This window comes from Grampus griseus, assembly GCF_964374135.1.
Source record: "Grampus griseus genome assembly, chromosome: 1".
NCBI classification, from domain to species: domain Eukaryota; kingdom Metazoa; phylum Chordata; class Mammalia; order Artiodactyla; family Delphinidae; genus Grampus; species Grampus griseus.
The window spans coordinates 181,960,962-182,015,924 of NC_139017.1; the positions used below are offsets into that span (position 1 = coordinate 181,960,962).

Consider the following 54,963-nt stretch of genomic DNA (forward strand, 5'->3'; position numbering starts at 1 on the left):
GGCCAGTCCTGCCCCACCCCCGGCACTCAGACGCTGGCCCGGGGAGAGAGAGAGGAAAGCCCTCAGGCACAGGCCGGCCGTGGCCTTGGGATGGAGACAGGGGCTGAGCATCCGCCAGCCTCAGGCAGGGCCTCGGGAGCTCCACGCCCGTCCTGCGGGCCCTGGCGCCCCAGGCTGGGTGGACGCCGCCCCAGGCCTCGGTCGGTCCTGGAGTTTCTCAGCTGTGCGCTTTCCCCGTCTAGAGACTTGCAATGAGGAAGCCCGAGAGCCCGGTGGGGATGGTGGAGATCGCAGGCTGCGCAGGGCAGAAGCGCCGAGGCTTCCTGGAGGGAGGGCTGCTACTGCTGCTGCTGGTGACGGGTGCCCTGGCCGCCCTGGGCCTCCTCTACGCCGACAGAAGAGGTGAGTGAGGGCGCCCCTCCCCTCGGGCCCGCCACCGACACCCTGCTCACCGCCTCTTCCCCACGCGGCCTCGGCAACGTCTGCGTGCCCGCCCACCTGGATAAGCCAGCCATTGAGCGGGCAGGTGGGGTCTGCTCGGGGCACCAGGGGCTGCCGGGCTGTGCTGCAGCCTGGAGAGAAGGGGCACTGACCTGTGGGGGCCGGGGCCCTTCCAGAAGGCTCCGCCCAGGCGCTGGCTGGCACAAGGCTGGTTCTGCTGGCTCTGGGCTGGCGGGGCCCTGCGGGACTCCCGAGATGCGGCAGAGCGGTTCCCCATGCCACATCTGCGCGGCCCCCTCCCCTCCCCTGCCGCACAGGGCGCTGCAGTTCCCGGCCTGCCCAGCAGCAGGAGCCCGCGCTCCAGCGCTGGGGACCCGCGGCACAGCATCCCTCCAGCCAGCGGGGCTCGCCTGCCGCCTCCCGGGCAGCCATCCTGCAGAGAACCTGCTGGGATCCTCCTCGCGGCCTCCTGAAGGCCTGGGTCCCCGGGGCCTCGTGGCTTCCCAGGCCCTGCTTTTTGCACAGTGATGGGTGGGGGCCAGGCCGGGGTCCTAGGGAGATGGGAATGCCAGGGCCACCCTGCAGGAACACCCCCACTCACAGTCCCTCCCCAAGGCCAACGTGGAGGAACCTGGACTGTTCCCCCCTTGCGTCGGGAAGCACTGCGGGGGCGGGGGGAGGTGCTCGCCTGCCTGCACCTGGGCACCAGGTGGCCTGGGTCAAATCCCGGAGGCACCTTACTCCCAGCAGGCACAGCCTCGGGCACAGCTGGGAGATGCAGTTGGTTCCTCCTGCAGGTGGGTGGGTGGACGGGTGGGCTCAGGACTCAGGAGGATCTGCAGGAGAAGCCCTCCCCACGGCCCCAACAGTAGGGCAGCACAGGCGTTGTTACTAGAATATTCCCTCACTGGCCAGAGCCACCTGCGCTGTGGTGGGACCATCCATCCATCACTGGGCAAGGCTGTTTCTGAGAACCAGGCGCGGGTGCTGCCTACAGATGTGGTGGACGGCCCCTGCCCAGGGTTGCTCCCACCTGACCAGGTGCCTGGCCGGACCCTGCCAGCCACTGCCGTCTCTGGCCCCTCCGGGTCTCCTGGCAGGGTCGATGGACACTGCATCTCCATGGTCACGGGATGTGGGGAGGGACCGCTCACTGCTCGGAGAGCCCTGGAGAGCCCAGACCCCAGGGAACCTCTGTTCGGGACTACTGGGCTGCAAACACCTGGTTGAGAGGCTCCCAGGGGACAGGGCTGACCCCCCCACCCCACCCCACCCCACCCCACCCCAGTCCTCATCTAGGTGGTACCAGCCTGACAGCAGGGACCCTCCCTGCCCAGCCTGCCTCCTCCCCATGGTCCCCTAAATACAAGTGGGGTCTCTGCCAGGGCCCCTCAGGCAGGACTCTGTGCCCCTACCCCCCCCCCGAAATGACCCAAGCCGATCTCAGCCTCAGATCCTGATGGAGCCCGTGGAAGAGTTTAAATGCTGAATTATTATTTATTTCTAAAGACTTTCTCATCCACTATGGTTTTGTGGGGTTTTTTCATTGATTTATGAGTTATTTAGAAATCTCTCTTTTTAAAATTTCCAGATGCTTGGAGACTTTTTCTTAGTTACCTTTTTAAATTGGTTTCTAATTTAATTGCATTATTGTCAGCAGCCCTGGTTTATGTGATGTTGGTTCTTTGGTCTTTGCTGAGGCCTGCTTTAGGGCTAACACACGGCCAGTTTTATAAATAATCCACGTGTGCACGTGCAGTGCACACAATCACCCTTAAGTGAAAGTGGAGATACAGACAGAGGTTTAGACGCCTCCATTAGGTCAATCAGATCGTCTGTATGTTTGTTTTTTTCCATTTTCTTGACCTTTCAATTATTGAAAGATGTGTGTGGCTAAAACCTTGGCCTAGAGAACTATCAGTCTTCTTTGTAGTGATGCCAAGTATTAATTTGTGTATTTCAAGGTTAAACTACGGGAATTTCCTGGCTGTCCAGTGGTTAGGACTCCGTGCTCTCACTGCCGAGGACGCCGCCCAAAAAAAAAAAAAAAAAGCCACATTATTATGGGGATGCAAATTTAGAATCAGTGTATCTTCACTCCGTATGATTACGTAGCGCCCCTTTCTATCTTAACTGCGCCTTTTGCCTTAATATGTTTTGTTTTGACTTCTGTTTTGTCTGATATGAACTAGCATTTGTTCTCTATTTGTTCCATCCTTTTTCTTTGAGACTTTGTCTCTTTAGCTTTAGGTGTGTCTTTTGGAACCGTGTGCAGCTGGATTTTGTCCCCATCTTGTACCTGGAGGATTTAGTCTATGTGCATTCACACAGAAATGTACGATTTTTTGCTGTTGTGTTCTTCTGTGTTTCTGATGCCTCTTCTTTCTCTTTCCTTACCTTCTTTTGGACTGATCTGTTATTTTTCACTCTGTTTTCCTGCAACTATCTTGAAAGTTTTATATTTCTAATCCTTTTAATGGTTACCTTAGTTTTTTGTTTTAATATTTATTTCAAAAGTTATAGATAAACCTTTTTCAGAAAATTGAGTGTTTTTTGAATAAAACTTTGAGTGGGAAATACAATCCTACACCCACAATCCTGCCTCCTGGAATTCTGCTTCTCAGAAAGAGCCATATTCATTGTCTAGTGCAGAGGTCTGCAAACTATGGCCTGTGGGCCAAATCTGGCCCACTGCCTGTTTTTGTAAATAAAGTTTTATTGGAACACAGCTGTGCCTACTCACTTATGTATTGTCCGTGGATGTTTTCAGGCTACAAGCGCTAAGTTGAATAGGTGAGACAGAGTCTGTATATGGCTCACAAAGGCTAAAACATATATTGTCTGGCCTTTTACAGAAAAATATTGCCAACCCCTGGACTGGAGTGTCTAAGCCTCATCTTTGGACCCTTCTCTCTTTATCGTCAGTGTTAGATCACAGGGAGGCATCGTAAGGTTGTGGTTAACACCCAGGCTCCTGAATCTGACAGCCTGGGTGGGCTGCCAGCCCCCCGGATCCCAGCTGTGTGACCTTGGAAGGTTTTCTTCACACCTCTGTGCCTCAGTTTCCTTATCTGTAAAATGGAACACAACATAGAGGCTTACTGGAGGGTTCAATGATTTAATACATCAATAACACTTAGAAAAATGTCTGTCATGCCATTTATGATCAGATTTAATAATAAAATATTAGATTTGTCATTGATTCCCTATCCATATTGTTATTGACATCCCGAATGGGCGGCAGATTTAGTTCCTTAAGCCACCCAGGCTTCCACTGTCCTGGTGTAGGTACATCATTGCTTTTGGATAAATCCATATGCGTCATTACAATAGTTCTCCTGAGCATTTTTCACAGCTGAGCCATGAAGAATAGTTGGATTACATTTACTTTCCTTGTTATTATTTTGTTTTCTTATCATCAATAGCTATCTTGTTTAAGGAGTTTCATTTCTCTCTCCCTCTCTCTCTCTCTCTCTCTCTCTCTCTCTCTCTCTCTCTCTCTCAGACTCTATATACATATCTGTGGGATGGTTTGATATTATCCCACAGTATTTGGGTGCCCTGTTCAGATTTCGTTCATTCTTTTACTCTTGGTGATACAGTTTGAAGAGTTTGACCCTAATTAGTCTTCAGTTCCACTGGTTCTTTCCTCAGCTGTATCCAGTGTGCTGGTCAGCCAGTCAAAGGAATCCTTCATCTCTAATAACATGCGTTTTCTTTCTGCTATTTCCATTTCCCTCTTTTTTATAGTTTCCATCTCTTGTTGAAATGTCTTGTCTGTTCATGCATGTTATCCACCTTTTCCATTGGATGGAAACGTATTACCGTATTAACCATAGTTATCTTGCAGTCCTTCTCTGATAATGCCAGTATCTGAGCTATCTCTGAGTCTAGTTCTATTGATTACTTTATCTCATGGCAATGGATTGTTTTTCCTTGCCTGTGTGTGTGTGTGTGTGTGTGTGTGTGTGTGTGTGAGATACATTTTTACTGAAGGCTAAACACCCAGCGAAAGAGCAGAGGCTGAGGTAAACAGCATTTGCACCAGAGACAAGCACAGCTGTTCTGTTAGTGTGAGGGATGGAATCCATCCAGTCAGGAGTCAGCTGATTCAGGGTTTTGTTTTCACTTTTGTCACCCTCGGTGCCCCACACACTTCACCTTTCTCTGGCTGTGAGCAATGATTACCTGTTCTTAGAGAAATGGGTCTGGGGGGGCCCGAGGTTCCCCATTGTTCCTGCTCCAGCCTCAGCTCTCAGCAGTCCCTGGATGTGTGCAGCACAGAGGGTTCTCCATGCCTCTGCCCCTCCACAGATGGTGGGCTGCCCTTGCTTTTTAGTGCTTGCCTCATGCTGGGGTGGGGGATCTCTGGTGTCCTGGCCCCGTCTCCGTCTTGGAGTGGGGGCGTCTCAGTACCCCTGCCCCGATCCCCATGTCCATCAAACTTTGCCTCATGCCTGAGTCCCCTGCCCCTCTCCTAGTGGCAGCAGACCTCAGCTTGATGTCAGTCTAGGATCCTGGGCCCACAGGGGTGTCCTGTGCCGCTCCCATGAGCAGAGGATTTTTATATCTGACTCTCCTCTGGGCCAGTGGGTTTTCACCTGGTCCATGGGAGTGAGAGGTTTACTGCGCTCCCCTCAGTGGTTTAAAGCTCTTGCTTCCCACAAGAGGAGGGTCCCACAAGAGGAGGGTCCCACAGGAGGAGGGTCCCACAGGAGGAGGGTCCCACAAGAGGAGGGTCGTACAAGAGGAGGGTCCCACAGGAGGAGGGTCCCACAAGAGGAGACGCCTCATGCTGGCACCCCAGCAGAAGCAGATAACCTCCTGCATGCCTGTGCCACTGAGGGGGACTCTCTGGTCTTCTGAGACCTGCCCCAGTTCTTCTCACTGACACCTGGTAAGGATCCATGGAAATAACTGGTGAATGAGTGCAAAATCCCCCTGTGTTGGGGCTTCCCTGGTGGCGCAGTGGTTGAGAGTCCACCTGCCGGTGCAGGGGACACGGGTTCGTGCCCCGGTCTGGGAGGATCCCACATACCGCGGAGCGGCTGGGCCCGTGAGCCATGGCCGCTGAGCCTGTACGTCCGGAGCCTGTGCTCCGCAACGGGAGAGGCCACAACAGTGAGAGGCCTGCGTACCGCAAAAAAAAAAAAAAAAAAAAAAATCCCCCTGTGTTGAGGCTCCAGCTGTTCCACACTGACAGGCTAACTCGCACTTGGCCTTCAAGAATTCATTAAAAGGTTAGCTGATTCTTCTTACCCACTTGTGTGGTGACTGCCTCTTACTCCTAGGTCCTGTCAGAGTTCTCAGTTCTGCTTGGTGGGACGTGTCACTCTGTTTTCCTGGTCACCCTCAGGTCCTAGATGAGCTCCAGAAAAGCTGTGATTTCTGTAGACTGTCTGGGTTTTTCCTGTTGTTAGAAAGGGCATGACACTCTAGTTGGCTTGTGATGTTGTAAGTGGAGAGCAGAAGTAATAGACCCTAAATTTTATATGCGTATTCAACTTAAGGTATCCAGCTAGTCAATATCTTCATGTTTCTTCCGAACAATACAAGGATTTAGAACAGTTTAACCCGTCCTCCACCCTGATCACATGTTATTGTGGGTAAGTCCGTGGTTTCTATCTTATTTTTTATTTACTGCACATAGGCAACATTCTCTAATATACTCAATTTAATTTCGATTTTCCCAAGTCCTTATCAGTTTCTTTTTTTTTTTTTTTTTTAATTTACTTTTGGTTGCGTTGGGTCTTTGTTGTTGGGTCTTCGTTGCTGTGTGCGGGCTTTCTCTAGCTGCGGCGAGCGGGGACTTCTCTTCGTTGTGGTGCGTGGACTTCTCATTGCAGTGGCTTCTCTTGTTTCAGAGCTCGGGCTCTAGACGCACAGGCTTTAGTAGTTGTGGCACATGGGCTCAGTAGTTGTGGCTCATGGACTCTAGAGCGCAGGCTGAGTAGTTGTGGCGCATGTGCTTAGTTTTGCCACAGCATGTGGGATCTTCCCGGACAAGGGGTCAAACCCATGTCCCCTGCATTGGCAGGAGGATTCTTAACCACTGCGCCACCAGGGAAGTCCCTTATCAGTTTCTTTGCTCATCATTCTTCCTACTTCTCAGGTAGCCCTTATGAAATCATTTACCTTCTTTCTGAAGTACATGCTTTTGGAGACTCCTACACAAAGTGTGTCCGTGGACCAGTGGTGTTGGCCTCACCTGAGAGCTTGTTAGAAATTCAGAAACTCGGGGCCCATCTCAGGCCTACTGGATTAGGATCTGCATTTAATCCCCAGGTAACTCAACTGCACTAAAGTTTGGGAAACACTGATTAGGACACAGCATTTGTTGATCTTGCTTGATAATCAGAGTAACCTGGGGCAATTGTTAAAAATCCAGACCTTGGACCCTGTCTCCATCTGCTTGGGCCACTGTAACAAAATACCATAAGTCAGGGTGACTTAAGCAACAGAAATCTATCTTCCTCTAGTTCTGGGGCCCAGAAGTCCAACATCAGGGTATCAGCCAGTTCAGTTCCTGGTGAGGACTCTCTTCTTGACTTACAGACAGCCACCTTCTCACTGTGTCCTCATGTGGTGGACAGAGCAAGTTCTGGTGTCTCTTCCTCTTCTTATAAGACACCAGCCCTACTGGATCAGGGCCCCACCCTTATGACCTTATTTAACCTTCTTCACCTCCTCACAGGTGCCAATGCCAAATGCAATCACATTAGGGGTTAGGACTTCAACATAGGAGTGGTGGGTGGCGGGGAGAAGATACAAAAGTTGAGTCCATAACAGGACTCAACCTAGGCAGAACCAGGAAATCTTACAGGGTAAGACCCCCGATTCTGTACTGTAACCAGCATGTGAGGCCTTTCTTGTGATCAGGCAGACTTGGGGAGCACAGCTTCAAAATACTCTTTCAACTGTAAACCTTCATTTCTGTTTCCTTGAAAATGACTTTATTTGGTAGTCATCCTTCAGTGATAGTTTAACTGGTTACACAGATCTGGGCTTAGTTACGTTCTCAATATCTTGAAGATTTAGTTTCGCTGTCTCTGACTTCCGTTGCTGCTGTTCAGAAATCTGGTTCAGTCTAATTGGCCTTCTTGCCAGATGAACTTTTCCCCTCTGAGCTGTCTTCTCCCTGACTGTGCATTTTTACCGTGAGGTGTCTAACTATGAAGCTCTTTTTATTTATTCTGCTTTACATCTGTTGTGATTCTTGAATCCGAGCACTAATGACATTTATTAATTTTGGAAACTTGTAGCCACTGTCTTTTTAATATTGTGTCTCCCACATTATCTTTATTTTCTCCTAAAGTTATGATTACATATGCACCTAATTTTTCTCACTCTATCTTCCATATCTTTTAGAGAAAAGTTTCCATCTCTTTGATTTTGCCCCACATTCTGGGTAAATTCTTTAGAACTACATTCAAATTCACTAAATCTCTCTTCAGCTCTGTTGTATCTGCCACTTAACCCATCCATTTTGGATTTTTTCTAAAAAAAAAAAGTTATTTTCAACAATTTCATGTTTTTTATTTCTAGAGTTTCCAAGTGATTCTTTTACAAATTGATTTTTTCAATTTTTTCTTTGCCCTCATTTTTAATTTTTATTTCTTTCAATGATTCAAACATACGTGAGTTATTTCTGCATCAGCTAGCCACTGCTGCCTAACAAATCACCCCAATACTCAGGGGCTTAAAACAACACTTATTTATCATGACACACATCCATCAGTAGGCTGCAGGGCTCAGCTGATGTAGGTCAGCCTCAGCTGGGGCAGCTGTTCCATGAATTTCATCCTCCTACAAGGACTAGCAAGCATGTCACTCTCCAAATAGAAGCTCATGGGGACAAGTGGAAACACACTTAGGGCCTAGGCTCAGAGCTGGAGTACATTATTACCAAAGCCATAGGGGCAAACCCACAGTGAAGAGAGGGAGGAAATATTCTCTGCCCCTTCAGGGGAAGCAACTACAATGGCATGTGCAAAGGCACAGATACAGAGACATTGAGGTTTGGGGCCTGTGATGCCAGCTTCCACATGTTATGGGTCAGATAATCCCCAAATATGAATCCTTGGGGTTCTAGTCCTGCTGTTTGCTGTTTCTCACTCATAGAATCTGGTCTTTTCATAAACCTCAGTCCATGTTCAAATTGGCTTTATCTGCGAGAAGCCTTTGTTACTTGGGCTAAGTTTCCCTCCAGACAATATGTGTGTTTGTTTCCATCAGGCACCTGGGAATGCTACCAGCCTAAATTTAATTTCTCAGCTTGTGGTTTCCTTGACCACAGGGTCATGTAAGCTCACACCCCACACCTGCATGACAACCAGCCTGTGATGATACATTCTCCAGGAAGGACAGTTATTTTCCACCCAATAAAGTTCTTTGTATCCCTCTTTTGTTAGGTAGGGAGAGACAGAGACAGAGACAGGAACAGGAGAGAGACAGAAAGAGGAAACAAATTATTCACTTCAAGGCCAACCTTTAGGAGAACAGATCTTTCCAAGGAAATGTCAGGTTGTTGGTTTTTTTTAATGTAGAGTGTCTATGTGAAAATAATTGGCATATTACAGAAGTTATTCAAGCAAATATAAAAAAGAACAAGAGTAGACACATGTCAACTGGGCACAAGGAAGTCTACTCCCTTCTGGAATCATGAAGGGGGGAAATATCCCTGTTTGGGTTCTGTTTGCTGTGTGTCCTGTTGATCCTATTTTAGCATTAGAGGAAGACTTCATTTCTATTCAGCTTTTGTGTCAAAGGCATTGCTGTTTGCCTCTTCTCTTGCTCAGAAGGCTAGTGACTGGCCGTGGGTGCATCACCCCACATGCCTGTCAGTTTTCTCATCAGAAAAATGGAGGTGGTGACCCTCACAAATGAGGTGGTGTAAGTTAAAGGCAAAGTACACAAACATGGTGATCTCATCTCATTCAATTTTGGAAATGTTTTCTCAAGAGCCCACTGCATCCTCTTGAGCTGTAGCATCAGATGAACTTACCCCAGGAACTTCCCCCAACCAGAAGGTTATGGCAGCCCACGCTGGGAATGCAGTGGAGGAAATGGGAGTGGGACATAAACATGGAGAAGGCATGAACTTACCTCCCCAGTGTTGGGTGTTTGTTCTGGTTTCGTCTGACTAGACTGGAAGCAGATCAATCAGATGCACTGTTTGGGTTCCCACAATGCTTCATTCACCCTGTTTACCCTGCGCTCCCCTTTCTGGTCCTGGTCATTATTCCTTCCCACCAACCTGGACTCCCAACTGGTTACCTGCTCTTTCTATGGGAAGACTTTCTTTAGTTATTTGTTGTAGTGAGTGTTGTGTAATGGAGACAAATTCTATCAGATTTTGCCTGAAATGTCTTTATTTCACTTTCACTTTTTACTATATTTTTGCTGGATATAGAATTCTAAGTTGGTAGTTAGTTTGTTTTCTTCAAGCATCCATTCAAGAGTTTGTTCCATCGTCTTCTGACCACCACTGTTTGTGATGAGAAGCCAGCTGTCACTCTTCTTGTACCTCCCATGAATTAATGTCTTTTTTCTCCTCTGACTGTTTTTATGAATATCTCATTCTCTATAGTTCTTGGCAGCTTGACTTGATGCTGCTGCGTGCGTGGTTTTCTTTGTATTCATCCTGCTTGGGATATACTGCCCTTCTTGGATCTATAGGCTTATGTCTTTCATCAATTTTGAAAAATTATTAGCCATTATCTCTTCAAAGATTGCTGACTCATACCATTCTCCTGTGGGGCTCTAGCTACATGGATGCTAAGCTATTTAATATGGTTCCACAGATCTCAGATCCTCTGCTCATGTTGTTTCAAAGTAATTTTTCTAAATTTCTTTTTCTTTTTCTTTTTTTGGCCATGCCACACGGCATGTGGGATCTTAGTTCCCTGACCAGGGATTAAACCCAGGCCCCTTGCATTGGAAGAAGCATGGAGTCTTAACCACTGGACCACAAGGGAAGTCCAACTTTTCTAAATTTTAAAACAGCTTTAGATTTACAGAATTATTGCAAAGAGAGTACACAATTCCCATACACTTCATACCACATCTTATATCACATAAGTGTGATACATCTGTCACAAGTAATGAACCAATGTTTATATATTACTATTAACCCAGTCCATGCTTTATTCATATTTCCTCAGTTTTCCCCTCATGTCCTTTTCTGTCCCAGGACCCCACATGACTTAGTTAGCAAATCTCCTTGGACTCTTGGCTGTGATGGTTTCTCAGCCTTCCCTTGATTTTTATGATCTTGACAGTTTTTAGGAGGACTGGCCAGGTATTTTGTAGAATGTCTCTCATTTGTCTGATGTTCAGACTGGGGTGATGTTTTGGGGAGGAAGCCTACAGACCAAGGGGACATAATTTCAGTGACTTACCACATTGATGTCAACCTTGATCACATGGCTTGAGGTAGTGTTTGTCAGCTTTTTCCACTGTATAGGTACCTTTGTCCCCTCTCTTTCCACACTGTCCTCTTTGGAAGGAAGGCAGCACATGCAGCCCAAACTTAAGGGGTGGGGAGTTACACTACACATCCTTAGAAATGGAGTATCTGTGTAATCTATTTGGAATTCTTCTGTTTGGAAGACTTGTCTATTCCACCACCACCCCCATTTTTTATTTATTCAACAATTTAGAAAACAACTTGTCAGCACTTCAATGAAGCCTCACTTGTCGAGTTTTTCTTTCATGGATCATGCTATTTGTGTCGTATTTTAAAAGTCGTCACCAAACCCAAAGTCACGTAGGTTTTCTCCTGTCTTCTTCAAGAAGTTTTACAGTTGTGCATATTATATTTATGTCTGTGGTTTATTTTTAGTTAATTTTTGTGTAAGGCATAAGGCCTGTGTCTAATTTTTTTGGTTTGTTTTTGTATCTGAATGTCCAATTTTCCTTTTGGAGCATTTATTGAATGGCTATACTTTCTCCATCGAATTGCCTTTGCTCCTCTGTCAAAGGTTAGTTGACTGTATTTGTGTGGGTCCATTTCTGGGCTCTCTATTCTGTTGCATTGATCTATTTGTCTCTTCTTTTGCCAATACTATGCCATCTTGATTACTTGTAGCCTTATCGTAAGTCTTGAAATCAAGTCATGTGTCTCTCCAACTTCATTCTTCTTCATTGTTGTTGTCTGTTCTAGCTACTTGAGCCTTTCCATACAAACTTCAGAATCAGTTGGTCAATAAATATAAAATAGCTTGCTGGGATTTTGATTGGAATTATTTTGAATCTGTAGATCAAGTTAAGAAGAATCAACATCTTAATAATGCTGTCTTCCAGTCCGTGAACACGGAATATTTTTCCATTTCTTTACATATTTGATTTTTTTCATCAGTGTTTTATAGTTTTCCACATATAGGTCCTGTACATATTTTGTTAGATTTATACTTAACTTTTTCATTTTTTAGGTGCTATTGTAAGTGGTATTGCTTTGAAATTTTCAAATTCCAGTTGTTCATTGCTAATATATAAGAAAGCAATTTGTATATTAATCTTGTATCCTGCCACCTACTATCATCTCTTATTAGTTCCAGGAGGTTTTTTTGTTGTTGTTGTTTTGTTTTGTTTTGTTTTGTTTTGTTTTGTTTTGCTTGATTCTTTGGGATTTTCTACATAGATGACCATGTCATCTGCAAATAGAGTTTTATTACTTCCTTTCCGGTCTGTGTTACCTATATTTCCTTTTCTTGTCATATTGAACCAGCAGGACCTCTCATGTGATGTTGGATAGGAGAGATGAGAGAGGACAGTGCTGCCTGTCCCCAGGCTTAGGGGAAATCACCCAGTCTCTCACTGTTAACTACCATGTCAGCTCTGGGTGTTTTTTAGATGTTTTTCTCCGTTCGCTTTTTTTATCTTTTTCCTTTGTGCTTCAGGTTGGATCATTGATACTGACCTATATATGCTGACACTAATACTTTCTTTTGCAGTATTCAGTGTGTTTTTAAACCCAAAAAATGAATTCCTCACTCTTTCTATTACATTTCCATTTAGTTCTTTTTTAGAATTCCCATTTATCTGGTAAAATTCACCATCTATCTACATATTTTTCCGTCTTTTGTACAAGACCCTTTATCTTAATTATCATGGTGAGTTTAAAGACTTTGTCTGCTAACTCTGACACCTGGTCACCAACGAATCCACTTTGAACTGTTTTGGGGTTTTCTTCTTGGTCATGGGTCACATTTGCCTGTTTCCTCATGAAGGAGGATTTCTCCCAGCTTTCCTGCCCTGGCCCTGCCTTCACCTGCATCACCGCCATGCATTATGGGAGGCCCCAGAGCAGGAACCAGAGCCTTGTGTGACAGGGGCTCCTTGGAACCCGGATCCCTCCCTCCAGCCCACGGGCAGGAGCAAAGGGCTTGTTAAAAATCCCCCCACTCCATGCCCCTCCTGGAGGAGCCCTGCCCCTCCTCCTGCCCCGGTTGCAGGTGAAATAGCCACAGTCTGCTTAGACTTTCTGCATCCTAATCAGAAGCAAAGACCCCTTCTCCCCCACCATCTCTTTGGCCAGAGCTCAGATGCCTAGTCCACTCTTCCACCGAGGGCGTGGCCCTTGTCCAGAGGCTCTGGGTTGCTGAGACTGGCAGATGCCCGTGGGGCAGACAGACGTAGCACCCACTGAGCACTGCATTTCTGTTTCTGATCCATGGGACCGTCCACGGTTTGCCTCAATCTATGCATCACTTTTCTCCTTTTCCACTGGACTGGGGGCCCCTTAAGGGCAGTGCCCGTGTGGGACTCAGGTCTGAATCTCCAGAGCCCAGCACCAGGGCTGGTTGATAATATTAGCAAATGTTGGATTCATGGACGAACAAATGGATGGGTGGAAAGAACAGCCACTAACAGGTGGAGGAGAAACACCTCTCCCCACACCCCCACCCCCCAGATCACACATCTCATAAACACTCCCTCCAATGACCAGGCCCCCAGGGGACACCCAGCACATTCAGGGCCTCCTACACCCTCTGCGGTCTCAGGGGCCGGGCTGAACCGGGTCCCAGGCTTGCCCACAGCCCTGACCTGAATGAGGCCCTGTTCCCTCCTGCCCACCTCTCCGTGGGTCTCCCTGGTGGGGAAGGTGGCCATGCCTGGTGGACTCTTTCCCTGGACCTGACCCCCTTCCCTGCACTCACGCCCCCTTCCTGCACCCCCTCCAGGCCGTGCCCGCCCCCCTACGTAGTGGACAAATGAGAGAGGGCAGCTTTGCACTTTCAGCTGCCTGCACAGGTGGAGGGGCTGGAGCTGAGGCCAGTGGGCCAGGAAGATTCCCCCCAGAGGACATCCTTTCCCCCTTAAAGGGCTTATCGTCCCTGTCTTGGTAGACCCCAGGGGCTGCCCACCCCCGCCTGGGTGAGGCCCGTGGCCCCGCGGTAGAGGAGGATGTCAGAGAGCACTTCTTAGGGGAGAGGTCCTGCCTCAGGACCCCTCTGGGCCCAGCAGCTGCGGCCCCAGGGCCGGCGGGCCTCCCCCTCTGCTCAGATTTGAGTTCTGCTGGAGCCCCTGTGTCTTGGTGTGCCTGGTGACCAGCCCTCACTACAGCGGGAAGGGGCCACAGCCCTACACAAGGAATCCCCAGAGCCCCCAGGACCCCCTCCGCAGGAGAATGCCTGTGCTGCCCCAGGTCGGCCCCAAGGCACCCGGGAAGCGGTGGCAGCAGGAGAGCTGAGTTCTGTGTTTCTCCCCAGGGAAGCAGCTGCCACTCTTTACTAGCCGGCTTTGCTTCTCAAAGGAAGAGAAGACCATTGTAAAGCGAACACCCCGAGGTAGTCCCATCTTCCCTCCCAGCACGACCCGAGCAGGGGGGTGCTAGGAAATGGCACCCCGCATGGGCAGGCTGGGTTCCACTGCAGGCCCGGGGTGTGCGGCAGGACGGGGGCCCTGCCCAGGGCACCAGGGTCCCGTGGGAAGAAAGGGCAGTGGCAGGGATGCAGCCGTGAGCACCTGCTGATGCAGAATGCTTCCTGGGCGCCTGGGAACCGGCAGTTTCAGGGAGCGGCTCCTGAGGTTCTGCAGCTGCCCATTGATACAACCAGCAGGTGAGGGGGTGGGGGGTTGGGAGAGAGTAAGGGCGTGCAGGGACGGGGCAGCACAGGCAGGCTGTCTGGAGGAGGTGACGCCTGATGGGTGAGGCTGGCTGGGCCGACAGGCAGGAGGGCAGAATGGCCAGCTTCAGCCCTCAGCTGTGGGGATCACAGGTCACTGCAGGGTCACTGCAGGGGTCACTGCAGGGGTCAAGCCAGAATGAGCTTACCCTCACTTAAGGCCCCAGGACTGGGCCACCCAGGGAGGATGCAGGCTGCCCTCCAGATGCCCTCAGGGCCCAGGCTGGACCGCCCATGGGGGTGGGGGTGGCCGAGGTTTAACCCTGCCGGCCCCATCCCTTCCCACCCCACCTGTGCCCCGCCCACCCCTGCCAGCCCCACCGGCACCGACCATCCTCGCCAAGTGCTCACACTACTCCTTGCCGGCAGACGTCCAAAAGCCCAGGGACGCAAGCGAAACCTGCACCACCCCTGGCTGCGTGATGGCAGGTAAGCCCCCCTTCCCTCCGAGCCTCCCACAGCCCTGCCAGGGGGCTCGGGGGCCCCCCGTGATGCTGGCACAGGCGCTGCTTGAGGCCACGGGGAGCCACCGCACTCCCGACACGCGACATTGGCTGGTGGGCAGACCCTGGATGTGCCTGGGGGCAGGGACTCTACTGCGGGTGTCTCACCTGCCCTGCCCCCCAGGAAGCTGCTCCCTGCCTGCAGAGGCCCCCGTGACCACAGTGAAGCTGGCACAGGGACCCCAGGCGCTCTTTTTTGCACTTACAGAAGGAAGGTCACACAAACACACACACTCTCTCAAGTTGTCTCCCAGGAATTTGTCTTAAAACTGGGCGCCACGTGCCATTATTTCCAGATAAAACACAGTGAAAATGGTATGAAGAAACACTAGTGTAAAAACTCAGAAATGTGATTTTTCTGCCCACGTTGGGGTAGTGGATGGACTCCTGTGGGGCTGCCCCCTGTGAGGTCCCAGCCAAGTGGAACAGAAGGCGAGGGAGGGTCCTGGCTTGGGGTCCAGCCTGGCCACCTCTGCTGAAAGCATCCTGCCGGGAACATGGGGGCCCCACTGTCCGTGCCACATGGGGTTCTGGGAGCAAACCCATCTGCTCCAACAGAAAACAAACCCCTATGGTGGGCGAGAGCCACCCTCCCCCACGGACGCACGGACCGGTGAGGGGGCTCCAGGGCAGGGCCAGTGCTGAGCGCTCGCGGCGAGCCGGGCGGGCTTGGCCAACACCTGGCCATCTGTGTGACCCAGGCGTCCCGGATTCGCAGATGTGTGAGCGGAGGATCGGAGAGGTCACGGGGTCCGAGCTCACGTGGCTGATAAGTGGGGTCCTTAGAACTGGAGGCCCTGCTGCTGACCTCCCTGAGGTCCCGGGCTGACTAACGCTTCTGAGGGCACAGGGCCGTGATTGAATCCCCGACAGCCCACCGGGCTGTCCACACCGGATCTCCCCTCTTCCTCTGCACCACCTGGGGACGAGCAGCCGCCAGGATCCTCCAGAACATGGACCCGTCCAAGAAGCCCTGTGACGACTTCTACCAGTACGCGTGCGGGGGCTGGCTGCAGCGCCATGTGATCCCCGAGACCAGCTCGCGATACAGCGTCTTCGACATCCTCCAGGATGAGCTGGAGATCATTCTCAAAGGTGAGCGTGGCCTCCACCCAAGGAGTGGGGACGGCCCATCGGGTCAGTGGGCCCAGGGGAGGGGGAGTCCCCTGGGATAAGGGCCTCCACTGGGTGCGGCAGGGACACGGGCACCTTTGACCTGGCCTCCCCAGCAGCCTCCTCAGGCCTCTGTCCGGTTTCTCCTCTGCCCACAGGGGTGCTGGAGAATTCTACCACCAAGGATCGGCCAGCTGTACAGAAGGCCAAGATGCTGTACCGCTCCTGCATGAACGAGAGTGAGTGGCCGATGGAGCTGCCCCGCCAGGACCCTGTTCCAGGACCCCATAGCCCTGAGACAGAGCACAGTGGAGTGAGCGCCTCTCCAAAGTCGTGCCGGTGGGAGCTGTGTGCTCCCCCTGGCTGGCCACCGGGCCCAGGTGCCCTACGGGGTCCAGGCTGACTGCCAGCTGCCCGGGACGGGCTCACACCCTGACCCCAGCCAGCCACACTGTGCCCAGGGAAATGCACACGCGTGTGTGTGCGCGTGCCTGTGTGTGGTTTGAAGGAAACATTATTCAGGACACTTGGTAAAGATAGTAAGAGGCAGACTCTTCAGGGCCATCTCAGTAGGTGCAGGCATCACCGCGGTGGGGTCTAGCAAGAGGGGAAGGAGATTGGGCTCCACTCCAAATACAGCGAGGGCAGGCAGGTGAGGGTTTATAGCCAAGGGGCAGGAGGGGTCAGTGAATGGAAGATTTTACTAACAGGAAACATGGGGGGGGGGCGTGTCTGGCAAAACTAACCTAACGGGATTCTTGCCGAAGGCAGGCCAGGCAGTCAGACATCACCTGGGGAACAGTGAGGGGCGAGGACTGCGGTCAGCTACCGAGAGGGATCAGATATTCAAGGGGCGGGGGGGCTTCTCGTTAAAACGACCACGCAGAGTTCTTGCTAAAACTGGATTTTACCAGGAGGTGCGGTGATGGGCCCAGCAGAAGGTGCAGGAGCCTGACTGAAGGCAGGATCGAGAGAAAATCTTACTCTGTGTGTCTGTGTGTCTGTGTCTGTGTGTGTCTGTGTGTCTGTGTGTGTTTTGTGTGTATATGTGTGTACACGTATATGTGTATTGTGTGTGTATGTGTGTAGATGCAAATGCATGTCTATTGTGTGTGTATATGCACATGTGTGTAGGAACATGTGTGTGTGTATGTGTTTATGTGTGTATGTGTATGTGTGTGTACACGTATATGTGTATTATGTCTATGTGTGTGTGTTTGGGTATATATATATGTCTGTATGCCTGTATGTGTGTGTGTGTCTATGTGTGTGTACATATGTGTGTATATGGGTATTGTGTCTGTGTGTGTCTGTATGTGCATGTGTGTATGTGGGTACGTATATATGTGTATATGTATGTGTGTAGGCATATGTGTGTCTGTGTGTATATGTGTGTATGTCCATGTGTCTGTGTGTATTTATGTGTTTTGTGTGTATGTGTGTGTACATATATGTGTGTATATGGGCATTCTACCTATGGTGTGTATGTGTGTATGTGGGTATACGTGTCTATGTGTGTGTGAGTTTGTGTGTGTGTGTGTATGTCTTGAGTGTGTGTTTGTGTGTATGTGTGTGTTGTGCGGCAGGGGTGGGGGGAGTTTCCCAGTGCTTTGGTTCCTGTTAAGAGGTTCACACACTTGGGGCCCCTCCGGCCCGTCTTCCCTTAGGCGCCTGCCTGGGGGCCTGCAAACCCGGCCTGTGGTTCCGGCTGCTCTGGGGGCCGCTTCCCCTCCCCGGCACCAGGGTCTGCGGCTGGCTGTTTCCCCAGGGGTCTCCTGCAGGGCGGGGTTTGTTTCTGGTGTGCCTAGGGCCCCCAGCATTATCGGGGTGTCTCCATGGTGTCCTGGGCTGGCGCGCTCCTCTCCTCCCCATGGAAACAGGAGGTCACGGGATCCAGTCTGGCCAGCACCTGCCAGGTGAAGTTCCCACCTGTATAGAGTTTCTGGCCTGAGAGACCAAATGTACGAAAGGGCCAGGGCCAGACCGTGTATAAAAACACAACTCCGACCCCCGGTCTGCAGCCAGGCGGCCAGGCCGTCACTACAGGAACCAGCGCAGGAAGCCAAACAGTAACTCCTGTAACGATCTGCCCGACACGGCCGACCTGACCCGGCACTGGCAGCTCCCTAGGTTTTGTCCCTGCTCCCAACTCAGGACCCAAGAGAGCAAGCCCAGTGTGCCCCCACCAGCCACGTGGGACACCCTGCTTCTCGCTCCCCCAGGCCCCAGCCCCCATCAGGGCGCCCTTGGAGCCGCCCCCTCCCCCTGGACCGCCCCCCTCCCAGCCCGCCCCTCCAGGTCGAGCGACCAACCGGCGAGGCCCTCCCCGCCCCAAGCCTCCACCCCGTCAGCAGCAGGCCAGCTCTATTCCCACCCTCGCGGGTTCTTGTGCCAAGTTCTCCCAAGCTTCCTGGGCGCCCCCATGCTGGGAAGCTGTGCTCCGTGCTCCGTCAGCAGTTCAGTCCACCCGGCGCTGGAGCTGGAGGGCACGCGGGCTTCCCAGCCGCCGGCGTGGACCCCCACCCCTGCCTGTTCCCGGCCTTCCAGAGTGCCGCCTGGGCTGCTCTGAGCTTCGGGGCCTCCCTTCCACACCCTTGTCCTGGTGGCGCCTGTGCTTCCATCGACCCCAGGCCCCTTTCCCGCCTGCGTCCCGTCCCTGCTCTTTCCAGGCCCCTGCGTGTCCTGTGCTGCAGAGTCTGCACCGGGAGGGTCAGGCTCCGCGCTGGGCGTCAGCATCCCCGCGGGTCCATGTGCCGGCGGGTGTCACGCCCGCCCCCCCACCTCCCCGCCAGGGCATCGGGTGAGCGACCGCTCCCTCCCCTCTCAGGTGAGATAGAAAAGCGAGACTCGCAGCCCCTGCTGGACATCCTGAAGGCGGTAGGAGGCTGGCCAGTGGCCACAGACAAGTGGAGCGAGAGTGTAGGTAAGGCAGGGCCTGGTGGCAGCCTCACATGGGCGGGGGCCCTGGGCCTGGTGGCGGCCTCGCATGGGCGGGGGGCCCTGGGCCTTCCAGGCCCGAGCCGGAGAGTGTGCAGCAGCTGCTGGCGGGCTCCCAGCGGCTGGGCCCCTCCGCTCTGCAGAGGGGCATCCCTTCCAGAGCCCTAGGGAAGGGCCGGGGCCCCGGCTCTCAGCATGGGCTCTGCTCCCTGCTCTCGGGGGGTCGGGGGCGCACAGCGCTGCTCTCCGGGCCCTGCTGATCCCCGTGGACTCTGGACGAGGGGCTGGGCTAGGACCCCAGGTCCTGACAGGTCTCCAGCACGGGGTGCCGGCCCCCAGGTGCCCGGTGGGAACTGGAGCAGCAGCTGGCCGTGATGAACGCGCAGTTCAACCGGCGGGTCCTCATCGACCTCTTCATCTGGAACGACGACCAGAACTCCAGCCAACACATCATCTATGTATGAGCCGCGCAGGGGGGCCGGGCAGGCCGGGTCCCCTGGGCCTGGCTGGGGGCTCCCGCAGGGCAGCGGGGAGACAGCTGTTACCACAGGGGGCGGGTGGCCCGCGAATGCTCCCAGGGCCCTGCTGTCATCCACACCTGCAGCTCAGGGGACCTGTGCCGATGGTCTGGGTTTCTGCTGGGCCAGAGGGGCGGCCCAGGTGCCGAGCTGGTCCTCGGGACGGTCCGTCCAGGCCTTTGGCAGCAGCACAGAAAGCCCGACCTCAAAGAGCCACCACTGGCCACAGATAGGCCACAGAGGACCCCGCGTGGAACACACACTCCGCTCTGGGAGGGGGGCTGTCCGAGGCCCTGTGGGTGGCCCGCACCCCCTGGCCACCCCTCAGCCCACCTGCAGTCCAGCCCCAGAGCAGGGGTCGGGGCCCAGTACCTGCACACGCTCCAGATGGAGCGCCCGTTCCCACCAGGCACAGCACGGTGGAGGGGAGAGGGCTGGGCCCACCTCGGCAAGGCTAGGGGTGTCCCGGCTCCATGCCCAGGGTCCCACGCTCTGTCTCCAGATAGACCAGCCAACCCTGGGCATGCCGTCCCGAGAGCACTACTTCAATGAGGGCAGCGACCAGAAGGTGAGTCAGGGGCAGCCGACGCTGGACCTGCCCGCCTGGCGCTTTCCCGCCGGCCCCTTCCACTCTGGGCACCCTCCGCCCGTCACTCCAGGGCCCACCTGTGGCCCGGCTCCCTGTGTGTCGCTCAACACCAGCCCCTCAGCTAGCCACCTGCGTGGCTCAAGCCCGGCACTGAGGGCTGGACATGCAGACGTGGACCCGTGCCTTTGTCACCATCGTAGGGGTGTCCCTGAACCCCCAGGGGCAGGCTCGGGGATCCACTCAGCCCTGCAGCCCCGAGGGGCACACCTGCCATCCCCATCTCGCCAGGGCAGGACTGCGGTCCACACCGCCGGCTCACTGCACGTGGCCTGTAGAGGTCTGAGTGCAGGCCACCCGGGCCCTGAGGCTGCTCCCGGAGCCACCCTTCTCCTGCACCCGGGAGAAGAGAGATGGGGAACCGAACAGCAGCAAGGCGCGCGGGACAGGGCCGGGGGGTGTGGAGGGGGGAGTCAGGGGGGAAGGCCAGGGAGCAGACTGAAAGACAGGAGGTGACATGGCCCGCGGCCTGGAAGCAGTGTGGGGGGCCTCGTGGAGGAGGTGGGCTGTGAGCTAGGCCGGGAGGGTCCAGCCAAGAGAAAAGGCAAGCGTGGCCAAAAGAAGGAGCCGTGGAGTGGGCAGTGGGGCTGGGAGAACAGCCCAAGGAGCCCAGCTCAGAGCAGCAGGGACTGGGGCCCCTGGAAGGGCTCACGCCTGGCAGCCACGGATCAGACCCGGCAGCTGCTGGCCAAGACCAGCCTGGCGGCATCAGCCCAGCCTGATGCCAAGTACCTGGGAAGACGTGGCCTCTGTGGTCCCTGCCTGCAAATGAGGAACCCCCCCCCCCCACCCAGACAGGCCCCAAGAAGGTGGGTCCAGGAGGGACGCACAGCCTCAGGACCCAGCTCCTGACACCCGGCCTAGGCGAGCCTGGCTAGGGCAGCCCACCCGAACCCTGGCGCCCGACGGCTCTGGGTCTTTACTAGCACCTACTGTGTGCCCCGCGCTTTATATGCAGCCGTGCAGTCCGCTGGAATAGGTCTCCGGTCCCGTGCGAGCTGCTCGGGCACGGGGTCACACACAGAAGGGAGGCAGCAGGGAGCCCGGCACTAAGCGTCTGGCTGTGGGTCGGCGAGCAGCCCATCCAGCAGGTGTGGGGAGCAGGCGCCGTCCACCCACGGGGCTCACAGCCTCCCACCCGCCGGCTTGCCAGCAGCATGAGTCCCAGCGCCGAGGGCCCCTGGTCTGGGAGGCGTGGGCCGTCTGGAACCCCCAAGCCGTTGAGCATCCCGAGGGCTGCTTTGTGGCATATGCCCACCCCACCCCCACAGAGAGCTCCGTGGGGGCCAAGGTGCCCGAGGCTGCCAGACGGTGTCCTGCACCCTTTGGCTCAGGTACGGGAAGCCTACCTGCAGTTCATGACGTCGGTGGCCACGATGCTTCGGGCGGACATGAACCTCCCCCAGAACAGCGACCTGGTGCGGGAGGACATGGCCCAGGTGCTGGAGCTGGAGACGCAGCTGGCCAACGTGAGGCCGCGGACCGGGGGCGGACGGGGTTGGGGGGATCAGGCCAGCCGCCCCACCCCTGTGACCACCCGCCCCGCTGCAGGCCACGGCCCCACAGGAGGAGCGGCACGACGTCACCGCCCTGTACCACAGGATGGACCTGGAACAGCTCCAGAACGAGTTCGGTCTGAAGGTGAGCCCCAGCCATACCCGCCCCGCCGCTCTCCCCTAAGCCTCAAGTACGCCCACCCCAAGCAGGGCCCACGGGACCGGTCACCCAAACAGGGACACGTCCACACAAGGACGGCAGGTGTCAGCTGGCTGCCTGGGGACGCGGGGCCACCTGCCTGTGAGGTGCCGGCTGCGGCGTCCCAGGTCTTCCGAGCGGGAGAGCGGCCTGCGAGGGGCTGCTGACTTGGCCGCCCACATCGGGCAGGCCCCCCGCCCGGGGCTTCCTGTCCCCAGACCCGGCTCGGGGCCCCAGCACAGCTCTGCCCTGACAGAGGGCCCCACGGTCGGACCCTCGGACCCTCCCCTCCCGCTGGCCAGGCCCGGGAAGGGGGAGCTCAGCCCTGCGCCCCCCAAGGCCCCGCACTCACTCAGCCTGTCCTGAGCCGTCAGAGGGGCCTCCTCCTGTGGAAGGAGGGTCCGGACGTGGCTCTAGCCACCGCCAGCTGACTGCGGCGACCGAGGCCCAGGTCAGGGGAGACGGTGCAGCTGGGGACGGAGCCCGCCGGCAGAGGCAGGGCCTGAACGTCCTTCCTGTGACCAGAACACCTAAGTGTCTGGAGCCACAGAACAAGACGGGAGAACTCGGGGGGACCCTGCCCGGGGATCCCGCACCTGGCGCCCCAGAAGGCCCCGTCGTCCCCCACGCTTCCTTCCCGGCTCCCAGCGCTGGCCTGCCGTGACACCACCCCGCACTGCCCGCCAGCTCGCCCCCTCCCAGGCGGGCACTTTGAGGGGCCAGCCGTGCTCTGGCACTGACTCCATCCATAAACGAAGCAGGCAGCCCCCCACCCAGGGCTTGGGTGGGGGAAAAAGAGATGTGGCCTGCAGAGTGTGTCGGAGGGCAGGCAAGGCGGGCACAGAGGAACAGCGAGTGAGCGCCAAGGTCCTGAGGCCGGGGCTGCAGGGCGGCTGGGGCCGAGCCCAGGCCGGGGAGGGAGGGTGGGCCGTGTCGGGCCTCTGGGGCCATTTTGAAAGCACCGGCTTTGATGGGACAGGACTTGACTCATAGCAAAGAGAACCTGGCTGCTGAGGACACAGGGAAGGACTGAGGGCCAGAAGCAGGGAGACGGGTCAGGAGGCTGCAGCACAGCCTAGGTGGGACCAGGTGGCGGCCTGGGACAGCGGCAGCAGAAGGGCTGAGAGGCATGGCTCGTGGATTCATTTGGAAGGGAGAACAGCAGGACCTGCAAATGGACCAAACGTGGGAAGTGAGAGGAATGGGGGACGCAGATGGCCAGAAGGTGCCGCGGAGATGCCCCGGAGCAGGGGTGGCCACGTGCAGGAACGCAGGGCTCAGGGTGTCTGGACTCTAATGCGTTCACAGAGCTTAGAATTGCCACACGTGAGCCCATCCACACAGCCCCCTCCCTGCCCTCCTCCCCAAAGCAGCCACCACCCGGCCTCCACCACACGCGTGGGCCGGGCTGCTCTCGCCTACGTTCTGTAGGTGAGACGACTTCTCACCGTCGTCACACCTCTCGCTGGGGCAGCGGCGGCCTCTCAGTCACCCTGATCCCCGTGCGATCGATCCTAAGAACACTCAACAGCTGTGCTCCCGTTCTACTCTTGCTGGGCCTCTGGCTGTTCCAGTTCTGGACTTTTCTGAGCGATGTGGCTACGCTCATTCCCATGCACGTCTTTTGGCACACACGCGCGAGCATTTCTGTCAGGTGTCCATAGGGATGAAGTGGCCAGGTCTTAGCACACAGGTCATTCAAAAATCATCATACAGATGTACACTCCCCAACAGGAGTGTGTGAAACACCCCCTCCAGTGCTTGGCGGTGCTCGTTCCTTCCGTCTTAGCCCATCTAGGGATGTGTTGCAGATGCACGTGTTGCGGAATTTCATCTGGGTTGGATTTGACTTTCCCTGAGCACTACTTCACACTGATTGGCCAGCAGTGGCCCCCTTTTGTGAAGTGTCTGCTCAGGTCTCTTGCCCATCTGCACTACTCGGATATCTGCCTTCTTCTCACTGACTTTTAGTTCTCTGAATACATTGGATGTGACCCCTTGGTCAGTGTCTGTGTAGTAAATGTCCTTTCCAGTGGGCAGCCTACTGTTACACGTTCATACTGGTTCTTTTTTTTAAAAGAGGGCTTAAAATAGTCCAATTTATCCAAAGACGGATGGATCCTGTCTCTATGGCTAGCGTTCATTGTGTCCTGCTTAAGAAATTTTTGCCCGCCAAGGTTGTTTAGGTCGACAGTCTACCCTGAGTTGATTTTTATGTACAGTGAGAAGGAATTGTTTCATCTGCTCCTTGTGGCTGTCCAGATGACCTAGCACCATTTACTGAGAAGACTCCCCCATCAGCCATTGCGCTGTGTGCCAACTTGATTAAAGACCGAGTGCCTTTTTGCACGCTTGTGCCTAGTGCATGTCTGGGTCTGTGCGTTTGTACCTGTGTGTGTATTTCTGAACTCTCCTCTGTTCCAATGGTCTGTCTGTTCATGTGCCGGAACCTACCGCCTCCATGGCTATAGCTTTGTGGTAAGTTTTGATGTCTACCAACTTTGTTCTTCAAATCAATTATTCTTGATCTTTTGCATTTTCTTGCAAGACTCAAAGTCAGCTAGTCAATTACACACACACACAAAATGCTGCTGAGATTTTGACCAGGATTGCTTGAAATCTAAGCATCAATTTGGGGAAGAGCCACATCTTTCCAAGGTTGAGTCTTCTGATCCATGAAACTTCCATAGAGTTACTTCCATATATTTTATGTTTTCTTTCATTTCTCTCAATAAGTTTTATAGTTTTCTACTTCAAGGCCTTACATATCTTTCATTACATTGGTTCCTAGGTGCTTGGTTTTTTAATATTATTGTAAATGGTATCATTTTGCAATTTCTCTCATTGTTTGTTGCTAGTATACAGCAATACTTTGTATACAGCAATTTTACTCAAAGCATGTAGTAGTTCTAACAATTTATCCTTTAATATTTTATAGACACAGAATCATGTCCTTTGTAAAAAATAAGTTTTATGTCTTCCCTTTTCAATCCTTATTGATTTAATTTTTTTCTTGTCTTATTGAACTGGCTAGGACTTTCAGCATAAGGCTGAAGCCATGATATCTTGTTTCCCTCCTGATCTCAGAAAAAAAGCTTTGCAACATTTTGCAAGCTTTCATTTAATTTTGTTTGCTGTAGAATTTTGTGGGGTTTTGTTTGTTGCCACTGTTGCTGTTGTACAGATCCTTTTATTAGATTACAGAACTTCTATTTCGATTTGCTGAATCTTTTTCATGAGTAGTCAATTTTAATATGCCTTATCTGCATCTATTGAAATTACCATGTGATTTTCCTTCTGTATTGTTACCATAGTGAATTATATTGATTTTCAAATGTTACACCACACTTGTATTCCTTGAGTAAATCTAATTTGGCTGTGTTGCATTATCCATTTTATATAGGTACGGATGAATTCCGATTGCTAATATTTTGCTTAGAATTTTTGTATCAATTATCATAAATGAGACTGGCTTATTGTTTTCTTTTCTTTTAATGTCCTTATTTTGGTATTAAGGTTATTCTTGGTCTCATAAATCAAGTTGAAAGAGTTTTCTCTTTTTTCCTTCTCTGGAAAGTTTAAGATTAGTGGTATATCTTCCTTAAATGTCAGATAGTATTCACTGGAAAAGCCAGATGAGTCTGGAAATTTCTATGTGGAAATATTTTAAATTAAATAATCCAGTTTCTTACATACGAAACTATTTATATTTTCTATCTCCTTTCATTTTTTGCTGAGTTGTGTTTTTCCAGGAATTCTGCCATTACACTTGGATTTTCCAATATATTGCCATAATCTCTTTTCACTGTTTGTAGGCTCTGTAGTAATGTCACCCACCTTTTTCCTGATTCTGATTACCTGCACCTTCTCTCTTATTTTTTGAATATTCTTTAGAGGGGGCTGGGTTTCTTGGATGCCCAAGAACTGTGTCTACCACTCCATCTCTCCCTCTTTCTCCTCACTCCCTCCTTCTCCAGGGATTTAACTGGACTCTCTTCATACAATCTGTGCTATCCTCTGTCAAAATCGAGCTGCTGCCAGATGAGGAAGTGGTGGTCTATGGCATCCCCTACCTCCAGAATCTTGAAGACATCATCGATGTCTACTCATCCAGGTGAGGCTCAAGGAAGGTCCCAAGAGGTGTCAGCATCTTTCCCCTGCTCTCTCCTCATCCCCAACAGCTCCTCCTCTCAGGAGAGAACCCCATAAAGCATTACTCTGAGGTGCGAGGGACATGATGGGGTCAAATGTTTGTGGGCAGTGGAACCTTACATTAGAGATGCGAACCCCTCCTTGAGTCATCCAGGGGCAGGCAGGATGTATCTGTGGGTCGTCTTGGAGATTTTTTCCACCACCCTGAAGTCTCTGTTTGGTGTGGAGCCTGCTGTCCAAGGGCCCATAAACCACACCCTCTCCCTGGGCAAACAGCGCACACCTGTTCTATCCGCTGCCCTCTGCCTCCTGCCCCAGGACCATGCAGAACTACCTGGTCTGGCGCCTGGTCCTGGACCGCATCAGCAGCCTGAGCCAGAGATTCAAGGATGCACGCGCAAACTACCGCAAGGTGAGCGATGCCCTGCCCCTGCACCGAGCCTGGCCTGTTTCCTTGTTAACACTGACCACCTGCTGTGGGCCAAGCACCAAGGTCCACCCTGGGATCAGAGCTGCGATCCAGGCTCATGAGACACGCCCTCTTGGGGCAGCCTAACAATAAGCCATCGACAAAGCACAATCTGCTCTTTCAAGACCAGCAAGTAGGATGTGAGGGGAGGGGGTGAGGGCAGGGAGAGCCTCTCTGAGAAAGCGACCATGGAGACCTCAAGGCACGAACGACCCAGGCCAGATTCCCAGGAGCAGAAACAGCTAGTGCAGAGGTCCTGGGGCAGGGACCCCGGGGTCACATGGGGGAAGGAGGGAGATGAGGTCGGGGAGGAGGGGGAGGCAACCATGGGCCAGAGCAGCATGCGGATTCCACGTGCACTGAGAGCCACTGGGGTGTTAAGAGCGGGAACCACAGTCCGATGTCCCGCCTGGTGTGGTCATTCTGGCCGCTGCTGGGGCACAGGCCGAGTGGACGCAGGGGTCCGGCCCCGATCGGGGAGATGGGGGCAGAAGCCGTTGTGGCAATCAGGCCTCCTGCTTTGCCGTCTTGGGCTGAGGACGCCACGAGCCAAGCGTGGAGAAGGGAGCTGAATCCCAGAGCTCAGAGGACAGAGAATGAGTCACACTGACTTGCTAAGAGGCAGGAAACCCCACAGCCCCGGAGCGTGTGGCCAGATGCTGGGCAGAGCTCCGAGGGGGCCACGATTGGGGGCCAGAAATCTGACGGGGGGCACATTTCCATCTTGTGCCCTGTGTCCCCAGGGACAGATGGGCAGACATTCTCATCGTCATTTTGGAGACGGGAAAACCAGGGCCCAGACAGCTGGCGGCTCACGGCTGAGCTAGACAAGGCCCCCAAGGTCAACGCCAGCCTGTGCTTTGGGGTAGGGCTGGAGTCCTTGAGAGCAGAGTCGGCCAGACAGCCAGGCCAGGGTGGCAGGGACAGGGGCCAAGGAGGAACTCGGGGCCGGGCAGGGCACCCGCACCCCGGGGTCGGCCTGGGCCGGGAGCCCAGCCTTCCAAACTGCACACCCGGTCCTCCCACACCAGGGGCGGTGTTCAAAGGGGGTGTCTGAGTTCACCAATGTCCCCCACTGGCCCCTGGGCACACTGGGGCCGAGGCCAGGGAAGCAGACGTTGGTAAACGTGGTGAAATGAAACGTGCCAGGCGCTGTACGGCACGTCGGCACAGGAGGTGCGCTGGCGGGAGTGCGTCAGCTACGTCAACAGTAACATGGAGAGCGCCGTGGGCTCACTCTACGTCAAGGAGGCCTTCCCCAGGGACAGCAAGAACATGGTGCGTGCCCGGAGACCCCGCCCTGGGCCAGGGGACACCAGCCCGTGGCACCTCTCGCCCCAGCAGCGCCTGTGTGCTCAGCGGTACCGGGGAGCACGTGTTTGCCCGGCGCCCCATCACACAGCGGGATGCGGGGAAGCCTTGCCCGCCCCAGGCCTCTGGCCCCCAACAGCTATTGGCCCCGACCCCCAGCCCTGAGGGCCTGCCTGGGAAGGGGGCAAGTTGTACGAGGTGTGGGTCCAGGGCCTGGCAGGCCCTAGGCCCACCCAGGACAGAGTGCTGCCGTGGGGACCCTGTCCCAGGGGGTCAGATTCCGCCCCCAACCCCCCACCACGTTCGGAGCGGCCCCCTGCAGAGACCCCAATGCCGATCAGCTGGGCACCAGGGTCACGCGCCTCCGCCAGGTCAGAGAGCTCATCGACCAGCTGCGGGCAGTGTTCATGGAGACCCTGGACGAGCTGAGCTGGATGGACAAGTCATCCAAGAAGGCGGCCCAGGAGAAGGTGGGCAGGAGGCTGGGAGAGGGTGGCCCCGGTGCGAGGGGTACAGGGTAATCGTCGCCACCCCTTCTTCAGAGATGAGGGCAGTGAGCCTGGGGGTGGGGGGCTCAGGAAGGGGCTGCGGGCAGAGGCGAGACCCCCCAGCAATGCGCGGGGGCGGCCACGGCCCCAGGGGGCAGGACCCCCTCTGGGCTGGTGTGACAGCAGCCAAGCAGCTCTGCCCGGCCCGACCCCAGACCCCTGGCTGGCGGCCGGGTGCGAAGGTCGGTCTCTGGTCGAGCCCTTCCACGCTCTGTCCCCATTAGCCTCCCCACAGCCTGCAAGGAGGGCGAGTCCCTTAGCCCCTTACCCACACGGCGGGGGCAAAGCCAGGATGCCCACAGTGGGGTGGGCAGGGACCGGCCCCCATCTCCTCCCTAGGCCATGAGCATCCAGGAGCAGGTTGGGTATCCCGACTACATCCTGGAGGAGGGGAACAAACACCTGGACGAGGAGTATTCCAATGTGCGTGCCACCCACACAGCCCCACCGTCCCCTGGCCCCAACCCAACCCGCCCCTGAGCCAGCTCCCGAGGACCTTGGGCCCTCAGCTACCGGGGGTGGATTCCGTCCGTAACTCAGCCCCCTGGCCGCATGCTGGGGCTCTGGCATCACCTCCCATTACAGGTGGGGAAACCATGGCTGGGAGGGACTTGGATCTTGCCCGGTAAGTGCACAGAGCCAGGCTTGGCCCCTAGTCCACTGCAGGCAGAGCCTGTGGGCCACATTTGGGACTGCCTGGCGAGTCCTGAGGCCAGTCCCCAGCCGCCCTGGACCTCCCTTACCCCCGGGCCCCTCGAGGACCCCGCACGCATGCCCACCCATCTCCTGTAGCTGAACTTCTCGGAGCACCTGTACTTTGAGAACGGACTGCAGAATCTCAAGGCTGGCGCCCAGCGGAGCCTCAGGAAGCTTCGGGAGAAGGTGGACCGAAACCTGTGAGTGGGGAGGGCACGGGGAAGGGGGGCACATGGGCCAGCGGGGGAGGGCGGTGGGTCTGACTCAGAGCCCCCCCGCACCCGCCCTCTGCTTCTGGGGTCCCAGGGAGAAGCCAGGGCTTTGGACTGGCCTAGACCCTGCCCTGGCCGTTGGCCGTGCTGGCCTCGTGGCATGACCGCTGTGCATGGGTCAGGGTGGGCTCTGGCCAGCTGAGTAGGGGGACCTGGAGGGCAGGCCCAGGAGACCTGGGCTCTGAATGACCCACTTGTCTATCACAGCTGGATCACCGGGGCCGCTGCGGTGAATGCGTTCTACTCCCCAAACCGAAACCAGATTGGTATGTTCACCCCACGCCCCATAAGCCCTGCCGTCTTGCCTTCAGAGCCTACGTTTTCTGCTCTGTAAAATGCGGCAGGGGATCATAACCTTCACCTCCCGGCCGTGAGGTTAAATGCCAGGACGCCGAGGTGCACCCACCCCGAGCCTGGCGCACAGGTGTGCTCGCCCACAGCTCACTCCGCCCCCCGCCGCCTCCTCGCACAGTGTTTCCTGCCGGGATCCTCCAGCCTCCTTTCTTCAGCAAGGAGCAGCCCCAGGCCTTGAACTTTGGGGGCATCGGGATGGTGATCGGGCACGAGATCACCCACGGCTTTGATGACAACGGTACGGGGCTGCCTGGAGGGCAGAGCCGCACCTCCAGTCACAAACACACCCCTCCCACCGCTGCGCGGGGGCCCCCCGCCTGGTTCCTGCCTGGTTCCAGGGGCCTCCAGCTGCCACCCAGCGAGGTTGCCTTTCCCATTGGGCTAGACCAGCGAAACCTTCTGAGGGCAGCCCCATGTCCCCAGGGTCCAGCGCTCCCCTCCCCTGGGGTTTAGAGAGTGTGGACACCACAGCAAGGCTCCTTAGTCCACAGTGCCTCTGGGGTCCTGTGACCCAAGACCCCGGGCCCTGACCTTGGGGATGGCATGGACACCACTGAAGCCTTCCATCCCCCAGGGCCTGAGCAGCCCCGTGACAGGGGGCCCATTCTCTGCTCACGTGAGCTCTAGACACTGGGGTTCCCGGGAGGACGTGGGGGAGAGGCTGGCGCTGCACAGGCCGGGCCTCGTGGGCAGCCCCCCGCCCCCATCCAGGCCGGAACTTCGACAAGAACGGGAACATGATGGACTGGTGGAGTAACTTCTCGGCCCAGCACTTCCGCAAGCAGTCGGAGTGCATGGTCTACCAGTATGGTAACTACTCCTGGGACCTGGCCGACGACCAGAACGTGAGCGGCCACCACCCGGACACACCGCAGCCCTGGCCTGGGGGAGGGCGGAGCTGGGGAGCCCGGGCACCCCCGCCATCCTGTCTCCCGCCTGCAGGTGAATGGCTTCAGTACCCTCGGGGAAAACATCGCAGACAATGGAGGGGTGCGGCAGGCCTACAAGGTGCGTCCAAGCAGGGCCCCCGAGGAGGTGGGGCGGGGAGCGACCAGGTCCAGGCAGGGACGGCCCCTCAGCGCGGCAGGGACTGACCCCTTCCCAAGCCCAGGCAGATCCCGGGACCCTTCATCTGACAGGGAGGCAGCAGAGCCCTGGGGGAGCCTGCCGGCCACAGGCGGGCAGGCCCACACTTTACCCCAAGCTTAACTGAGGCCTCCACGCTCTGGGGAGACCACTGCCCACTGCCAAGTAAGGCAGTGACAGTCACTGAACGCCCGCCAGCCTCAGCGACAGCCCTGCACCAGCAGCCTCGGGCACTGGCCGTCAGGCGCTCATTCATGTGGCGGGCTGCCCAGGCAGTGGGCTCCTACCGATGGTCCCTGGGGTTCTCAGAGGCCCCACGCTGCAGGGGCAGGACCCCCACCGGAGGAGGGCCGGAAGCCAGACCTCCCTTCCGCCCCAATGCAAGGACCCTGGAGTCCTGGCCAGCCCGGTGCTGCCCCCAGGAGGGCAGGCCCTGGCCCAGCACCCGCTTGGTGCCTGCAGGCTTACCTGAAGTGGGTGGCGGAAGGCGGCAAGGACCAGCCGCTGCCAGGACTGCAGCTGACCGACAAGCAGCTGTTCTTCATCAGCTATGCACAGGTGGGGGTCGGTCCCCTGCCCCACTGGCTGGAAACCGGCTCCCCCACTTGCACCCTTGGCGGGCCCCCACTGACGCATGCCTCCAGGGACACCCTGGCGGGCAAGCCAGGCAGAACCAGAACTAGTGGGCCAGGAAGGCTTCCTGGAGGGAAAGGATGGTGGCGGCGTTGGAGCCGGGGAAGATTCAGACGTAGCTGTGGAGGGAGAGGGGTGACCCGCTGGCTTCCCTCCCCCCACCCAAGAAGGAGCAGCGGGGGTCCTGACGGGACTCCTTTGTGCCCAGAGAGGAACCAGGCCGCACTCCCTCCGTGCCACAGCCCTAGGGGCGCCTGCCTCCCCAGGCCCACGGTGCCCCCGTAGCATCCCCTCTGGTCCTCCTTGCCCCTGCACCCCATCCCCCTGCCCCTCCTCCAAGTCCCGCAGACATGCCCCTCATGCACCCACAGGTGTGGTGCGGGTCCTACCGGCCCGAGTTCGCCATCCAGTCCATCAAGACCGACGTCCACAGCCCCCTGAAGTACAGGCAAGTGGCCCCCGTGCCCCTGAGCCCCGCGCCCGGGCCGGCGCTGTCTCAGGCTCCTCCGTCCACCCGCAGGGTGCTGGGCTCGCTGCAGAACCTGGCCGCCTTCGCAGACGCGTTCCACTGCGCGCGGGGCTCCCCTATGCACCCGAAGGTGCGATGCCATGTCTGGTAGCCAAGGCCAAGCCGAGCTGCGCGGCCCACGCCCACCCGCCGACCCGAGATGCCCCGTCCGCGCGGAGACGGTGCTGCCAGCGAGGACCCGGCGTGCGCCCCGCTCCTGGCGGCCGACCCACCCGCAGCCAACCCACCCATGCCGCGCCCGGCCTCCGCGCCCGGCCTGGAGTGCGACCCGGCCCTGAGCCCCCTCCGCGCCCGCCCGCGAGGATCCACACCACCCACCGCAGCCCTGTAGACACGGTTATCAGTCTTCTGCCCGCTCGCCAGAGCGCGTCCTCCTCAGACGTCCACGAGCTTCAGACTTGAGCTAAGTAAAGGCTTTAAAGCAGTCGGCTGCCTTGTCTGTGTAGCAGGGCCCAGGGCCGGCCGTCGGGGTGACATACCTGAGAAAGTGCCCCACTCTCCCGCTGCACCTGCCGCTGACTGCTGGTGGCCAAGTGAGGAAATGGCAGGGCGCTCCTGACAATTTCCCCAGGGTCTCTCTGCTGGGGGCACAGCAATGACCACGATGCCCCCAAATGCCCGCCCTCGGGGATCACAGTTCAGGTAGGGAGAGGGGATCCTGACCCAGGAAGGAGCTGAGTTCCAGGAGAGGGGCGGGGGTATCTGAGCTGCAGCCCAGAATCTGGATTTGGGGTTTTGTGTAACTGGAAGCCAGTGAGCGGTTAAACCTTGTCACCTGCCCTGAGTTTTTAAATGACCACAGAGAGGCTCTGCTGGGGGCTGGGGACGCTGGGACGCCAGCTAGAAGGCCACTGTGGTTGTCCAGGCCTGGACCAGGGGCATGGAGGGTGCTGAGAAAGTCATCTGAACTCAGACAAGAGAGCTCCTGACGGGGCAGGACAGGAGTTCTGCTCTAGACCTGTTAGGTTTGAGGTGCTTGTCACCTCCCCGCCTCGTGACAGGGGCATCGGGGGAACCGGACATCCCCCCCCAGGCTACCCCCCACCCCCAGCGGGGCGCACATGACAAGTCTCACGTGAGTAAAGGGCCTGCTGGCAGAGCAGCCCTTTCCCTAAAAGTCCCCGACTGTCCCCCAGACTCCAGCTGGTGGAATGGAAACCATCTCCTCCCTGGAAACCCAGTCAGCTCCCACCCCTCCGGGCCGGGCTCCCGCCTGGAGCTTGGGGAGTTTCCTCACTATCAGACGGAGCCCATCCCACCCTCGTCTCCCACACCCTGGACCTGTTCTCAGACCCCTGACCCACATGTGCCAAAGGCCTGAGGTCTCCAGGGAGGCTGCAGGGGCGCGTCCACCAACAACAACCCACCAGGGAAAGCGACTCTGCTAGCAGGGAAGGTGCCGCCTCGGGAGGCATGACCGCCCCGCTGGCCTGCATGAAGCCAAGAGCGATGAAGGCCGGGGTGGCCAGGGCTGCCAAGGACGCAAGATTCAGAGGCAATGGAGAAACACTGTCCAGAAAGTGCAGTTTAATGCTCATCGCTGCCTGCAGACCAGGCAGAGTTGAGCCCCAGCCCAGAGATTCTGGAATTTGTTCACATCCAGCTCCCAGTGTGCCCAGGGCAGGAGACGCCGCTCACATCCTTGGAGGCCCGGGGCCTTCACCTTGAGCACGCCTCATCACACTGCGGAGCCAGCAGAGGCCCCGTCAGCCTGGCCACACTCCCCGGGGCCAAGAGCAGCGGATCCCACCCTCCGGGTCTGTGGCCCAAGCAGAAGGAGGAGTGTGCTGGACAGTCCCCTCCATTCGGGGCACAGGAGGTAGACCACCAGCACCATGCTAAACTAACGTGGGCAACGGTCACCTGGGACAAACCCCAGCCCTCCCAGGCTGAGAGGACGGGCCCCTCCTCTGCCTTGCAGCCCCTGACCAGCCCCCTGTCCCCTGGAGAGGGCCCTGCTGTGCCTGCCCATCTGGCCACCCTGCCCCTGGCCCGTCACCGCAAAGTGGGGTGGCAGTGACATCCTGGGGCTGCTGTGAGCCCAGAACCACCTAAAGCCAACAAGGTCTGGCTCAGCACCTGGCCACAGCAAGTGCTCAACCCAGGGGTTGGTGGTGCAGGTGGCGGGGGGGGGGCAGCATTCTTGGCGCAGCGCCCGCCCCAGACCTGGGCTCACCTTGGGCGGCTCACTGGTACAGACCTCCGCAGAGATGCCCAGGGCCTGCAAGATGCTCTCCTGGGGGGCGTAGTCACCTGGAGACTTCTGGACGAAGTGTAGCAGCACTTTGTCTCCACCTGCAGCCGGCGGGCGGGGGGGGGGGGGGCGTCGTCAGGGTGCCCCTGTGTGGCCACTATCCCACCTGGTTACTGAGATGAGTGAGCTGTTCTGGCCACACCCCGCCCAGTTAGGATGACACTCAGAGCTGGGCCACTCCACTAAGGGGGTAACTGTGCTGAGATCAGTAAGCCGGAGGGAGGGAGGGTGAGGGCAGGGTCAAGTTCATCAAGACCTTCCCACCTGAGTACGTGGCCCTGCACCCCCGACCCCGTGACCCTGCGGTGGCCCCTGATGCCCCGCCCCTGGCCCACCTCTGGCGACCACCAGCAGCCCTCCGCTCTGCAGCAGGTCCCCGGAGAGATTGCCCTGGATGCCGACAGCCTTGGCCTGGGGGGAGGGGAGCAGGCCCAGGTCAGTCCCAGACAGAAGGCCCTGCACCTGAGTCCCACACGACCTTGGCCGTCACAAACCTTGGCGGCTACATCACGAACAGGCTTCCCCAGGGAGGCCGGCAGGACGCTCAAGTTGTTGTACCTGCCGAGACACGGCTGGCTTGTCCAGGCTCTGCCTCTTCACCAAAGACAGCCCAGCGCCTGCCCCCAGTCTCTGCACAGACCAGTTCCCACAAGCAGGCCCCGCCCCATCTCACCAGGGGCTCAGGAGGCACGGGGCAGCCAGCCTGTGGGCTGGCAGGCCTGGGGCCCCACAGAGGGTGTGGGGAGTGTGGACTGGGTGAGCCCGGGGGTGCCGGCTCAGCTGGCACTGCCAATCAGAGGAGGCAGCCAGCCGGTGACAGATGCACCCGAGGTGGCTAGGGTGGCCCCTGACTGGGGCACTAGGCCCAGGTGCCCTCTGCAGCCAGTTGTGGGGAGGCCCTGGGTGAGAAGCCTAACCTACAGCCCATAATAGACACTCGGCACCCAAAAGAGAGCCCAGCAGGGCTGGCTGGAGCAGTGGATGGCCCCAGAGCCGGCTTGGCCAGGGAGAGAGGGAGGGGAGAAGAGGAAGAAGGGAGCGGTGAAGCCCCGAGCCCCCAGCTCACCGCTTGAAGCCCAGCTCCTTGTAAAACTGCTTGCTCTCATCCAAGTAGAGCTCTGAAAAGTAGAGGCCACAGGTGGGTGTCCCAGGCCCACCTGCCCCCCTGGCCCACCCTCCTGCATCCGGCCTTCTGTCCACCCTTGGTACCCAGCTCGCCCACCAAGGACCAGGAGGGGCAGAGCAGGGCTGACTGTCCCCATTGTTAGAGGAGAGGCAGAGGCCCAGAGGTACAGGTGGAAAGGGAGAAGCAGGACTTGTCTGGACTCTGCCACTGGGCCCAGGGCTCTGTGAGGGGAGGGGTCCAGCGGGGTGGGGTCGGGAGGCAGCGGAGCCTGAGCTCTGATCCCAGATACTCCTTGGGGAAAGCATCTGGAGAAGCTCAGGATCTGGCTCCTGGGGAGGCGAGGAGCTGGCAACTGACCCAGTAAAGACCTTTGCCCTGGATTGCAGGCCAGAGTCACCACTGAGCCTTCCACAGTGGGAAGAACATCATGTCTGGGGCAGGCGGGTAGAGGCCACAGCCGGAGAAGGCAGGGGAGGGGAGGGGAGGGGAGGGAAAGGGGGAGGAGAGGGGAGGGAAAGGGGGAGGGGAGGGAAAGGGGGAGGGGAGGGAAAGGGGAGGGGAGGGGAGGGAAAGGGGGAGGGGAGGGAAAGGGGGAGGGGAGGGGAGGGAAAGGGGGAGGGGAGGGGAGGGAAAGGGGGAGGGGAGGGGAGGGGAGGAAGGGGAGGGAGGGAGGGGAGGGGAGGGGAGGGGAGGGGAGGGGAGGGAGGGAGGGGAGGAAGGGAGGGAGGGGAGGGAGGGGAGGGGAGGGGAGGGAGGGGAGGGGAGGGGAGGGGACACAGTAGCCTATCAAGGTTGCTCCTGGAGAGAGAAGGGCCTAGGCTGTGCAAGAAGGAGGCAGTGAATGCCCTGAGTTTGAGGAGGGGTCTGAGGGCGGGCTGGGCATTTGAGGGGGGGCCGCAGGGGGAGGAGGGTGGGGAGTGCAGGCACCTCCTGCGAAGTAGCCACCGTCCAGGAACTCCTGCAGGCCCAGGGCCTCGGGCCCCACGCCCACCAGGCGCACGCTGTGCTGGTCCAGGAGCCCCTTCAGGCTGCTGAGGTCCCGGGCGATCCAGCGACACACCATGCAGCCAAAGCGCCGCAGGCCGGCCACCACGCACGCCTGCTCCTGCCACAGGCTCCGCAGCTCCACGGCCTGCGCCGGGGCGGGTGAGAGGCGCCGTCGGACCACCGCCCGTGCGCACGTCCTCACCCCCGGCCCCGCTCCCGCGCCCCGTGCCCCCGGCCAACGCCGCGCACGCCCAGCCTGCGCGCCCAGCCTGCGCGCCCAGCCTGCGCCCCAGCTCCGCCCTGTGCCCCAGCGCCAGCCTCGGATGCCGCTGCCAGGTGCCGGGGCGCACCCACCACCCTGAGCCCGTCCAGCCTCACCTCCCCGGTCACCGCGTGCTTCAGGACACACGCGCCCACGCGGGCAAGGTCCACCGTGCTCATGGCGACTGCCACCCCGGACACCAGCAGCAAGCCCGCTCTCCAGCAGTCCGCTCAGCCTTCAGTGCGACGCGCGGCCCGGCTCCGCCTCGGACACGCCCCACCGCCCCGGCCCGCCCCCTCCGCCCCGGCCCCGGCCCCGGCCCCGGTCCCGCCTACCGCAGCTGCCCGTAAGCAGAATAGGCTCCCGGGCACTCGTTTTGTATATGCATGAGCCCGTCAGCCAATGGCGCCGCTGATAGTGGGCGGAGCTTGGAGGTGCGCCTGCGCAGAGTGCAGCGCCCGGCTGGGGGCGGGGTCAGTCGTGGAGTGCGGGGTGGTAAGCGACGGAGCGGTGGGGGTCCCATCTGGTGGAGGAGTCCGAGGGCTTAGCTTTTCCCGTGGTCTTGTTTCATCTTGAAAATCCATGAGAATGCAGCGTTTTCTCAGTTACACGTTCGTGTTGGCTTTAATCATAAAATACTGTCAATTTCATGCCAGCTAATACCTGCCTTTAACCCCCAAACTTTGGGTGAAAGGGACCCGAAAGGGATAACAGCAGTGTACTAGGTGCCTTGGCGATTTGTCTTGTTTTTTCCTCGCGACAGCCCTCTGACACCTTTCAGTATCACCCAATCTTACCGATGAGGGCCCTTGGCACAGAGGCTGAGGGGTGGAGCAAGGCGACTCGGACCGCGGGGTCCCACCTGGCCATGGCCCGCCCCGCTCCGAGGGACTGCGGTTCCTGGCACTCGGCCTCACTCCCCAGGGCCCACAGACGGCTCCAGGCCCTGGACAAGGCTGGAGAATGAAGGGGCAGCAATCAGCCTGCCCTGGGTTTGGGGAGGGGGGAGTGCCCCTCTTGATACCACACGGTATTCCACAGGGCCTCCCAAGAGAGAGGGGGAAAACTGAGACCCAAGGGGGTGCTGCTGCCTCCTTAGCCTGCCCTTGGGCCTGGGAGGATGACGGGTCTGGGAGTGGCTGAAGGTCCAGGCTCCAAAACCAAGTTACTATGCCAAAAAGAGAAGGACTTCAGTTTCTGGGTATTGAAGGCAGAAAGGGCAGGCCATGCAGAAACTAGTAGCAGCAGGGGGCCGTTTGCCCAGTAGGGACGGAGAAACAAGGGGAAAATGCCACAGTTCCCAAACCCAGCCGTGCAGCCCCCGAGGCCGAGGTACCTCCGGGATCGCTGTGAGCATCAGGCATCCTGGTGCCACGTGTGCTGTTACACATCCCGCCTCTCCTGTCTCCAAAGTGCGGCAACCCTTTCGAGTGGGAGGCAAAGCCTGGGACCAGCAGCACAACATCACGTGACCTGTTCCTCCTGGAGCATTTATCTCGTGGTTATCATCCCCGTCGTTCTTGTGGGACTTGTCATAATATACTGGCAATGCATGAAAACCAGAAGGCTACCTGGTGAGCAAAGCCTGTGGTCCTGTCAGGGCTCAGGTCCCGAGGAGTGACAGCCCAGAGACCCTCCACGCCCTATCCCTCAAATCTAGAGGAGGCAGACCCCAAGAGTGTCTCCAGCATTCCTTGCCCCTTAGGGATGTGGACCTCCCACAGAGCCAGAGCCACCGTGTCATGAGATCTCTCAATGGTAGGGGGACAGGATGGGGAGCCCTCTTCCTCCCTGATGCCCACACACAGCCATGAACTCTGAGCTCCCATCCTCCCTGAGGGGGCAGTGGGGGCACAGGGCAGGCTGCAAACAGCTGGGAGAGGCACTGGGATAAAGGGTTAGAAGCCCCGTTGTCAAGGTCGTGTCCCCACCAAGAGCCTAAGTGTCCATTCCTTTACTGGTTCGTTCATTTATTCCCTTCTTCTCTTATCTGCCCTACTCTGGGCTCCTCGTCTGCACCAGGTCCCAGCTGGACACCAACATCCGGCCTGTGTAGACCCAGCTCTGGCCTTTGGGAAGCCCTATGCACACCCAAAAGGGAGCAGGTACTCAGCAAAGATATCCAAATTAGAGAAGTCGGCGACCATCTCAGGGTGTGTCAGCAAATCCTTGCTGTGTCCTCACCCGAAGTCCCCCAAGGCGCAGAGAGGTCTCGGGTTCCAGGCTCTGAGCAGACCGGCTGGGCAGTGGCCAGTGTCCCTTCTCACCCCAATTCTGTGGCACCTGCTCCTTGAGGGGTGGGGGGGAACCTCCCCTCTGAAGTGCTGACCCCCTGTCTGTGCCTGACGGTCAAATTGGAGTTAGGGACCAGGGTTTGGCAACGGAGGAGGTGGGCAGGTTTGCCCCCATATCTCTTCGTGTGTCCTGGGCCCCTGGGGGTCAGGCCAGCAAGAAGCCCTGTCCGCTTTGGCCTGGCCTGTCTCTGTAAAGCTCAGTCTCCTGGGGAGAGGCCCCACATCTCTGTCTGGTTCCTCCTCATGTGTGTCTCTGTTCCACAGGAAGACCCACCAAAGGGAGATTCTCCCTCCAGGTATTAATACCTGTCCCCCCAGCTGGATATTAATACCTGTCCCCGCAGCTGGAGGTGATGCTGCGGGGGTGGGTAGACGCTCCCAGGCCTCTGATGGTCTTGAGTCCTTAGTCTACAGCCCTGCCTGCTAAGCTGGGAAGAGAGACATAACTCCTCCCATACAAACTGGGTCCCCGGGACACCGGGGGGCTGGAGCCGGGCTGGAGCTGAGCGTGTCCAGCAGAAGTGGATGCGGCTCTCCAGGCTCTGCAGGCCCTGCCGGGTGTCACCGCAGAGGCTGTGGAGGACACTGCAACCGAGTTCACTGCGAGGGGCCGACCTGCTGATCAACGGGTCCGGGACGCAGGTGCCTGAGATACCTCGGGCCGTGCCTGCTGGGAGCTTCAGCCCCCCGGGCCCGAGCGTGGAGGCAAGGGGAGCTGGTGGGACCCCTCCTGAGCTCGCTTCAGACTCCACCCAGCAGAGAGAGGGGCCGCTGCTCAGGGGGCTTTGCAGACCCCTCACACACACCTCCCCGTCAGCTGCAGGAGGCCTCGCTCCTGAGCCGCCCAAGCACTGAGCCAGCCCCGTGAGGAGGCAGCCACTAGCCCTTCCTGGCGCCCCAACCCCCAACCCCCGGCCCTCTGAGCCCCAGGCGCTCATCCGGAGGACGGTCCTGTGGGCACGTCCCTCCCGGGGCTGGGACTGGACCGGACGGGCCTGAATGTGGCCTTATGTGAGCATCACCTTTGGAAGGGATTTCTCTAAATTGTAGTCGTGTTCTGCTCCGTTTCCTCATTTGGAAGCGCCGGCCTCCACTGGGGGTCAGACAGGTGTGGACACAGGCCTAAGGCTCCCGGCAGGGAAGATCCCCGGGAGGCGGGGCAGGGCCGGGGGCAGCACCTGTCCTCCACATGCTGGGGCTGGGGCAGTAGCAGGATCTGGGGGCCGGGGTCAGCTTTCCTACCTGGGTCACAGACTTGGCACTGCAGACCCTCGATCAGGCATTGAGGTGGACCATGGACGCCCTGGGGTTGCAGGGAGCAACTCCCCACAGGGCAGCCTCACCCGGTGCCCTGCAGCCCAGGGACCCAGGGCACTCAGGGCTGGGAGGGCCGGAGGGAGCCCCCCATCACTGGACACCCCGGCAGGTACGACCCCATCTGCAGTGACCTAAAGGCACCTGGGCTCTTCCCCACGCCCTGGTGAGCATGCTGGGGGAAGTCAGACCGTTCCGGGGGAACGTGGAGCCCTCCTGGGACACCTGGGCCTGGTTCTGTCACAGGGGCCACCCTACAGGGCTCATGGCCCACTCCTGCCGTCTGTGCCCCCTGCCAGGGGCTTCATGCCAGCCCTGGTGGTGGGCGCTGTGAAGGGAGGGACTCCTGGACAGGGAAGGGGCGGGGGGATCTGCCCTCAGCCCACAGCGCTGGACCCCCAAACCAGCCCCACAGAGAGGGTCCCTCCAGGGCTGCACTCGGGCCGCCGCCTCCTCTTTGCCCAGGGTCATCGCTGGGAGCAGGAGGTACAGCACCTAAGGGAGATGGCACCGAGCCTCAGTCTCTCTCTCTGTGAAATGGGGCAGCAGCCCCTGCCTCTGGCCATGCCCTGCAGGGATGCCACGGGTGGACCCAGGACAGGCTCCAGGAATGCCTGAGTGTGACTAGCCCGCTCAGGTCTTGGCACCCCCTGCCTGGCAGTGTGGGAACGCCACCCTCAGGGAGCCCAAGGCCCTGTGGTCTGGACAGCATGCCAGCCTCCCTGCTGGCCTGTGCTGGGCCTGCTGAGCCCTGGGGAGCCAGAAGCATCAGAGCAGGGGAGGCCCCCAGGCCTGCCCAGTTGGGGAGACAGGCTGCTCCTGGCCCGGGGCTGGGGGAGGCCACGCTGGGGCCCTGGTCCCAGGGCTGGGGGAGGCCACGCTGGGGCCCTGGTCCCAGGGCTGGCTCCGCGCGGCAGTCAGGGGCCCTCCCTGAGGAGTCACGGCCTGCACTGGCGGGGACCACACTGCCGGGAGCAGGTGGCCTCTGGCCCGGTGCATGAACATCTGGGCTTATCACCCAGGACAGGGCTGCCCGCTGTGGGTGGAGATCGGCTGCCTACTGCAGAGCCCCACCCCAAGGGCACGTCCCAGCCAGGCTCTCCCAGAGCAGCCAGGCCAGGGGGCATCCTCGCCTGCAGGGGGCTCACCTGAGACTCCTGAATGGGGCTGCGGCGCAGGGGCCTGTAGAGGACAGTTTCTGCTGGTGGTGGGCCTGGCTCTCCTGAGGCCAGGGGGGCAGGGTGCCAGGGCCTGGGAGAGCCAGATACTGGGGGACAGAGGCCCATGTGAGGTCAGGACAGGGACATGGCCCAGGCCGGGATGGGGAGGGAGGGGTCAGTGGGGCACACCCAGGGGGCAGGAGTGGGGACGCTGCTGGGTGGTGGGACAGGCAGACAAGCTCAGGGGTCTCCCCAGGCTCCAAGCATTAGCCTTGGGCACCGGGCACCAGGGTGGCAGCCCCCCGCCTCGCAGAGGCTCCGTGTCCCTCCACAGGACCATTCAAACCCTGGCTACAGTCCCCCAGAAAGCCAGGGAGGAGGGGTCACCTGCGGCAGGAAGTGTTTGCTCTCCAGCCCCCAGGGTCCCCTGGGCCCACAGCTGCTGGGGCAACAAGCCCTCTCGGCGACAGCTCAGACGGGGGTGCAGGCTGCGTGCAGGGGAGAGGCAGGGAGACCGGAGTCAGGCGGGGGGTGCGGGCTGCCGGCCGGGCGGGGGGGCGAGGGGAGGGGCGTGTAAGCGGGGAGGTCGGGCCCCCACTGGTGCAGTCTCCGGGCACAGGTCCTCCTGCCCCAGCCAGTGCCAGCTTCCTGGCCCCGCCCCTGAGCATTAGCAGGCGCACTTCTGTTCCTGTAGAAGCGGGTGGCCCCCCAAAAGTCATGTGCGCTCCGCCCAGTGCACTGAGCCCACAAAGGGGGCCCAGCTTGGCTTCCCTTTACCTGGCCCAGCCTCCACAGGTGACAGTCCCCGCCCGCATGCAGTGTGTCCCATGCGCGTCCCCACCGCCGCCAGGCTGTGAGTCCAGCTGCCTCCTGCACCTTCCTGAGCTCAGCTCTGCGGAGTCCGAGGGGATGCGGGAGCGCACACTTTGCCATCTTTGACGGCCAGAGGGCCTCCCCACCTTGTCCACACCCCACCTGTCCCTGGAAAGAGGCAGGGCTGGGTCATTTTGCTCCATTTCATTGAAGGGGAGACAGGGGCTCAGAGAGGGACGGGCCTTGCCCAGAGTCCCCCGTGCAAACTGTGCTCAGACCCAAACCCCGATCTTCCCGTCCAGTGGGGCTCGGGTCTCTCCCCACCCAGGCTTCTCAGCTCCACCAGTGCCCTCAGAGCTGGTGAACAGGGGCAGGCCTTGCGGGGGGGGGACCACCACTGCCACCCTCTTGTGCCTCCGGGCTGCAGAAGGAGGGTGTGAAGAGCCCCACCTCACATGACACTGGAGCAGGACGCCGGGAGGGTGGGGACCCCAGCGGCAGGTGCGCGTGTCGCCAGGCTGCAGGCACGTGGGGTCAGCCAGCTTTGCCTGGATCTCCCCAGGCAGGAGCTACACGAGTAGGACTGGCCAGCGGCCACCACGTTCTCACGGTCGCCACCTACTTCCATTTCCAGGGGAGCCTGGGGAGGAGAGCCTGGGTGCCAGGGAAGGGACAGGGCAGGGGTGCAGTCATGGGCGTTGGGGGGGGTTGACTACCATCCTGTTTGCAAAGCTTCGCAGAGCTCAGACGCAGAGCTGAGCACCGGCCCCTGTCCCCCAGTGCAGCCAGCCCAGCCCCACAGACTCCAGGAGTCTGAGGCAGGGTGGACGACAAGTGTGACCCAGCGGCTTGGGAGCCCCTGTGAGACGTCCACCAGCACAGGCTCCCGTCCCCCTGGGAGGGCCTGTCCTGCTATTCACCTCTCCACTGCCTGCAGGCCACCTGGGGGTTCCAGTAAAGGGGAAGGGGCACCCCTGCATCCTTGGAGGAGGCTGGGGCGGGGCCCTTCCCCACTCACCATGTGTCCCCATCTCTGGCTGTCATCTGCTGGGTGTCCCCTCTCCTCCCTCGGCTCCAGGCCCCCAGCATCAGCAGGCAGGGCAGGATCAGAGGGTGTCCCCCAGAGAGCCCTGTGTCTGTCTGAGGCTCCGTGGGGCTCCTGCACCCAATCTATACTTGGGGGGATAGAGGCAGAGCCCGCATCCCAGGGCCTCTCCTCCCACTTCCCTGTATGACTGCGGCGCTGGGACCCAGGGCCTCCTCTCCCCTCTCCTGACTGAGCCAGAGCCTGTGCCAGAGACCCCCCCGCACCCTCAGGGCCCAGGGGAGGGCTGTGCCCGGACGGGATCACAGACCCTGACACAAGGCTGAGCATCTCCCCCATTCCAGTTCTACTGCAGCTGAAGGAGCCCCAACTCCAGCCCCCATCACCCGCTGTCCCCTCGAGATCCTCCCACAGCCCCAACTGTGCCCTCCAAGGGGCTGCCTCTCCCACTGTGTCACCCAACACCCCAGCCACCCTGTCAAGACACCTCCAGATGGACTCCTGGAAACCCCTGATCACATTTCCCCTCTCTTCTTGAGAAGGAGATTTCCAGGGTCTTGAGGGTGGAGAGAGATTGGGAGATGAGCCACAGTCCTGGGGGGCGGGAGGACGGGGCATCCCAAGCCCCACTCTGGAGGCTTCCCTTCCTGTCCTCTGTGTTCAGGCTAGCCTCAGCTCCCCCTGCTCTGTGGCAGCCCCAGGCTGGGCACGGGGCTGATAGGCAAAGCAGCCTGGTGCCCACCTTCCTGGGGCTCATGGTCTAGTGAGGAAGCCGAGTCTAAAAGCCAGAGTAGCTTCATGTGGTGAAGGCTCACTTATAGGCAGCAGATGCCAGGCAGGGCTCTGAAGGATGAATAGGAGCCCTGCGGGGGGGGTGGGAGGGACAAGGTGAGAAAGGCGCCTCTGAGGAAGGATGTGTGCTGAGCAATGTGGCAGGGCCCACTCCTGGTGAGGCCTGCAGCGGGTGGCGACACAATGCCGGCCATGGCCCATCCTGTAGGGAGGCCGGAGCTAAGGCAAACCACCTGCCAGGAGAAAATATTCACATCACATATGTCTTGGATCCAAAAGATATAATTCTTCCAACTCAATAAGACAAACAACCCAATTTGCAAGAGATTTGAACAGATCCTCCAAACCAGAGAAGATGCATAGACGGCACCCGCAAAGAGGCGCAACGTCATTGGTCAGCGGGGAAACCCAAACAACAACCGTCGGAGCTGCTGAGGTAAAAGTCTGACCAAGTGCTGACGAGCCTTTGGAGCCACTGGGACTCTCAACACTCCCGGTGGGAATGGAAAGTGGAACGGACACTTCGGACAACGGACTGGCAAATCGTTACGAAGTCACATACACACCTACCATAGGACCCAGCAATTCCCCTCCTGGGTAGATAACAAAGAGAAATGAGACCACGTGTCCACACAGAACTCGTTTATAGAAGTCCAGAGCAGCTTTTCCTGGTAATAACCAAGAGCAGGAAACCACCCAGACACACAGGTGAGTGGATATGCGAAGTGTGGCATATTCATACAATGGGATACTAGTCGGTAATATGAAAATGAATTTTGATACGCACAGCATCACGGAGGAACCTCACAGTCACGATGCTGAGTGAAGAACCAGGCCCAAAGGAGCCAGGCTGCACGACTGCATGGACGTGAAATTCGGAAGCAGGCAGATACAACCTAGAGTGACCGCCGATCGGGGATGCTTGGACCAGGGCTGAGGCCTGCCTGCAAGGGGCCGGGGTTAGTGGCAAGGGCTGCCACGGCAACGTACCTGGGGCTGGAGGGCTTAAACAATGAGAACTTATTTCTCTCGGGTCTGGAGGCTGGAAGTCTGAGATCGAGGTGTCACAGGGTTGGTCTGAGGCCTCCCTCCTTGGCTCGCCAATGGCTGCCTTCTCGCCACGTCCTCACCTGTCCTTTTCTCTGTGCACATCCCTGTGTCTCTCTTCGTACAAGGACACCAGTCTCATGGGATTAGGACTCCTGCCTTTCGAGCTCCTTTAACTGGAACCACCTCCTGAGAGCCCTGTCTCCAGATCCAGCCACCCTGGGGGTCAGCGCTTCAACACGTGAATTCAGAGCAAACAGTCTCCGAGCAGAACGCCAGTTCCCCAGCGCAGGGAACTCTCTCCCCCGCTCAGTGCTATGTCGCCAGCACCTGGCAACAAGAGGGCACTTGGAACGAATCTGCTGGACAACGGTGAGGTGGAGGAAAGCCACCCGGTGCTTTCAGCCAGCATCACTGCCCTCCTGGTGAACTGAACCATGTCACACCTGCAAGGACATGCCGACCAGGTCTGACCTCAGACTGAACTCAAACACCGTCACCGCACAAAAGTGACCAGGCTGATGCAGTGACCGCAGCTCCTTCCTTCCACACCCACAGCTCCAGCCCCGCTCCATCCACCGACGTCCTGGATGAGATGTACTGAGATGCCCCATCACGGACTTACCTGGCCCCTGACAGTGAAACCGAACAGGAGCCTTTGGGGATCCTGGGCACGGAAACCTTTCTGTGTCCCCCGTTTCTTGTTTGTAGGGAATAGACTCCAGCCTCCGTGACCTTCCCTGAGTTCCAAAGGGCAGATTTGAGCAGTTGCTAATCAGGGAAGGGAGGGGATGCAGAGACAAGGGAGGAGACCACCTGAGGCCAGATTAAAGGAGCGCAGGCCCTGCACCGCAATCCTTATCAGCAAGCCCAGCCTTGAGCCATGGCTATAAAACTCCTCACCAAATCCCCCCAGGCTGGGACATAATTTTCAGGGCATGAGCCCACTGTGCCCCTTTGCCTGGCAGAGCAATAAAGCTATTCTTTTCTACTTCCCCCAAACTCTGTCTCTGCGATTTGATTCGGCACCTGTGCACAGAGGCCGAGTCGTCAGCATGGAGAGTACTCCTTCAGCCCTCCCCCCATCACCCTGCACAGCGCCACACCCCAGATTCCTGTCTGACACCCTCACCGGGACACCCTCACTGCATCCTTGTGGGACGCGGACGTGCTCCCAGCGCCTGGCTGCAGCGCTCCGGCTAGTATCCGGCTTCTTCAGGTAAAGTAGCAACAAGATGAACAGATGCTCTTCCTCTTGCCTGTGGCAGTCCACCCTGGGGCAGAACTGGGGGATCAATTTGCTAAAAGATCTGGGACACCCACACACAAAAGTGTGCGCTAGCATCCACACACGTGTGTGCACGCACATCCCAGCCACAAGGACAGGGAGGCCCAGCCGAAGTCCCTCCTGCGTGCGTATGCTTCTCCACAGCCTGAAAAACGCCAGGTGTGCTTCCGGGCTGGGGGCGATGGGGGAAGTGGGGGTGGGGGGGTAGGGGACTGCCACAGACCACGTCTGCTTTCTCCTCTATCCTCTTCTGCATGGTGTGAGTGTTGGTAACCGTAAGTTTCACTTTTTACAAGAAAAAGGCTGATCAGGACACAGATTAACATTCACTTCTGGTCAAGGCCGAGTCCCCAGGCCAGCACCGGGGGGCCCCATGCTGTCCCCAGAAGGGAGCCCCGCCAGGCACTCCCTGTCCGCTGCACCCCCCATTCCCCACTCTCCACGCTGGGCCCCCAACTCCTCAGTCCTGGACTGCGGGGTTCGGAAATGAATCGGGCCCAGCCCTTCCCGGCCACATCCAGGGCTTGGTACACCCATGTGGCAAAGCAGCGTTAGTCACCCCATCACCAAAAGGTGGAAGACACCTGGGAATCCAGCCACAGAAGAGCGGCACCCCTGTACAAGGGAGGTTTATTCACCCAGAAGAAGGAATGGAGCTCTGACGTCTGCTGCAGGGTGGATGAACCTTGAGGACATGATGCTATGTGAAATAAGCCATCACCAAAGGACAAGTACCGACTAATTCCAGGCATGTGCGGTGTCTGGAGTAGCCAAGCTCACAGAGACAGCAGGTGGAAGAAGGGCCACCAGGGCCACCGGGAGAGGGGAAAGGGGGAGTGAGTGTTTAATGGGGAGAGAGTTTCTACTGAGATGGCAAAAAAGTTCTGGAGACGGATGGTGGCAATGGCTGCACAGCAATGTTTATGTCCTTAAGGCCACAGAATTGTACACTTACAGATGCCTACGGTGGTAACTTTTATATTATGTATGTATGTTTTATCACTATCTGAAATCAATGATTCAATAGTTTTGTTTTTTTTTTCCCCCAAAGAAAGCAGAAGTGATCCTTGCAGGGATGGGATGTTCTATATCTCGACCCCATCAGTGCCTGTTGCTCTCATCCCTGTACTATAGTTTTGCGAGACGTTACTGACAGGGAAACCAGGTGAAAGGTGCGTGGGATCCTCCTGTGTTGTTTCTTACAATTCCCTGTGAATTATCTCCAAACAAAACGTTCAACTAAAAGAATACAAATAAAAGGGAAGCACTGTGAATTGAAGTTTGCTCTGGAGGTGCAGGAAAAGTTGGCCAACAGGTGCCCAAGCTCACCGGCCGTGGACCCTGCACCTTCGGAGATGCCAACTGGGGTGTTTTGCCAGCTTCGGTCCTCGACCAGAAACAGGAAACACTGCCCCCAGGAGGTGACCTGGGAGGGTTAGGCCCCTTGGGCCTGGAGTGCCTGTCCTGTCCTCCATCTTCAAGAGCTATAGTTTCCTTTTTTTTTTTAATGTGAACCTTGAACATGCTTTTCCCCATAATCATGTTTGTCATCAAGAAATAAAAAAGATAGCTCACCCTGGCCTGTCGCCTTTGTTTAAACACGGTCACAGGATGTAATTTCACAAAGAAAACCTGGGACGATGAAGGGGATGTTGGAGCTGAGGCAGGAGATAGATGGGCCCCGGGCTGAGCAGCTGGGATCTGTCTGCTGTGGACAGATACTCCGAGATAAAGAGAATCACAGAAGCAAGGAGGAGCTGAGCCCTGCCAGATAAAGAGACCACACAGTCCTCATTCTCGAGGTCAAGGAGACCTTCCCGACTACACATGCGCAGAAAGCCTCCTTGGGGGTCAAGATGGAGGGGTGCCACCCCATAGTACGTGATGCCAATCTACCCATAGGCCTCTGCGCTAGAATCCATCTTGGCTAAGAGATGAGCACGCACACAGGCGAGGACCCTGAGATAAACCAAATACGGACCCAGAGCCAGGCAAACCAAGATGACTGGCCAGAGGAAACCAGAAGAAATGCCCCATATAAGCGATTCAAACTCTACCCCAAGGGCACGACTCTTCCTCTGAGCCCGCCTGTGTGTGTCCATCCACACGTACCTTTTCCTCCCTTTTTCCTCCTAATAAACACTTTACTTGTTTCATTTCATTTCATTGCATTTCTACAAAGCAGACAAGCCAGGGTCTTGTCACTGGCCGCTGGCCCTCGTGGTCTAGTGGCTGGAATTCAGCACTGTCACTGCTGAGGCCCGGGAACCGAGATCCTGCTTCAAGCCTCTGCAGGCTGAGGCCGCCGGAGATCCGTGTGTGGCAGCAGCCTGGTGAGAGGCTCCCCATCCCCCACTCATTCTCTCTCGCCCCTTCGAGCATTTGTGGGGCAGCCCTGAACCCCCACCCACCTGTGAAATGGACACGCTGACGCGTATCCATGGAGAGCCTGCGACACCCAGGGCCGGGCTGCTCTCCCACTCCACACTCAGTGTACGTCCCACACCTGCGTGCCTGTTTCCCATAGAAGGTCCTCCGCACAAGCCCTCGATCGACCCCCAAATAATCCCCCCATACTGCTGCTGAGATATCTGACAGGTGACAGATCGGATCCCTGGATTCGCCATCCAGCCACACTGACCAACTGCCCAAGTGACCCAGAAGCAGGGGGTGTGTCCACGGCCCCAGCCCTGCCCCTGGGCAAAGGCCCTGAGATAGGCTGGCGGGGAGAGGAGGGGGCATCGGCCCAGGCACGCAGTGGTCGCCCGCTGCGTGGCTGAGGGTCTCTGCCCCTGCCCCCTTAGGGAAGCTGGAGGGCCCTGAGCCAGCGCGGCCTTACCCTGAGTCCAGGCTCCGCAAGCCTCCAGAAAACCATGCTCTGTTTAGCCCACATTTATTAAGCACCTACTGCATGCCAGGGAATGGGGCAGAGGGATGGCCCATTGGGGCTGTCCCCTCCCCCAGAGGAGTGATGTGCTGGTAGACAGGGTAACTAGAATCCTGAGTGCGGACAAGGGGGCTCAGAGGTGGGCACCTTAATTGGGGCGGGAGCGGCTCACGACCCCATGATCTGGAGCTGCTCCAGGCACAGAGGCTGCAGCGGTATCCACAAGGCGGCCGCAGGCTGCTGTGGTCACCACACACCCCTGCTCGCTGACCTCCCTCTCTGGTCCCTCTCCGCGTGAGGCCGGCCTCTGCCCCCCCCACGGGGCGGTGCTTCCCGGAAGGTGACGCCCCTCTGGTTTCAGCGTAACCCCACCCCTTTCCCAGAACTTGCCTGAAGGCCCGCCCAGGCCGGGGCGGTCCCTGGCTGTCTGTCCCCACCCACCGTTCCCTGCACACACCCGGGGCTGGCGCAGGCTTGAGCCGAGGAGCCCTCCGCCAACGCCAACGCCAACGCCTCCGCCTCCGCCTCCACCTCCGCCTCCGCCTCCGCCTCCGCCTCCGCCGCGGGAGAGACCTCGGCGCCCCTTCCCTTCCCGGGAGCTGCCAGGCGGCAGGGCCAGGCCGCGAGCCGCCAGGGGGCAGCAAACCCCACACCTGTGCCCCGGTCTCTCCTGGGCCGGCTTTAGCTTCCACCGCGGGCTCAGGGAGCTGGTGGGCAGGGGTCTGGGGCCACACTCCCTTTAACACTGTGACCCCACGCCCCCTCCTGTCGGGTTCAGTGCAGGACACTTCTCAGCCCTGCTGCCACGTGGGAGAAGGTGGGGAATAAACGGGGGGCGAGATTTGGGGGACCAGGAAGAGGTATGCAGGGGACGTTCCACTCCTTGCTCTGCTCCGTCATGCTGGGCGGCCACAGCAGGGGCAGGGAGGGGGCGAAGGAGGTCAGGGCGAGCCCCCACTGCTGAGGGATACCAGCCCACCCCCGGCTCCTGGTGTGTACGTGTCAGGGTCCCTGAGTCAGCAAGGTCTCGGAATGCTCTGCTGTGACAGTGACGTTGCTGCCTTGGAACCCACGACTTGGGCACCAAGCGGGGCTCACACAAACGGAGGCTCCCCCCAGGAGGCCTGGGGGGGGAAGGAGCAGTGGCTGCCTCAGAGCACCCTGAGGGTCTTCTTTGTCATTAGGGGCCGGGGGAGTGGGCTGGGCATCGACCACGGTTCCAGAGAAGAGGCCAGCAGGGCAGGGGTCTAGCCCAGGATACCCCGGCACAGTGCCCCACCCAGCAGGCCCAGTTCCCTCCCCGTGCGCTGGGTGGGGGCCCTGAATCTCAGGGGTGGTGGTCAGCTTGGGGGTGGGGCAGAGACCCAGGGGGAGTCTGCAGACCACAACTTTTATTCAAGCCCCACGTTATCCAGCTCTGAGACATACACGGTATTTACCCTGCAAGCATCCGCAATGCATACACCTGCATCCCACGGGGATCTCACGTGCCCCTCACCCCCACTGGTGTCGGGCAGGTGGCCACGCCCTTCAAGTGCACAGCATGCCCCCAGCCCACTCCCTCTCTAACGTAAAGCATCCAGCCCTTTCCTGGCCTGGAAGAAGCAGAGGTCCAACTGCAGGGCCTGGCTGGGATGACCAAGCACACCTACCCTCCCCCAGGCCCCTCCCCACTTCCCTGCCACGGACGATCTTGACCAGTTACAGCCTTTGTAACACACAAAACCCTTGTCCCCAGGACCCCTCCTTCAAGGTTAAGACCCAGGCACTGCCTGCAGCTGACGGCCCCGCCAGTGGCAGGCTGGCTGCTCAACCTCGGCCCCGGCGCAGGCAGGAAAAGGATGGGAACCACATTCCTTTCTTCAGAAGAAGCGCTGCGCCTAGCCAGCCCGGGCCCCCTCTCCTTTGGGCCCAAGGGGCCTGGCAAAGTCCCCACCAGGGCCTCACCCGGACCCTGTGGGAGGGGGCTGCGCGGGCGTGCTGCTCTGGGGCGGCGGGAGAGGGAGGTTCTTCTGCAAGTCGCTCTTCAGCTCCACCTGAGTCTCCATCCCCGCCTGGTGATGGGAGAGTTCAGGAAGGCTTCGCGGAGGCGGCGCACCGTGCCTTCCCTGGATCCATCCGTGGTACTCTCAGTGTTGGGGTGCTGCAAAGAGTGAGCCCAGCTGGTGACCGCGCAGGGGAAGCGGGGACTGGCGGGGCGCCGAGCCCCCGGTTTGGGTGACACCCCCGTCACAACCCCTTCCACCCCCCAGGCCGGGCGCGGAGCTCACCAGGGAGGGTGCCACCTCCTTCTCCGTGATGTCCCTTCCCCAGCGCAGGCGCAAACGTCTCGAGCAGGAGGGAGAGCAGAGCGGTGGCGTGGCGTCCACAGTACCCTGCCGGGACCCCCGAGGGCGCCCTGTGCTGCTGTCACACCAGACCCTGATTGGGCTTCACTTTGGGGGTACTCACGGGGCCACGCCTGCCGCCGGGCGCGAGGGGCTGGAGCGCCTGGCGTAGGAGGGTGGCAGGAAGGCGGTAGTGGTGGTGCCTTTATGGGACTGGGTCGGGGTGGGGGGGCCCAAGGGCAATCGGGCTTCTGCACCTCCCCACTCTCGGCAGCCAATCGGAGGCTGGAGCTGGACAAAGCTCGGGACACCAGAGGCCGCTGGGCTGGGTAAGGACGTGCCTCCGCCCCCAGCAGGTGGGGGCGTGGGCAGGGCGGTCGGGGACACGTGGGGCGCAAGCTGGATGCCCTGCCCCTGCGTCCAGCCCTCAAAGCCCCACAGACCGGCCCCCAGCGGTCCAGCAGCAGCCCCAGGATGCAGGGCCAGGAGCAGGGTCCTTCCCTGGGGTCTTAGCATACGGAGCAGCTCCTTCCCTGACACCAAGGACGAGTGTCCCCACTGGCCACCCTCTGGTCACTGCCTGTCCACCGGTGACACCCTTGGTCCCTCTTATGAACCTCTCCAGTTCCTCACACCTGACCAGGAGCTCTCTCAGCCAGGGAACCTGCTGGACCTGCTCATTCTCACTGGGTGACAAAAGTGGTGCAGGGGCCGCCCAGGATAGGGGAGCAGCATGGAGACATCCTAATCAGAGAAGGGTCCCACCAGCAGAGCTGCACCCAGGGGTCAGGGCCCCCGGACTGGGCCAGTACCTCTGCCCCTGGGAGTTCCCACCCTCCCCTTGCTTTTGAGAAGCCAGGCTCCAGCTGCCACCTCCTCCAGGAAGCTCCCCTGGCCTCCCCTGGCCTCCCCCAGGCTGGTTCTCTTCTGATTTGCTCTGGGCAGCTAATTCCTGGGGCCAGGTACCCTGCCTCTCCTCCCTGCCAACCCCACCCCCGCTTCTCCAGGACCTGCTATTTTTAAACAGCTGAACTTAGGGGGCTCTTACACCAGCCCAGGGAAGTGGCAGTGCTGTCCCGCACGTCAGATGAGGAAGCTAAGGTCAGGGAGGAGGCCTTGCCCAGCCCTCTGCCCCCACCATGTCCCCCTCCTGTCACCAGCACTGTGGGGCAGAACGGGGTTGGGGTGGGTGAGGGTTTCAAAGCAAATGGGAGGTGGGAGAAGCAAGGCAGTGTGCTAGCGAGGTGACGGCCCAGCGTGGATGGCGGGGGGAGGGGGGCAGCCCGATGGCAGCGGCAGGCACAGCAGCAGGAATGTGAGGGTCCGAGAGAGAAGGCCCAGGATGAGTGACGGGGCCCAGGAACCGTGCCAGCCTCGGGCAAATGGTGGGGGTGGCGAGTGGCTGGCCCGGGTGGCCCCACAAGGCTCTCCCAAGGGCCCAGCCCAGGGACCACTGGGCCCTCGGTGGTCAGCGGGCAGGCACCGCCCCGTGGACACAGGCGCTGCTTGGGGGTGGCCAGGTAGGCTGCAGCGGAGCCTCTGCTCACCCCGCCCGCCTCCGGGCCCTGAAAGGCTGGGAGCCTTTTGTGGGAGAGCAGCTGGCGGCCCGGCCTTTATGTGGGGCTGTGGGAAAGTCCCCGGGCCAGCCTCTCACAGCCTCTCAAAGGCAGGGATTATCTTGGGGCCTGCAGGACACCCTCTCAAGGACATCCCTCCCAGCAGGGGTGGGGGCAGGGCGCCTCCCAGAGGTCCCGTCCACCAAGCCCTGGCCCTACAAGCCCCTTAGCCGGGATGGGTACCCTGGGTGGAAACCCTGCCCCCAGCCGTCCAGCTGCCAGGCTCAGAACCGCGTGCCACACAAGAGTGCCCCCCACCATGCCCCTCTGGGGCTCTCCCCTCCGATTGTCCAGGCCCCTGGCCCTTTGGGGGGCTGGTCAGCAGAGGGTCATGCTCGGGGCTGTGCCCGCACTGGGCTGACTCAGGGCAGGCCCAGGGATGAGGTCAGGAGGCCTGGAAGGGGAGGGTGGGCACACTTATTTAGCACCTACTGCATGCAGGCTGAGCGGGACGTGCGCCTTCTCCCTGGAATTGCTTGGAATCCCGAGAGGGAGGCAGGACCTCTGCTGCTCCACAGAGCAGGGGACAGAGCAGGCCCAGCTCCCTGCTGAGGTCACCCTGTCCTGGGTGCACCTTGGCACCGTGCCTGGCCTTTTCCTGTTCCATCAGCTGGCTTCCAGGTGGCGCAGACGTAGGCGGGGATCACCCACCCAAGAAACGGAACAAAGTGGGGTGGGCGGAGGCAAAGGCTCAGGGTGACCCTGGTGTTAATACCAGAAGCGGCTGCGAGGCCACCTGAATACTCTGCTTTTGACCCCTCCCCCCATCCTCAGCACATACCCACGGTGGGCTGTTATTAGGCCCATTTTACAGATAAAGATACTGAGGTCCAGAGAACCCAGGTACTAAGTGGCAGCACCTGGATTTGAATCCTGAGCCCACAGCGCTGTCCCAAGTCCGTGCTGGTTCCAGAGGGTCTCTGGCGGCGCATCCAAGGGGAGGCAACCCGAAGGGCTGGGGGCAGGGAGGCAGGTGGCCCCCTGGTCCCCTCGTCCTGCCTCCTGCCGTCATGCTGTCATGCCTAGCGATGCCAGGCCGGGCGTGCACAGGACACCCGGGGGCTGCGGGGCAGGAAGGCGACGCTGGGCCAGATGTGTGGCCTTCCAGCCGCTGCCGCTTCCCCAACCTTCAAAGGCAACCCGGGGCCCCGCCCCGCTGGGACGACTGCTCCCCAGATGGCCTCTGGGCCCACAGCTCTGCACACAAAGCCAGGCGGCCCATGTAAATGAGTTTGTCGCCGGGCACGCGCCTTTTGTGCCGGATGAATGTCCTCAGCAGGGGGGCGGGGTGTGGGAAGCCACCCGGAGCGGCCTCCCGCCCGAATTCTCTCACAAGACTGGGGGCGGGCAGGGCTCTGGGGCGGCTGCTGGTGGAGGGGGAGCCCCAGAGCCAAGACCCGGTGGCACAGCGGCGGGCAGCCCGCACCCCCCCGTGCCCCATACTCCTGGGCCTTCTCCAGTGGCATCAGACAAACAGGGCTCCGTGAGGCCAGCGAGACCACTGGAGTTCTCTGCGCAGACAGAGGACCAGAGGCCCTTGGGGGACTGACAGTGGCAGTCCTCACTCTCCCATGGGAGTGGGCTCCAGGGTAGGAGGCGGCTGCCCCATGGGGCCCAGAGCCTACTGGGCGAGCCCAGGTGGTGACCTTCTGGACGCCTCTGGTTGCGACCAGGCGCCATCTGAGTCCTGGAGGGCAGGGACAGGAGACAGGATGAGGC

General features: G+C 58.6%; 2 protein-coding genes across 3 annotated transcripts; one reads left to right on the forward strand and one right to left on the reverse strand.

Annotated features, from left to right (window-relative positions):
* Positions 1–251: 251 nt before the first annotated feature.
* Positions 252–32,123, forward strand: MMEL1 (membrane metalloendopeptidase like 1; the record flags this gene model as incomplete). Its single annotated transcript, XM_082677564.1, has 22 exons — positions 252–402; positions 14,154–14,231; positions 14,940–14,999; positions 16,007–16,168; positions 16,345–16,425; positions 19,014–19,109; positions 19,463–19,581; positions 20,144–20,209; positions 21,622–21,756; positions 21,839–21,928; positions 25,960–26,096; positions 26,453–26,546; positions 27,753–27,881; positions 28,286–28,384; positions 28,802–28,885; positions 29,255–29,358; positions 29,638–29,696; positions 29,903–30,022; positions 30,496–30,629; positions 30,727–30,792; positions 31,333–31,428; positions 31,875–32,123. 22 exons carry the CDS (start codon positions 252–254, stop codon positions 32,121–32,123), a joined length of 2,409 nt encoding a protein of 802 aa, XP_082533690.1.
* A 1,475-nt stretch (positions 32,124–33,598) lies between these two features.
* On the reverse strand, positions 33,599–36,909 carry PRXL2B (peroxiredoxin like 2B). Of its 2 annotated transcripts, XM_082679329.1 has the most exons (7): positions 36,778–36,909; positions 36,340–36,544; positions 35,353–35,404; positions 34,781–34,844; positions 34,622–34,697; positions 34,209–34,327; positions 33,599–33,715 (listed from the first exon to the last, which is right to left on the reverse strand). In XM_082679329.1, the coding sequence occupies exons 1-7, from the start codon at positions 36,838–36,840 to the stop codon at positions 33,692–33,694; spliced, it is 603 nt and encodes a 200-aa protein (XP_082535455.1). In that variant the 5' UTR covers positions 36,841–36,909; the 3' UTR covers positions 33,599–33,691. The 2 variants fall into 2 exon arrangements, with proteins under 2 accessions (XP_082535455.1, XP_082535456.1); XM_082679330.1 differs by lacking the exon at positions 34,781–34,844.
* Positions 36,910–54,963: the final 18,054 nt, after the last annotated feature.

Bases quoted from the DNA above. Each gene is read 5' to 3' on its own strand.
- PRXL2B (XM_082679329.1), bottom strand. From the start codon at position 36,840: ATGAGCACGGTGGACCTTGCCCGCGTGGGCGCGTGTGTCCTGAAGCAC. The intron at 34,698-34,780 runs GTTTGTGACGGC...CCCTCCCCCCAG, and splicing joins TTCGTGATGTAGCCGCCAAG to GCCAAGGCTGTCGGCATCCA. The intron at 33,716-34,208 runs GTGAGCCCAGGT...CTGGCTCCGCAG, and splicing joins GTACCAGTGAGCCGCCCAAG to TGTGATGAGGCGTGCTCAAG.